Source organism: Dermacentor variabilis, chromosome 5 (genome assembly GCF_050947875.1).
Source record: "Dermacentor variabilis isolate Ectoservices chromosome 5, ASM5094787v1, whole genome shotgun sequence".
NCBI lineage: Eukaryota > Metazoa > Arthropoda > Arachnida > Ixodida > Ixodidae > Dermacentor > Dermacentor variabilis.
This window is the reverse complement of record NC_134572.1, coordinates 183,766,867-183,838,955: the sequence shown is the minus strand read 5'-3', so window position 1 is coordinate 183,838,955 and position 72,089 is coordinate 183,766,867. Positions and strand designations below refer to the sequence as shown.

The 72,089-nt window shown below is 46.8% G+C and overlaps 2 protein-coding genes and 1 non-coding gene across 3 annotated transcripts; 2 read left to right on the top strand and 1 right to left on the bottom strand.

Annotated features, from left to right (window-relative positions):
- The first annotated feature begins 18,477 nt into the window (after nt 1–18,477).
- On the top strand, nt 18,478–59,728 carry LOC142583732 (disintegrin and metalloproteinase domain-containing protein 10-like). The gene is made up of 13 exons (XM_075694220.1): nt 18,478–18,499; nt 19,386–19,533; nt 30,678–30,796; nt 32,746–33,002; nt 35,028–35,399; nt 39,231–39,423; nt 40,259–40,443; nt 46,338–46,518; nt 47,363–47,504; nt 50,011–50,109; nt 56,386–56,576; nt 57,505–57,710; nt 58,851–59,728. Exons 1-13 carry the CDS (start codon nt 18,478–18,480, stop codon nt 59,025–59,027), a joined length of 2,292 nt encoding a protein of 763 aa, XP_075550335.1. The 3' UTR covers nt 59,028–59,728.
- TRNAS-UGA (transfer RNA serine (anticodon UGA)) lies at nt 29,730–29,802 on the top strand. The gene has a single exon. It is a non-coding gene; the product is annotated as a tRNA-Ser (tRNA).
- Nucleotides 59,729–63,161: 3,433 nt separating the features above from the next.
- On the bottom strand, nt 63,162–65,621 carry LOC142583731 (cytochrome P450 3A19-like). The gene is made up of 3 exons (XM_075694219.1): nt 65,548–65,621; nt 64,808–64,970; nt 63,162–63,283 (listed from the first exon to the last, which is right to left on the bottom strand). Exons 1-3 carry the CDS (start codon nt 65,619–65,621, stop codon nt 63,200–63,202), a joined length of 321 nt encoding a protein of 106 aa, XP_075550334.1. The 3' UTR covers nt 63,162–63,199.
- Between the last annotated feature and the right edge of the window lie 6,468 nt (nt 65,622–72,089).

Genomic DNA, 72,089 nt, shown 5'->3' with positions numbered 1-72,089 from the left:
ACCTCACCCGCTTCGCTGAAACAAAAGCACTGCCGAAAGGTAGCGCAGCCGAAGTGGCGAAATTCTTTGTCGAAAACATCCTGCTGCGACATGGCGCCCCAGAAGTCCTCATCACCGACCGAGGAACGGCCTTTACAGCGGAGCTCAACCAAGCCATTCTGAAGTACAGTCAGACAAGGCACAGGAGGACAACGGCCTACCACCCGCAGACGAATGGTCTTACGGAGCGGCTGAATAAGACCCTCGCCGACATGCTAGCGATGTACGTCGACGTCGAACACAAGACCTGGGATGCTGTCCTGCCGTACGAAACATTCGCTTACAACACGGCGGTACAAGAAACAACACAGATCACGCCGTTCAAGCTGGTCTACGGCAGGAACCCGACGACGACGCTCGACGCCATGCTGCCGCACGTCACTGACGAAGAGAACCTTGACGTCCGTACCTACCTCCAGCGCGCCGAAGAAGCCCGACAGCTCGCCCGCCTGCGGATCAAGAACCAGCAGATGACCGACAGCCAACACTACAACCTCCGACGACGCTTCGTGGAGTACCAGCCTGGTGACCGTGTTTGGGTTTGGACCCCTATACGCTGACGAGGACTGAGCGAGAAACTTTTGCTTCGCTATTTCGGACCGTACAAGATCATCCGACGTATTGGCGCACCGGACTATGAGGTCGTGCCAGACGGTATTTCGCTATCACAGCGGCGCCGCTCACGACCTGAAGTAGTCCACGTTGTGTGACGAAAGCCCTACTACCAGCGTTAAATGAACTTTCGGGCTTCGCGTAACTGACCTTTGGACTTTGTTTCTTTTTGTTGTTACTTATGTTTAATAAGTGTCCTTTTGTGTTTCGCTCTCTTATATTTGTAGCATCGGGACGATGCTTTTTAAGAGGGGGGTATTGACACGTGTACTTATCTTTATCGGGCAACCACGTTTCGCCGCCTAACAAATGTAATCGCACAGCATGGGACGCGCCTGCATTTATCCGAAGGTTCTGGAAAGTTATCGATGCTTCTATCCGCTGTCTGTTGTCGCCGAGACTTATGTTATCGGATTTCATCACCTGACGCGAATGGTGTAGAACTTTGTGGAAGGCACGCGGGTCCGAACGATTAGTCTGGAACATTCGACGACTGCTCTATAAAAGCCGACGCGCTTGACCCGCAGATCAGATTTTCGACGATCGCCGACTGTGTTCGCCGCTTTCGTTGTGCTATAAGTGTAGCTTGTTTTGTGGGCATAGGTTCGCCCAATAAAAATCTAGTTTTGCCTTTCACAGTATTGTTACTGTGTTCTTAACGTCACCACCACGTGACGATATCTAATTGTTTACTGTTTATTAAAACTTGTTTCCTACCGATTGTATTTCTTGACACTTTTTTGTTCACCCCATTGTTGCTGCTCTAATACACGTATGTCCCCTCCAATAATAGCAGGAAACCCTGGCAGTTTCTCACTCTGGGACCTCCTCATGCTGTATACAATATGTAAGCTCGTTCTCTGTACATGCAGTAACAAACAATATACTTCAAACTTTAAGATATGCCGGGATCGGACGATGCAGAAATGATCGGACAGCAGGTGGCTGCATATGAGGACGGAACATCCAATATAGAGATAGCGGTAAAGTCAATCGGAGAAGCGTTGCCAAGCGACATGCCTTCCGGGATAACTTGCGTACATCAATCAAAGTTTAGAATAGGAAGGAATATGCGGTTTCTGGCAATAGTCACAATGGTATGAGGAACAGCAACTGTGCGTAGCATGAGAACATTGACATTAGGAGTCAGCACATAGCCGCGTCTAGAACAGATGGGAAGCATGTCGAAAGTATACACATGGCGGCTTGAGGCGTCAACCGCACGAAGTCTGCAGAACATAAAGGAGGCTGAACTGATTTTGGAGGATACCAGTGATTAGGCAGCTGGAGTTGGAGGTGGCGTGCATTCGAGTCAATCAGTGCTGAACGGTCCGATAAAAAGTAGGGGCCTCAGATCAAGTCATAGGAGCACCGCTCAAGAACAGCAAATAAAATGGAAATGTTGAAACCAGCAACAGTCATTCGGGCAGTACACATGGGAAGGATAATGTAGGTTGCTCCATCGGCGACCCTGATAACGCGGGATGCGGCAGGTGTAAGGACTTTCTTCAGGTGGCAGCGAAGATGGTTGCTCATCACCGAGATATGGGCTCCACTATCAAGAAGCGCAGGGACATTTAAACCGTCAACTTCTACACCGACCATATTGCGTCTGGTCGGCAGGATGAGAGGCGTTCACAGAGACATGGACAATAAAGCGTCAGCTCCGGGAGCTTCATCATTTAGTTTTCGGGAGTATCACGGTGAGGCATTATTCGATTCGGTGAAGCACCGTTCAACAGGCGCCAAAAGGTCGTAGAAGAAGAACAACTTTATTGTAGAATAAAACGCTCAATGGGTGGAGCCCCTAGACAAGGGCCCCACTGGCTTCCGCGCGCCGTCTTGCTTGTCGGATGATGGCCCTTTGGACCTCTTCCTGTGAGCTGGACAGCGCCGCCTCCCATTGTGTATGCTCTGTAATTTCTGTGTTTGTCTTTTGTGGATATGCCGTGCATGCCCATGAGATATGGTCTAAGGTTGGCGTGGCTCCGCACCATGGGCATGTGTCCGTATATCTTTCCGGATGAATTTTATGGAGAATGTGCAGGTTGTTATATGTATAGGTTTGCAGCTTTCTCCATGTAACCTGTTATTTTTTACTGAGATTCTTATCTGGGGGTGGTAGCTTCATTCTATTTCCTCTGTGATAGTTTAAAATTGCAGCGTAGTTCTGGTCAATCGGGATCGGGTCGTCACAGGCGTCCTGTGAGCACCCGTGGGGTGTAGCATGCGCACGAGCTACTCTATCAGCCTCTTCGTTTCCCCTGATTCCCTCATGACCGGGTACCCATAAAAGGTGAAATCTGGTTCGCGGTTTTATATCTCGTATAATCCTATAGGCTGCGGTGCATACTCGTCCCCTGAGGTAGCTTCTGCATGCCGCTTGAGAGTCTGATAGGATGGTTATTTGTTGTTGGTTTGGTTCCGTCGCTTTGATAGCAAGGGCTATTGCGATTTCTTCTGCTTCCACGATAGTGGTGTTGTGAGTGTAGGCGCTAATGATTTCTCTGACCATGTAGCCAGTGACAGCAGCTACCGTTCTTTTCTGCCTGCCTGGGTATCTTGCCGCGTCCACGAAGCGGAAGTTTGGTTTGTCGTCGTGCGTTTTTTCAATGTATGCAGCTCTGGCTTCTCTTCTGCCTGCATGTAGAGTTGGGTCCATATTTCTGGGTATTGGCGTCACTTTGATGCAGTTTCTGATTATTGTGGGGATTAGCTTAGTTTGGTTGTGTTTTTCAAGGAGCTCGTGATACCCGAGTCTACCAAGGAGTTTCCTACCCGTGGTCGTTTGTGCGAGTCTGTTTCTTTGAGTTATCAGTTGAGCTTCTACCAGTTCTTTGAATGTATTATGAATACCTAGAGACATGAGTTTTTCGGTTGGGGCGCACTGCGGAATTTGTAGGGCGATCTTGTAGGCTTTCCTTAAGCACGAATTGATCGCATCCCTCTCTGTTTTCGTTAGCTGGTAATACGGCAAGCTGTAAATGAAGCGGCTAACCACCAGACTTCTGATTAGGCGAAGGGTGTCTGATTCCTTCATCCCCGTCCTTTTCGTGGCTACCCGCTTTATCATTCTCGCGACTTGTTGTGTTGCCGTCTCGATGAGGTTAAGCCCGTGTTGGCAGTGTTGATTTGATTGTAGCGACATGCCTAGTACCCGGATTGTGGTCTTCTCAGGTATTACATCATTGCCAAGTCTGATTTCCAATTTCAGGGCAGGATCCATCAGGACGTTACGATTCCCTTTGCCTTTCCAGATTCGTATAATCTCCGATTTCTCTGACGCGCATTGCAGCCCTCTGGCTCGCACGTATGTCTCGATGTCACAGGCAGCTGCTTGTAATCGTTCTTCTTTTTCACGTAGCGACCCGGTGACACACCAGACTGTAATGTCATCCGCGTATAGGGCGTGCTGGATACCCAGGATGGCTTGTAGTTTTCTTGCAAGGCCTATCATCGCCACGTTAAATAGCATTGGCGAGATCACTGTGCCCTTGTTGGGTGCCTTGAAAGTCTTAATTTCTACTGCGCCAAATTTAATCTCAGCGGTTCGTTGGTTTAAAAAGCTGCGAACATAGTTGTATATCCGCTCTCCGCAGTTTGTTGCAGCCAGGCCATCGAGTATTCCTTGGTGGCTTACGTTATCAAAAGCTCCTTTTTATGTCGATGGCCATGACAACGTGTTCACTTGATTTTGGTATATTTGTCAGGACTTCTTCCTTCAACTGTAGGAGGATGTCTTGAGTTGAGAGCTTGGGTCTGAATCCAAACATAGTGTCTGGAATGATTTCATTGTCCTCCAAGTAGTTTTGTAATCCAGAGCTTACTATTCTTTCAAATAGTTTCCCCAGACAGGAAGTTAGGGAGATTGGTCGAAGGTTACTAATTGCTAATTTCTTGCCAGGCTTGGGCATTAAAACTATTTGAGCGTGCTTCCACTCCCTTGGAATAGTACCCTGTTGCCAATGTTCATTTATAAAGGTAGTATAGGCCTGTAACGCCTCATCGCTTAGGTTTCGAATCATGGGATTAGTTATCCGGTCTTTGCCTGCCGCTGTGTTTCGGGTCATTTTCGCTATGGCAGCTCTAACTTCTTCGATGGAGATGGGTTCATCGAGTTCAGGGTGAGGCGCCCCCCTATTTGGTCACACAGGGTGGGGGAGATGGGTCTGTTCCGAAGCACTTGTTATATAATTCTTCTTTGAGTTCTTGTTCCGTCCCTGGGTACGTATGGATTAGCTGTTCCACCGCTTTACAGCCCTCGTTCTTGGTTTTTGTTGGTTCCATAACTGCTCTTAGTATGCGCCAAGTTTTTGCGGTACTCAGTGTGTCATTAAGGGAGTCACAGAAGCGTTCCCAATTGGACGTAGTTAGTTGCGTTGCTTACTCTTCCGCTTTGCGGGTGATTGCTGCAATGCGTACCTTTAGCTTCCGGTTCTGTGTCTGTCGCTTTAATCTTTTTGTTAGTCCTCTGCGTGCCTCCCAGAGATGTAGTAAGTGAGGGTCTATCTCAGGTATCTCACATGTGCGGGCTATTTCTTTTGTGACTTTATCCTTTTGTGTTCGTAGACTTTCACACCATTTACTTAAATCATCGATTGTGGTGCTTTGCTGGCTCTGCATCCGGTGGTATTTCACCCAGTCGGTAATTTTGGCTATTCCTGTGTTTCGTTTTATTTTCCCAGTCCGAATTGTGGTGCTGATGATGTAATGGTCGCTGCTTAAATCATTTAGGGTGTTTATCCATTGCGCATCTTCACAATTCTCCACTATCGTGAGGTCAGGGCTGGTGTCCATGCTCACACTGTTGCCCTGTCTAGTGGGCACTGCAGGATCCGTTATAATTGTCATGTCGAGTTGTTCTGTTTGTTCCAGAATGTTTCTGCCCTTGGCGTCCTGTTTCGGCTATCCCCAACTAGGATCGTTTGCATTGAAATCACCTACTATCACCAGTGGTCTTCCCTTTACCAGGCGGGCAGCTTCCTGCAAGAGTCTGTCAAACTTTGTCTTTCTCTGGCTTGGTGGACTGTAAATGTTTAGTATAAAGGCACTCTTCTTGTTCAGACCTTTATATATGATTTCTATTAGTAAATGGTTAATATCCGTGTCGGTAAAAGGATCGCGTTTGATTGCGGTAATCGATTTCGCTACCAAAGTTGCTATTGCTTTCTCCGAATCCGGGTGTGTGTACACCTCGTATCCCTGAAGGGTTGGAGGGGATCCGACTTCCTGAAGGGCTATGACAGCTGGTGGCTTGTTCTGTGAACTCACCAGCTGTGTTAAAAGTCCCCTTTTCCGCCGGTATCCACGACAGTTCCACTGCCAGATTTCGCAATTTTCTGTTATAGTTGGTTTATGTTTAGGCATGGTTGCTTTCTTGTGCAATGGCTGCCAGCCCTGGTCTGCCATATGGCTTCTCGGCTCTCTCTCTGATGTTAGCTCCAGTAATTTGCTTACGCACCGTTTTCATGATTTCAATTTGCAGAGCCTGGAGTTTTTTATCGGATTTCACTTCAAACTCAGTCATTTGTTGCGTTAGTTGTTGCGTTATTTGGGCTGACACCTGTTGGGTGATCTGTTGCGCTATTGAGCGTAATAGGTTTTCGAAAGTCTCTTGGATTTGTGTCTGAAGTGTTTCGACCGACTGTATTCTAGGGCGCTTTTGGGGTGCTTGTACAGCTTGCCCCGAAGCTTGCTCTGATTGCGCCGGTTTAGCCTGTGTGTTCTGTTGCTGCGCCTGCATTTGCTTTAGCATCGCATTCTCACGCTCTAAGTCGCCTAAGCGAACTCTCATGAGTTCTAGCTCTCGTTCTAGGCGCGTTATCTGTGCAGTTGTTTGATGTGTGTGTTGGGAGGCTATTGCTGACCAGCTCACCTTGTTTTTGTCGCCTTCATTCTTTGAAGATTGTTTCTTGCTCTTCTGTTGGCTGGTGCTTTGCTTCTCCTCCTGTTTTCTGCCCCGAGAGTTGGATCGGCCTCGGGAGGGCGACCTGGTACGCGAGCGGGACCTCTCCGGCGAGTCAGAGTTCTCTCGGTCCGACCTGAGCCACCTCTTCTTGGGGGTCCCTGTGACCTGGTTATGTTGTCTTAGACGCTGTCTTCCCCTTTGCGGTACGCGCTTCAGTTTTTTGGTGCACTCTGGTGCCGCTGTAGGATGAGCTCCCCCGCACAGGACACACTTGGGCTCACACTCATGGTCCGCTAGTGGGTCGCGGAGGCCACATTTCGCACAAGCCTTGATAGTTGGCGTTGGACAGACATCCGTCCTATGTCCTTGATTTTGGCATATCTTGCAGTATTGTCGAGTCGGTTGGCAGGGTATACATGGCGTCTCGCCACCGTAGGAACATACGTAGCGTGGCACGATGGGGCCATCGAACGTCAGCATTGCCGTCCTCGATTTGCCAAGCATACGGGCGTAGAATATTCGTACCCCTTGCGTCCGCACTCTTAGGTTGTTGATGAGTTCGTCTTCTGTAGTTCCAGGCTCCAGTCCGTGTGTGACTCCCTTAAGGAGGTTGTCAGGCGTGGAGATGTAGGTGTTTACAGAATGTCTGTTGCCTCGCAGCTCCAGCTCCTTGATCCTCAGGATCCGTTCCGCTGTTCGTTCTTCGGGTGTGCTTGCTATGACGATGTTAGAGCCCGGCCGTATCCGCAGCAAGAAATCGTCTCCTGTGATGTTTGCAGGTCCGCCACACGCCTGGACTATTGCTCTGGATACCTCATGCGTGCGCAATTCCCGAATCGCCAATCCTGGTTTCGGTCTAATAATGATTTTCATGTCATTCTTGGGTAGAGGGGGTGCTTTTTGGCGTGGGTGGCCCCTTTCCGCCATGCGTCGTCTCATAGCTCTCTCTCCTGTAGGTAATATTGCGTCACGGGCCCCGTCGCTTGCTCCTCCGGAGCTAGGGCGCCCCCGCTGTGCTTGTGCAAGCGCGACGCGCCGAGCGTCTCCGGCGCGTTGCTCCACCCCTGCGTCGTGGTTGGGGTGGTTGACCCCGCCATTCGACTCGGCGGTCCGCGCTTCTTTTCTTATTTTCTTGCGCGTTTGTAGGGATAATGCTATTTGCCACTGACCTTGCTTGCTGATGCCCTCGGCGTTCTCAGCGTCGGTGGCGGACTCCTCGTAATTCACCTCGTCAGGCGAGAGAAAGTCGTCATCAACGCTCGTGACTGCCTCCATTTGATTTTCGGAGTCCTGGTCCTTGTGCGTTGTGGTCTTTGGTTGGTCCGGGTCCATATCGGGTGGAGTGCTGCTAGCCACGTAGCGGTTAGACCGCGTACGGGCTCCTGGAGTCGCGCTCTCCGCACCAGCTGTTAGGGTTAGCGTGGCGAGTCGAAGTGCAGGCGATGGTCTTCGATTTCGGAAGAACCGGGATTCGCATCACCAAAAACTTGGTATCGGCGACATCCTTACGCCTTCCGGTATATCTGGTGCAATTTCGGGAGTCGCCCGTTGATTTTGGCCGCAACAGGATACAATCGTAGACGGAGCCGTTGAGAGCGCGTCCGCACTGCTGGGCGCTACCTGGCGTCCAAAATTCGTAGAAATAGGAACCGGCGAGCTAGACGGTTATTGTCGGCCACTCGGGCAAGCGGGCGAAAGAAATCGAAGGAGGTTTAGAGATTATTCTCTTTCTGTCGCCGGCGCGACAGTGACGGCACGATGGTTTTTTGTAGGAACCCGTGTGCATTATCTGCTCCGCGCGTGCATTGAGAAGCTTACTAAGAAAGTAGGGATACGAATACTCCGAAATAGCTGGTGTCTCTGTGCAATCCTGCGTCCATGAAGTGCTGACAGTGTATGTGTGCCGACAGGGCCGTAGGACCGGCTGTCATAGTTTCTGCTGTGTTTGTGAACGAAGACTGGTGGACCGCCACGGACTCAAGGGTGTGCGTGTGTGGTGCAATACAAGTGCGCGACCTCTACAGCAGTCGGGAATCATCCGTTCCCTCGCCTCTGATTAAAAGGGCGTGGCCAAGACCTTAGGAGGAGCCGGGATACAACTGGGTGAACTTGATTGGATTGTCGCCAATATCTGCCGTTCCCCAACACAGGGAAAGGAGAAGTTATTTAAACGCAGGTTTTAGACCGAGCTAAGCAGCCTAGAAGCTGAGCCTACGATCTGCTGAGGAGCGTCAAGGAGCTAGTGCCATCCAGTCTCGCCTGGACCGCCTGGCCACGTCTGAGCTGCGAGTTACTGGTTGGTGTAAGAAACCACAAACCAACGTCTGTAACGAAGCTCACGGTAGTTCCTCTGAAGTTAGCTTAACCTGCACGAGAGAACATGTCAGACCTAGACTCCCAGGAGACCCAGTCCAGCAATCGCATCCATCGCAACGAGATCGGCTTATCAGCGTTCTTCGGGAAAGCTCTGCCGTCAAATCCACGCTTTATGGACTTGCTGCTGATGCCCGGCCATGCGTATGCCATCATTTGTTTTCTTTTGAACTTTGTTTAGTTGACCACCATTAAGTGTGTTTTGTGTAGTGTTAATTTATATATCCCCTGGTAACGCATTCGTTGTATTTCTTTTGCCTGTATCATTGATCTAAATTAGGTATATGTTTGTTAGTTTTCTTGAGTTTTTTTGTGTATCGTTTAACTTCTGTGTTGTCAGCTTGTAAATATTTTTTTTCGCTTTTTCCCGCCTCTGGCTCCTTCACTGTGATCGACTGAGTACGGAACGAGCAACCGGCTTGTATGCTCCGTGAACGACTTTGAGCCGACGACGAACGGGTGACAAGCCGTGACGCGGAGGTACGCGCACAGGTCGGAAGGACGGCGACAGGCGACGGGACTAGGGCGACCTGGACGACGGGCGACGACTTTGCGGCGAACGGGACTTGTGACTGCTGGGCGACGCTTAAAAACGGCGCCATGTGGTCGTGTCGTTTGTGGCGTGCAGGTTCGGCTCGGCTTGCGGCTCGACATGGCGAAAACGGCCGTCTGGACGAGGGCTGTTCGAGAACGGCATCGAGGACCAGCAGTTGCGACAATATTGGGCGACATGAGCGGCGCTGTGATAACTGAAGCAAATAGGTTGGTCATCCGGTGTTCACCACTCTGCCGTGTTGCGAGAACCTGGAGGGACGCATTGATTTTGGTTATGCATGCGCGAAGGACGTTCGGTCAGCCGGGAACGGACCATAGTGCAAACTGATTGAAATCCGACTATGGTGAGTTCTTGGCGCACAGTAGCCCGAACAAGGGTAACCACAGGAGCGCACGTGTCGTTGATAGGTGGGTACAGAGCCGCGGGACACATGGCTTCCAGCTCACGGTGCAGTATTCGTCAGCAGTATTCGTCAAGGATGCTGCTGCTGCCGCGCAGGAGAGTCCTGTCGGTCTTCAGAAGACGACGTTGAAGCCGTATTGGGAAGCCATGGAAATGACTGGTAGATACGACGGCTTTTCACCTGCTCGAAGCGCTTGCACTCCGTGATAACTTCGTTGACGGAAGTACAGCTCTTACAAATCAGCAGATTGAAGGCGTCATTGGCGATACCTTTAAGACATGCCCGACTTTCTCAGACTCGGGCATTTTAGAGTCGGCCTTGCGGCAGAGTGCGATCACGTCTTACATATAGCGACGTAACCCTCAGTGAACGTCAGCACTCTTGACGCCAACTTTCCTGGCGGCGACATTCCGACCCAGTAGTTTTCCGAAGAGATCTAGCAGCTTCTGCTTGCAGGTATCCCAGTCACGGAGTTCTTCGTCGTGGTTTTGGAACCACACTCGAGATGTTTCCGCCAAGTAAAAAATTGTGTTCGCCAGCACCACCGTGAGATCCCACTTGTTGTGTCTGCTCACTAGCTCATACACCTCCAGTCAGTCTTCGATGTCGGTGCCATCGGTTCCGCAGAAAATTCCCGGATCACCCGGATGTGTGAGTACGACAGTCGACGCAGGCGTTGCCGAACCAGGCACCGTCTCGTGCGACATCACTGAAAAACCGAAGCGGTGGCCACTGCGAAGCTCCGTTCTGAGTCCTTACCCCCCAACTCCACCAAATATTATGAGGAAAAATAAGAGGAAACCCGACGCACAAAAGTATGTATAACTATTTATATAGAAAACAGTCAGCGGTAAAGGCGCAGGCTGGTACAGTAGACAGCTTACCACTCCCTCCTCCTCTCTCTCTAGCTCGCATGGTCCTGTCCAAATGCACCGTGACAATATTTACATACTCGTTAAGCCTCGTAAAAGCTTCAGTGTCTCTGAACAGGCATAGGGATCCTGTAATAATTGATCTTTATTCACTCCTGTGTACAACCTACACATCAGACCAACATGTCATGATATGCTGGTGCCTGAGAACCGAGGGATTGCAGTCAACATGCTCACAGATTAAAGCGCCACGTCCACAGCAAGGAAAGGTAGAAACTGCTACATAGCTATCTTTACCATAAATTCAAAACCGTTCTTGCACAAAAAAACTGAAGTTATTGGCAACGAATGTGAGATAGTCCAGTGCCAAACATGCTCCACTTAATTAAGCCGTGCTTAGGAAACTGGCCACGAACCACGAATATACGGCGAACTGAGGCCGTTTTCTCTGTGGACTTCACGGAGGCCACAAATAATGTGCAAATTCCCATCTTTTGGCTGGCAATGAATCTCCTATCTGCCATAAATGTGGCCTAATGCTAAGTCCTCCACGTCTTGTTGGAGTGTCGGGAAGCAGAAACTGAAAGAAAAAAAAAACACTTTCCACTCACACCGTTGGCACATTCCCCTTCATGCAGCATTGATTCTTGGATCACAACCATTTTTTGAACATAAATAAGTTTTAAACTTTTTATGTAATATTGACTTATTGGGAAAAGACGGGGAATGTGGGAGATGGCAATTCAAGAAGATGAGCAAAACGTGAACAAGGTGAATGCAGGAGCCAACGTTTCGACAAGTGGACTTGTCTTCTTCAAGGCGACATATGCTTTCCTCGCCACAGTATATATAGGTGGGGTTCTTCTAAAGGGGAGGGGGTGTGAGGCGGTAGCGCGTGGAAACGAGGGAAAGTATTTTAGCGTGTCGAATTAGTAAAGCAACGCTGTGTACAAGGTCAAAGCAAGGACCTCCCCTCTCCTCACCCCTGTGTGTCAAACCACGCGCGTAAGCCGGCGTGTCAAGGGCGTCTGACACACCAGCTGACAAAAAAAAAGAAGAAGAAAAAGGAGGGAAGAAAAAGGAAAAGGGGGGGGATACGCCGAGAAATCACACTAAGTGTTGTTGCCTATAGCTTGAGGTTTAGCATAGCGAATAGATTCTAAAGCTCCCTTTGAAACGTTTATGCCTATTGGTTGCAATGTCTTGAACTTATGGATAAGGTATGATTCTCTGTATTTTCTTTCTCGTTCAGAACGGAAATTTGACTGTAAGATGTAGAGTTTAAGTTCATCAAAGTTATGACCTGGTTGGTTGAAATGCTCGGCGACGGCTTTGGGAAGCTTTTTAGCTGTGTCCGCGCGATGTCCGTTTAATCTGACGTTCATTGATTGTCCTGTTTCACCGATATATTGTTTCTTACAGAAGGAACATTCAAGCATATAAATCACATCCGAACTTGTGCAAGTGAAGCTAGATTTAACTTCATGTGTATAATTATTTGCGGTGCTTTTAATTTTAATGTCACTTTGAAGGTGCCTGCAGGTTTTGCACCTAGGGCGACAACATGCTCTTATTACGGGGGAATGCTGCTGGCTGACTTTTGCGTGCACTAACATGTCTTTAAAGTTCTTGTTTCGGCGGTAGGTAACCCTGGGTACATCCGGGAACGCTTTTCGCAGACGCTCGTTACTTGATAATATTGGGTGGTATTTTCTTAGGATGTTGTTTATGTTTGGCAGTGCATTAGATTATTTTGTTATAAAGGCCGGCGGTCTGTCAGATTCTAACGTGGGCTGTATCTTCGCCAATTCCGACTGTCTGTCCAATCTTGACGCGGTATCATAAGCTCTATCGAGAGCAACTCGGGGATAGTTCCTTTCTGCTAGCGTTGATCTAAGGTCACTTAGGTGGTGGATATAATCGTGGTCTTCGCTGCAGATTCTTCTTATACGTTTCGCTTGTCCGACAAAAATTCCTTGCTTGCAATGTCGTGGGTGATGACTGTTGTAGTCTAAATATTGCTGGCTATCTGTAGGCTTCCGGTAAAGTGTCGTTCTCGGTTTTCCGTTTTCTATGTAGACCGTCATGTCCAGGAAGTTGACCTGGGTACGCCATTCGCTCCCACGTATGCGAACATTTTCATGGGACAGCTTGAAGCAGACCTGCTGAAATCCTACCCTTTAAAACCCCACACCTATCTTCGTTACATTGACGACATACTTATAATATGGAAACACGGCACAAGCGCCTTAACCAACTTAATTAGCCATTTCAATCGCTTTCACCCGAGTATTAAATTTACTGCTCACCACTCTCCTAGTCAGGTCAACTTCCTGGACACGACGGTCTACATAGAAAACGGGAAACTGAGAACGACACTTTACCGGCAGCCTACAGATAGCCAGCAATATTTAGACTACAACAGTCATCACCCGCGACATTGCAAGCAAGGAATTTTTGTCGGACAAGCGAAACGTATAAGAAGAATCTGCAGCGAAGACCACGATTATATCCACCACCTAAATGACCTTAGATCAACGCTAGCAGAAAGGAACTATCCCCAAGTTGCTCTCGATAGAGCTTATGATACCGCGTCAAGATTGGAGAGACAGTCGGAATTGGCGAAGAGACAGCCCACGTTAGAATCTGACAGACCGCCGGCCTTTATAACAAAATAATCTAATGCACTCCCAAACATAAACAACATCCTAAGAAAATACCACCCAATATTATCAAGTAACGAGCGTCTGCGAAAAGCGTTCCCGGATGTACCCAGGGTTACCTACCGCCGAAACAAGAACTTTAAGGACATGTTAGTGCACGCAAAAGTCAGCCAGCAGCATTCCCCCGTAATAAAAGCATGTTGTCGCCCTAGGTGCAAAACCTGCAGGCACCTTCAAAGTGACATTAAAATTAAAAGCACCGCAAATAATTATACACATTAAGTCAAATCTAGCTTCACTTGCACAAGTTCGGATGTGATTTATATGCTTGAATGTTCCTTCTGTAAGAAACAATATATCGGTGAAACAGGACAATCAATGAACGTCAGATTAAACGGACATCGCGCGGACACAGCTAAAAAGCTTCCCAAAGCCGTCGCCGAGCATTTCAACCAACCAGGTCATAAATTTGATGAACTTCAACTCTACATCTTACAGTCAAATTCCCGTTCTGAACGAGAAAGAAAATACAGAGAATCATACCTTATCCATAAGTTCAAGACATTGCAACCAATAGGCATAAACGTTTCAAAGGGACCTTTAGAATCTATTCGCTATGCTAAACCTCAAGCTATAGGCAACAACACTTAGTGTGATTTCTTGGCGTATGCCCCCCCCCCCCTTTTCCTTTTTCTTCCCTCCTTTTTCTTCTTCTTTTTTTTTGTCAGCTGGCGTGTCAGACGCCGTTGACACGCCGGCTAACGCGCGTGGGTTGACAGACTGGGGTGAGGAGAGGGGGGTCCTGGCTTTGACCTTGTACACAGCGTTCCTTTACTAATTCGACACGCTAACACACTTTCCCTCGTTTCCAGGCGCTCCCGCCTCACACCCCTCCCCTTTAGAAGAACCCCACCTATATGTACTATGGCGAGGAAAGCATATGTCGCCTTGAAGAAGACAAGTCCACTGGTCGAAACGTTGGCTCCTGCATTCACCTTGTTCACGTTTTGCTCATCGTATTGACTTATTGGACGTTATAAGTTCACGAGCGTCCTAGCGCATCCTCTTACCAGAAGCTGCTGCTGCGATAGTAGCTTTCTTGTATGAGACATGATCCCAGGTCCTTATGCTTGAGCGCTCTGTTGAAGCAGAAGTGCTAATTACACCAACGTACTTCAGTATGTCAACTCTCCGTAATATTTACTTTCTTCATAACACATGTTATTTGTTTTTTGTCATATTTTAAAAACCACATATCATACGCACTTTTCAGCGAATGTTTCTATGCGTCTATGCAGCCGTGCTTCATCTACTAACACCAAATTCATTATCATCGCCTTGGTGTTCTTTGGTCATATCCGGCCCTCGCACCAATAAACTCCATTAATCATCATGATGATCAGCCTCTTGCGGAACGCTATTTGCCTGCGCGTATCTGGCCGAGGAAATGTCCCTTTGGAAGCAATGAAATTATCTGTTCCTCAAAAATTCAAATCCATGCTTGAATGTATTTTAAAAGGCAGTGTTCCGAAACTGATTCAGGGATATCTGAAAGCAATTCGTTCCGGACTCAGCATTGAGCGCTCATTAAGCAAATATTTCGCAGAAATATTTAGCATCCTTTCAATGAATTTCACGAAATTTGATGTTAACGCCATGGGCCTTATCGTCTTACATTGTAAGTAATGTCCAAATGTTGCAGCCTGCGGAATCTGTTCGTGTCGATACCGAAGTGAAGGGAACACTGGGCTTGACAAGGAAACGACAAGCAGCGAGCATATATAACGTAAGAACAAAAAGAGTCCATCAAGCCAAGCCAAATATGTATCAATACGTACGAATACGTACAAATACGTACAAATGCGTACGAAATCAGACAAATACGTACCGTCGTAAAAGTCATTTACAAGGTGTGATGATATCGCGAATTGACTCAACATTGAATCCACTGCGCATGTCCGTCTCACTCGTGTTTTTCGTGCAATAAGGTAATCTTTCAAAAGCTGCTGCTGCGTCCATGTAGGTGGCGACAAGTCAGGGTTGAGCCCCTGCGGGACGGACGTCACCGGCAAGATTGCCTTCGGCATTCGTATCGGCGAGTTTCACACAGAGGAAAACTTCATGGGAAGATTATGTCTAGCGTATAGAGTTATGTTGCGCAGCTAAAATGGCTCAAGGAAGATGCTGACAAGAGGTGAGCGTTGCTGAGCCGCTGTGAGGAGGAGACCTACTCTCTGATAGCTACCTTCGTCAGGCCTCTTAGACCGCCGAACGCTGACTACCGTCATCGTCAAAGGCGTGAAGAACCACGTTAGCCCGACGCCACCCAATCTGTATTCACGGTACGTATTATGAAACGAGATGAGCAAGACGGCGCAGCTGTCACATACTACGTTACAGTCTTACGTAAGCTAGCCAAGAACTGCGCATTCAGTGACAAGCAGCTTCCTCTTGACATGATACTGAGGGACTGGTTCGTTTTTGGAATCTCGGACAGCAGAGTGCCGCAACCCTTGTTGGCCGATAATATATTACCTGACTTTAGGACTGCCTAGGATCTAGCAGTCACAGCCGAGTGTACTGAAAAACACCAAAGAATTACGGACAGTCAGCGTCAGGAAGGCCTAGGCATATCAGCTGAAGTGGACATGCAACGCATGAAGCAGCACAAGAAAAGGCAGGATAAAAAGGCGTCAGGCGAGCAGTTGGAACGGTGGTGTTTTCCGGGCTCGAGCAAACATGCTGCGTACCATTGCAAGTTCAAAAGCGCAGTGTGCTTCAACTGTTCCGGGAAAGGACACTTAGCCAAAGCCTGCCAGAAGAAAAAGCTGGGCAAGTGAACCATCAGTTGGAAATATCTCAAGTTCAGTGCAAACCAAGTATGAGGGCTTACTTACTATTAGTCAAGTGACCAGCGGTTGCCCCAAGTTTATCCTTGCCGTAAGCATTGCCAAAGAAAAAGTGCCCATGTAAGTGGACTCAGGAGCAGCTAGATCCATTACAACCCAAAATTCGTTCAGGAAACTGTAAGTGGCAACGAGAATTAAGCTAGAAGACGCAGACGCTCAGCTCGTAACCTGGACCAAGGAAGGACTGGGCGTTGTCGGGAAAGGCACAGTTCCAGTCAAGTTCAAAGAGCAAGACCTTCAGCTTCCGCTACTCGTAAGGAACGATGGTAGCGCACTTCTGGGCCTTGATTGGTACAAGGTTTTGAATATCAATGTATGTGGGCTTCACAGCGTCAGCCCAAGTGCAGAAGCTGTTATCAAAATCTTTGCGGACGTCTTCAGTGACACATTTCCAGGCGGCGCCTTCCCGCCAGTGCACATTGAGCTGAAGCAGGACGCCCAACCAAAGTTTCTGAAATGCCGCAGCATTCGTTTAGCTCTCAAGGATGACGTAATTACTGAGCTGGACAAATTATAACGTGAAGATGTTCAGCAGCCGGCGCAATACTCTGAATGGGCCAACCCTGTGGCGAACCTGTCTTTCTCTCATCTGCATCTCTCTGTCGTTCTTTATCCTTACCTTCTAGTAACTAGCTATTCGCAAATCTGGGGAAATGCCGTATTTTTTCAAAAATTGACCTGACGCAAGCGTACCAGCAACTTGTGGTGGATAATGCTTCAGCAGAATTGCTCAAAATAAATACAGTAAAGGGCCTGCAGAAAGTGTGATGTTTTCCGTTGGGTGTGCCGGTGGCACCTGGACTATTTCAAAGAGCAATGAATACAGTACTTGCAGGGTTTTCCCAGGTAGCTGCATATCTCGACGACATCCTGGTTGCCAGCGAAACTGCAAAGGAGCCCCACAAGGCCCTCACTGATGTTCTCAACCGACTGTAGAAGCGATACTGTGTGTTCAAGGCGCCAATTGCCAGTTCTATAAAGAGAGCCTGGAATATTTGCGCCACCGGATAGATGCAAGGGGCATTTACCCGCGAAAAGTTGAGGTCGATACTATTCACAAAGCACCTGCACGACAGAACAAGAAGGAACTGCAAGCCTTTATAGGTATATTAAATTTTTACAATCGCTTCCTAAGGGGCCGTTCTGAAGTTGCCGCAGTGTTGTATCACCCGCGGGACTGCGACAGTACGTGGAAGTGGCGCGAAGAACAGCTACGAGCTTTCGAAGGCCTAAACATGCTCCTCACATCTGAGACACTTGCAGCGCACTTCAATCCTGATGCACCATTAATTTTCTGTTACGGTGCATCACTCGTGGGAGTGGGAGCTGTGTTAGCTCACAGCGATGCTGAACGGCTCGAGCAACGTGTTGTTGCACGTCAGGAACACTGACCAAGATGGAACGCAATAAGGTCCACACTGACCGCGAGGCTCTGGCTATTGTCTATAGCGTTCGTCCATTTCACCAACATCTCTGTGGGCGAAAATTCTGCATCTTTACTGATCATAAGCCGCTCCTAGGCATACTTCAATGAGAGAAAGACATCCCGGTGATTCTGTCACCGCACATGTTGCGTTGTTCTTCCATGTTATCTGCTTATTATAACAAGCTGGAGTATAGAAAGGCGCAACATCACAGTAATGCTGACTGTCTGAGCAAACTACCTATACCCGGAGGTCAGCAGAACATCGAGCCTCCAGGGGACGTCCTTTCGCTAGAAGCAGTGGAGTACCCTCCTGTGAGCGCAGTAGACGTCGCATCAGCCACTCTGCTTGACCTATGTTTGTTCCGTGTCAAGGAATGGGTGATAGCCGGCTGGCCAGAACAAGGTGTGCCTCCAGGATATGGCCCCTATCAGGTGAGGCGCGCAGAATTTTCTGCGTGGTTTAGGGCAGAAGGGTTCTATTTCGTCCCCTGTACGGCAATGTTAATTATGCAAGCTGTAACATCGTCGTTAGCACCGGTGTAGGTATGAACCATAAAAATTGAAGCAGAGGAAGCAGAAGAAGAAGAAGAGTTTTCTGTGCGTCCAAGGTTCTTCTTCTTGCTCACTAGGAAACAAGGGCAAGAAAAAGAAAACCGTTGTTGCGATTTATGACCAAGCTGAGCGTCCTTTACGTCGTACTGGTCACATTGGCCGACATGGCGTTCGAGATATGCACCGGTGAGTTGGAAAGACATGCACAATGCTGGGGTTTTACGTGTCACAACCACGCTATTATTGAGGCTTGCCGTAGGGGGACTCAGGATTGATTTTGACCGCCCCGCGTTCTCTAAAACGTGCTGCACCCACTGCATGACACATGAACACATTTTTCTGCATTCAGCCCCTATCGGAATGTGGCCGCTGAGTCCGGGATCGAACCCGCGTCCTCGAGGGCAGCAGCGTACCGCCATAGCCACTGAGTTACAAAGCAGGCATACTGTCTGTAATCGATAAGGACGTACGCATACAGTTTTTCAGGCAAAAAACCTGGTCGTTTTGAGGCACAGCTCGGTTTGTGTTCTCGCAATGCAGTCAAGCTTTCGGGAGCGTGCGGCAACGATCGACATTTCGAGGTTTTTGTATCCGCAATTTTCATCACTGTGTTGCGCGTGGACCACGGCTGCTTTAGTCATCGCGTAATTGTACAAAGAAGTCCATACTCTCCGAAGAGTCTGCTGGCAATTCGACAAAATTAATTTGTAAGTCTCCGCAAGGAGCAGCGAAAGCAAAGTTGTGGTTATCCGGAAATCTCTTATTGCAGGGATTAAAAGTCGAGCACCCCACCAAGCTTATAGATATAAACGCCACGAGAGCCGCGAAAAGGCCCGCAGTTTTGCGTTGCAAACTGTTTGTACGGCTGTTGGCTGCGGTCCATAACTGACTCCGATATTTTAGCGTTGAATGCTTTTCTCATGTCCGCGTATATTGATCGTTTCTTTAGCGATTAAAAATTGCTACCCATCCCCATTCGTTACGTTCGCGATTAAAATTCGCACCATCGATTCTCGTGCCTGCGCCTGTACGGTTACAAGGTTTAAGACGTTTGTCGTTTCGCCGCTTGCAGCTCGGCCGCTGAACCCATTCGTGCGCTACTACGAGCCGCTTTCGTATCTGCCTGTCAACGTCACAGGAAAGGCTCGCTGTAAGCGCTCTGCCTCCAGGGAGCACCGTGACACCCACAGCGTGGAGTTCACCTTTAGAGCTCACAAGAGGTAACTGGCATTATTGATATTGACGTGACAGCTTCAATGGGCAGCTCTTCACTGTCAACATGACACCAACTGCAGTTAATCGGAGGAGGTCTAAAAAACTTTGCATGTCAGTTATAAGCACTTCTTGCTTCCTGACGACCGCCATTACCGAAGAAGCGTCGACAAACAGTCGCGCATTCAGGTTTGCAACACGTTTAGAAGGCATCTATTTTTGTAATCGAGAAGCAATTTACGGGTTCGGTAAATGGGGCCTCCGCAGCCACATTACTATGGCATCAGGGGGTTCCTGCAAATGGGTGGAATCCTCCACTTTGCTGGCTGCAGTAGCAGTCCCCGTTTTGCACCAATCGATATTATGGGCTGCTCTGCTCTTGTGTGACACATGCCGAAATGCTGTTCATCAGCTCATATCTAATTAATTACGAAATTAGTATGTAAACACTCTTAACACCGTTCGTGCGCCGCGTGCACACACACACACACACACACACACACACACACACACACACACACACACACACACACACACACACACACACACACACACACACACACACACACACACACACACACACACACACACACACACACACACACACACACACACACACACACACACACACACACACACACACACACACACATATATATATATATATATACATACATACATACATACATACATGTAGGGCGCGCAGTACTTCTGGACGCAGCGCCGACGGAACAACAAAAAGGTAGTTGGCGCGGACTGGTGAGAAGTTCTTCTTTACGAGTAGATTGTTTTCAAGCGTGAAGGAAGATAATCCGCGCTTAAATGCCCAGGGGACAACGTCGGTGTGCCCTCCCAAATATTCGACGAGGCCTTTTAGCTCCGAGTCTGCCCGTTGCTGTTCAGCGAAGTCTTCCGCGCTTATCATTCCAAGGAATGCGTCGTCATTCTGGTCATCTTGCTGCGGCGGGTCAATGGGGGCGCGTGATAAGCAATAGGCATCGGAGTGTTTTCGTCCGGACTTGTAGGTTACAGTGATGTCGTATTCTTGTAGTCTGAGGCTCCACCGCGCCAGTCGTCCTGAAGGATCCTTTATATTCGCTAGCCAACACAACGCGTGATGGTCGCTGACGACTTTGAATGGCCTGCCATATAGATAAGGGCGAAATTTAGCTGTAGCCCAACCGATGGCGAGGCATTCCTTTTCGGTCGTAGAATAGTTGCCTTCCGCTTTTGACAGCGACCGGCTAGCATAAGCTATCACCTGTTCGACTCCGTTTTTCCTCTGGACTAGAACGGCACCGAGGCCTAGGCTACTGGCGTCAGTATGGATTTTTGTATCGGCGTACTCGTCGAAGTGCGCAAGTACCGGCGGCGATTGCATGCGTCGTTTGAGTTCTTCAAATGCGTCGGACTGCGGCGTTTCCCACTTGAACTCAACATCACATTTAGTTAGACGTGTCAACGGCTCAGCGATGCGTGAAACGTCCTTGACAAAGCGCCTGTAGTAGGCACACATGCCAAGGAATCTACGCACTGCCTTCTTATCGATGGGTTGCGGGAACTGGGCGATGGCAGCTGTCTTTTGCGGGTCTGGGCGGACACCCGATTTGCTGATTACGTGGCCTAGGAACAGAAGCTCATCGTAAGCAAAGCGGCACTTTTCCGGCTTCAGAGTGAGCCTAGATGACTTGATGGCCTCTAGTACTGTCACAAGCCGCCTCAGGTGATCGTCGAAATTTCCGGCGAAGACGACGACGTCATCCAAGTAAACGAGACAGGTCTGCCACTTCAATCCTGCTAAAACCGTGTCCATCACGCGCTGGAACGTTGCAGGCGCCGAGCACAGTCCAAATGGCATAACCTCGAACTAGTAGAGGCCGTCTGGGGTGATGAAGGCCGTCTTTTCGCGATCTCTTTCGTCGACTTCTATTTGCCAATAGCCAGACTTGAGGTCCATTGACGAGAAGTATTTAGCGTTGCAGAGCCGATCCAATGCGTCGTCTATCCGTGGGAGGGGGTATACGTCCTTCTTCGTGATCCTGTTCAGACGACAATAATCGACGCAGAAACATAGGGTTCCGTCCTTTTTCTTCACCAGGACAACAGGGGATGCCCACGGGCTTTTCGACGGCTGGATGATGTCGTCGCGCAGCATTTCGTCGACTTGTTCTCATTATAGCTTCGCGTTCTCGCGGCGAAACTCGGTAAGGGCTCTGGCGGAGTGGTCGAGCGTACTCCTCGGTGATTATGCGATGCTTGGCGACTGGTGTTTGTCGAATCCTCGATGACGTCGAAAAGCAGCATTTGTATCGCAGGAGCAGACTTTTGAGCTGCTGTTGCTTAATCACGGGGAGACTTGGATTAATGTCGTAGTCTGGTTCGGGAACCATGGTCGTCGGGGTAGATGCGGCGGAATCCGAGAGGACAAATGCTTTGCTCTTTTCCAGGATTTCCTCGATGTACGCGATCGTCGTGCCCTTGTTGATGTGCTTGAACTCCTGGCTGAAGTTTGTCAGCAACACTTTCGTGTTTCCTCCGTGCAGTCGAGCCATCCCTCTTGCGACGCAAATTTCACGGTGGAGCAGTAGACGTTGGTCGCCTTCGATGACGCCTTCTACGTCAGCGGGTGTTTCGGTGCCGACCGAAATAACAATGCGGGAGCGAGGCGAGATGCTCACTTGATCTTCGAGCACACTCAAGGCGTGGTGACTACGAGGGCTCTCCGACGGTATCGCATGATCTTCCGACAGAGTTATTGACTTCGACTTCAGGTCGATGACTGCGCCGTGTTGGTTGAGGAAGTCCATGCCGAGAATGACATCTCGTGAACACAGTTGGAGGATAACGAAGGTGACAGGGTATGTCCGGTCGTGAATGGTAATTCTTGCCACGCACATTCCAGTCGGCGTTATGAGGTGTCCTCCAGCGGTCCGAATTTGAGGGCCTTCCCACGTAGTCTTAACTTTCTTCAACTGGGCGGCGATGTGTCCGCTCATGACGGAGTAATCAGCCCCTGTGTCGACTAAGGCGGTGACTGCGTGGCCGTGGAGAAGCACGTCGAGGTCGGTGGTTCTTTGTCTTGCGTTACAGTTCGGTCTTGGCGTCGGATCACGGCTGCGTCGCATTGACCTGTGACTGGTATGTGACGTCGTCAGGTCGTCTTTCGTCGTCGCATTCTTTCCTTCCAGACTTCGTCGGGACGGCGGCGTGTCGTTATGTCGTCGAGGTAGTTTCTTCGGAGTCTTCGTCGGCGGCGGAGGATCGTCGTCAGTTCGACGGACAGCAACCTCACCTCCATCGGTTGCTGCTTTTAGTTTTCCGGATATGGGCTCGCTGACCGGCCCCGGGCTGGGCCAGTGTATGGTCGGTGCTGCGGCGACAGGTAGCGGCCTGGTGATGGCGAACGCGACGGTCGTCGAGAGCTCCACTGAGTAACCGCGAGGTAGTCAGCGATATCGCGAGGGCGTTCACCTTGCTGCGGGCGCGGAGCGTTGACGGCGAAACCTCGCAGTCCCATTTCCCGGTATGGACATCGTCGGTAGACGTGACCCGCTTCCCTGCAGTGGTAGCAGAGCGGGCGGTGGTCAGGAGCGCGCCAAACGTGGGTCTTCCTCGGGTAGCTGCGCTGGGCGACGGGTGGGCGTGCTGGCGGTGGTCGACGGAACTGCGGCGTTACAGGGCCCTGGCGCGGTCGTGGAGGAGGACCTTGACGGCGTACGACGGCGGCGTAGGTCATCGCTTCGGGCTGGGGTTCCGGTAATTGAGGTTGCTCCTTTGGAACTCCAAGCGACCGCTGAACCTCATCTTTGACGATGTCAGCGATCGAGGCCACTTGAGGCTGCGACGACGGGAATATCTTCTGAAGCTCCTCTCGTACGACTGCCCTGATAGCCTCGCGCAGGTCGTCGGAGGCCAGTGATTGAACTCCGGCATAGTTTGTAGAGTTGGTGCGGCGGTCGAATTGCGGGTTTCGCATCTCGAGTGTCTTCTCGATGCTAGTGGCCTCGCGAAGAAACTCGTCGACGGTCTACGGTGGGTTTCGTACCATACCGGCGAAAAGTTCCTCCTTTACACCACGCATTAGTAGCCGGACTTTCTTTCCCTCGGAAATTTCCTGGTCGGCGTGGCGGAATAGGCGGCTCATTTCTTCTGTAAAATTCGCGGTGGTCTCGTTAGGCAGCTGCACTAGGGTTTCTAGTATTGCTTGGGCTTGTTCTCTGCGTACGACGCTTGTGAATGTCTGCAGGAAGCCGCTTTGGAAAAGGTCCCAGGTCGTTAAGGTGGCTTCTCTGTTCTCGAACCACGTCCTGGCAGTGTCTTCCAATGCGAAGAAGACATGTCGCAGTTTGTCGTCGCTGTTCCAGCTGTTAAATGCAGCGACCCTCTCGTACGTCTCGAGCCAGCTTTCCGGGTCCTCTAATGTTGAACCGCGGAACGTGGGGGGTTCCCTGGGCTGCTGCAGCACGACGGGGGATGCTGGGGCTGCCATTTGGGTGGACTTAGTGGCAATCTTCCTGCTCGTCTCAGGTAGATGTCCGTGCTCTGGGGGCAGTCCTTGCAGTCGGCGGCTAGCACGCTGGTCTTGGGCGACGTTGGCTTTGTCCTCGGGCTTCGGGCTTGGATCGCGGCTTTGCGGGGGCGTTCGGTACATGAACGCACAAGCACCTCCACCAGATGTCACGTGGTGGTGACGTTGAAGAACACAGTGGTAACACTGCGAAAGACATAACTAACTTTTATTGGGCAAACCTGTGCCCACAAAAACGGGCTACACTTATAACACAACGATAGCGGCGAACACGGGCGGCGATCGTCGAAAATCTGATCAGCGGGTCAAGCGCGTCCGCTTTTATACAGCAGTCGTCGAACGTTCCAGACTAATCGTTCGGACCCGCGTGCCTACCACAAGGTTCTACACTATTCGCGTCAGGTGATGAACTCAGATAACATAAGGTTCGGCGACAACAGACAGCGGATAGAAGCATGGATAACTTTCCAGAAACTTGGGATACATGCAGGCGCGTCTCACGCTGTGCGATTACATTTGTTAGGCGGCGAAACGTGGTTGCCCGATAAAGATAAGTACACGTGCCAATATATATATATATATATATATATATATATACCAGTAAAAAGCAATTCTGGGTCCGGGTAAATATTCACAGTGAAGTAGACGCGCGTATGAAACGGTTTATTGCCGTTTCGGCCGAGGTCCGGCCTTCATCAGAATACATTGCGTGGTGTCAGTACCGTTAATATGCATGTGCATATCAAACAAATGAAGCTATGTTTACATGAAAAACGAATAAAATGGGCGAAAGAAATGCATCTGAATCGTTCAAAGGACAGCTGAAACGTGTATAAACCAATGGCGATTGCAAACATATCATCTAAAATACGAAGCATAAAAACGCACCGAAATGAATTGCAAAAACCAATTGCCACGCGACAACAAAACGTCACCCTATATGTGCTATGTTACCAAGCAAACACAGACACAGAAAAAGGTGAATAGTGACGTACTAGTAGAAGAAGGGGCGAGTGACGGGCTACAAAGACAGGCAACTCAATTTTCATACACATTCATTCAAACCACACGCGACGTACGGTATGAAACTTATAGATAAGGAAGGATTCGCGGGCTTCTCTATGATAATTTGAACGAAATCCAGATTCAAGCGACGTGACTTTCAGTTTATCAAATGAGTCTTGAGATGGGCAGGTTGGGCACCATGTTAGCGTGGGATTTATTATTGTTAAAGCGGAATCTGAAAGGCCCTTCTGTTTGTCCGATGTACTGTTTTTTGCACAGCGTATATTACGTTAATATTACGTTTTTTGTGTCACAGTGGATATCGCCTTTGATTTTTAAACAAAAGTTTGAAGATGTACTAGTAACCTGTTGCGATGTGACCATGTAGGGGCATACTTTACATCGCGGTGTTCGACAAGGATGGCATCCGATGGCATCAGGGCAGTCAGTCTTAGATGATGATGCTAGTATATCTCGAATATTTCTAGCTTTAGGGTATACTGCTTTAGGCGGATCAGCGAATATGTTTTTGAGGCGTTCACATTGCATTACAATATTGTGGTGTTTCTTTAATACATGCGAAACACTTGAGACTGACGCAGTGTGGGTTTGGACAAGATTTCTCTGGGTTGAGGGAGTCGGTTTGTTTGCAATGCAAAGAAGCGTCCTTCGGTCATGCACGTCAGCGCGTTTTAGTGCATCGTCAATTAATTGTGGTGGGTAATATTGTCTTTCTAAAGCGCTTTTTAGGGTACCGCAATTTTTTTTGAAACTCTGATTGCTCAGAAAAAATTCTTTAGAACGTTAGGTTTGGCTATAAGGAATGCCAGTCTTGCAATGTTTAACGTGACTGCTATCGAAGTGCAAATATTGACATCTATCTGTCGGCTTTTTGTATAGGGCCGTAGGTAGTTTATCATTTAGCACTGAAACGCTGACGTCAAGGAAGTTAATAGTAGATGCAGAATACGTGTGATTAAATGATATGGATGGATGGGCATTGTTAAAGTCAGATATGAAGGAAAGCAGTTCCTGTTCCCCATGAGGCCAAATCAGAAAAACATCGTCAATGTAACGTTTGTAATAAAAAGGTCTTAAAGTCCTGGTTAGCAAAAATTTATCTTCTAGCTGACCCATAAATATATTGGCGTAGTTGGGGCCAATTCGCGTACCCATAGACGTCCCACTAACTTGCACATAGTGCTGTCCTTCAAGTTCGAAGTTATTTAGTTCTAATATAAGGGCTAGCAAAGCTGCCAATGTGTCGCTATCGATGAGTTTCTCGGGTGATACACATTCGTAACAATTGACGACTGCCATGATGCCATCAGAATGTGGAATGTTAGTATACGAAGATGCCACATCAAGTGTGTCCAAAAGAGAACCTTGAGGAATAATGAGATCGATTATATCTGATAGGAAGTGGGTAGTGTCTCTTACGTAAGCAAACGTAGCTGGGATATTACTAATCAGGGAATCTACGTAGCTGGACAAATTTCCTGTGACTGTACCTTTACCAGAAATGATGGGGCGACCTGGGTTGTCTATCTTATGTATTTTAGGTAAAAGGTAAAAACGACCAGCAACAGGACTTAGTGGAATTAGAGAATGAACCTTTTTCTTCTTGACGAGATGTAGCGCTGTGCTTTTTATCAGAGATTTATATTGCTCAGTGGGGTCATGATCAAGCCGTTTATAAAAGTCGCGTCTGCTAGCTGTCTGTGGGCCTCTGCGGCGTAGTCGGACTTGTTCATTATTACAACGACACCACCTTTGTCAGCAGGCTTGATGACGATGTGTTTGCGAGAGGAAAGGGTATCTAGCGCTTTCATTTCGCTGGCGGACAAGTTACGGCAAAATGGTGCTTGGTTTTGATACAATTGCAGAACGTCTCGTTGTACTGCTTTGATATACATGTCCAAAAATCTATCGCGCTGTGTAGGAGGGACCCAGCGCTTGCCAGAGGGTAACGCGTGTTTCGAATCGCTTGAATTGGAGCGGTCATGGAAGTATTCGCGCAAGCGTAAGTTACGGGCGAAATTATCCAAATCTTTCAGTAGTTGGAATTCATTATGTCCACCTGTTGCTGGACAAAAAATAAGACCACGACGTAGAACACTGCACTCCTCAGCTGTGAGCTGAATGTCCGAAATATTAACAATGTTATTTTGCTCGTGATTGGCAAACATACTAACAGAGGATAACGAAGAAGTGCCGGAGTGTACTTGTAGAGGTTTGGTTTGGAAAGGGGCAGAGTTGAGTACCTTGTCCTGGCTTCCTGAAGGGCACACAACACCGTTACGGGACAGTTTCTTGGCTTTCAATGCGTAAATTTGATTCCGTTTTTTTGGTTGCGAATGCCTCTAATGCGTCGAATTGGCTAGAGGACAAGTTGAAGCTCGCAGCAATTTGACTTTCTTGGTTCATGAATTTCTTACTGGAAGAACGATAGAGATCCAACACGACACGGGTGAGTTGTAGTGAAGCATTTGTTAGTATGTTATCCCATCTAACTATATTGCTCTCAGACATGTCCGACAGAGCTGGTTTTACAACAATACGGAGACCCTTTGGTGCAACAGCCGCAGCTAGGTAGGTATTTAGCGTATCTACTTGTAGAGCATGGTGAATTCTTTTTTCTGTAACCTTCCTTAGCCTTAGAAATTCATTTGAACAGAGGTAAGAAATATTGTTACCCGGAGACACAGCCTTTAGTCAATTCGCCGATGCCTCATCCACGGTTTTCATGTGGGCTCTGCGAAACTCGTAGCGGGGACCTTTCGGGGAGGAACCTGTAGCGTCCTTTGCTGAAGGCGACTGTTCAGCTGACGGAGCTATCGCTGCGGCGTTCTTTGGACGATTCTTTGAAGCAGCCTTCTTGCGATGGACCTGTGTCTTTCGTTTGTGGGGTGATGATTCCCTTGGAGAAGGACTACCATTCGTTGTCTGTCCTATCAATAGCGCCGGGTCAGAAGATGGGCCTTCAATGCTCGATTCCTTAGCGCAGTGCTGAGGTGGATTGCTGGGTGCACTGTCTAACCAAGAATTGTACGTAGCACTGGACGGCTTGTAACAGAGGTGCCGAATGTGACAGGCCATGAGTGAGACGCCTTCGAAGTTTGGGTGTAAACAATCAGCTGCGAGCACGGATTTCGTTCAAATTATGATAGAGAAGCCCGCGAATCCTTCCTTATCTATAAGTTTGATACCGTCGCGTGTGGATTGAATGAATGTGTAGGAAAACTGAGTTGCCTGTCTTTGTAGTCCGTCACTTGTCCCTTCTTCTACTAGTGCGTCACTATTCACCTTTTTCTGTGTCTGTGTTTGCTTGGTAACATAGCGCATATTGGGTGAGGTTTTGTTGTCACGTGGCGATTGGTTTTTGCAATTCATTTCGGTGCGTTTCTATGCTTTGCATTTTAGATGATATGTTTGCAATCGCCATCGGTTTATACACGTATCAGCTGTCCTTTGAACGATTCAGATGCATTTTATTCGCCCATTTTATTCGTTTTTCACGTAAACATATCTTCATTTGGCTGATATGCACATGTATATTAACTGTACTGACACTATGCAATGTATTCTGATGAAGGCCGGATCCCGGCAGAAACGTCAATAAATCGCTTCATACACGTGTCTACATCACTGGATATATATATGATTATAGTTAGCATACAGGATGAAGGGTTTCGCGCCAGGCCCGTAGGTATAACGTCAAAAAAGAAAAGAAAAGCTCAGGTTGTGGCATATTACGAGCAGTAAAACAGCGCTAAACAGCAGAACAAAGAGAGGGACACAGATAACAGCGCTGACTAACAACCAAGTTTTCTTATTCTTTCACTCAGCATATATATACTCCACTGCTACCTCAAAGCACCGAATCAACAGAATACAATCACATTCAATATCAACTTCTAGTTGATTCTGTGCTTTGAGACAGCGGTGGAGCATATATATGCTGAGTGAAAGAATAAAGAAACCTTGTTGTTAGTCAGCGCTGTAGTGTGTGTCCCTCTATTTGTCCTGTTGTTTGGCGCTGTTTACTGCTCGTAATCATGAATCAACCAGCCCAAATGCATGCTCTTCTGCAGTTATGGCATATGTCTGTACTGACGCAACGGCCCGAGGACCGGCTAAAACGTCAGGCATGAGTGCTGCCAGATTATATATATATATATATATATATATATATATATATATATATATATATATATATATATATATATATATATATATATATATATATATAAACGAGAAGAGAGGGGGTTAACCGAGGGGCCCGATTTTTATTATTCATATCATGAGAAGCCAACAAACACTGACACCAAGGACAGCATAGGGGAAATTACTTGTGCTGTCTTTTGTGTCAGTGTTTGTTGGCTTCTCATGATATGAATAATAAAAATTGGGCCCCTCGGTTAACCCCCTTTCTTCTCGTTTATTACATAACGAGGGTCTCGAATCCGGCAACATTGATGCCTTCAGGTAGCATATGTGGGTTTATTGACCAGTTGCCTTCCCCAAAAAAAGATCACGTTCTCGTGACGCCTGCGGCAAAAACGACGTTCCACGTCCGCCGCGAAGGTCTATGAGTGGTGGCGCTGGCTAACACTCCTAGGGTTCTACTAGTATACATAAATACCCAAGAAAGTGGATGGGGGAAACGCCGCCGCGGTAGCTGAATTGGTAGAGCATCGCACGTGAAATGCGAAGGTTGTGGGTTCGGTTCCCACTTGCGGCAAGTTGTTTTTTCATCCACTTAAATTTCCACTAATTGATCGTTTCTTCCTTTTTTCAGCACAAGTAATTTCCCCTATGCTGTCCTTGGTGTCAGTGTTTGTTGGCTTCTCATGATATGACTATGTATATATGTATATATATATATATATATTCTGGCAGAATTGATGCCTTCAGGTAGCATAGGCAACATTATTGACTAGTTGCCGTCACCTAAATAGCTTACATACTCGTGACGCCTGCGGCAGAAAGGAGGTTCCACATCCGCCGTCTAGGTATGCGAGTGGTGGCGCTGGCCAACGCTCCCAGGGTTTTTTCTAGTAGTAAAACAAAGTGGATGGGAAAACGGCGCCGCGGTAGCTCAATTGCAAAGAGCATCGCACGCGTAGTGCGAATACGTGGGTTCGTATCCTACCTGCGGTCAGTTGTTTTCTCATCCTCTTTCATTGTGATTAATTTATCATCTCTTCAATTCAATTAGTAAGTAGAAGCAATTTCCCATTTGTGTCCTTCGTGTCTGTTGGCTTCTTATGACACACACACACACGTATATATATATATATATATATATATATATATATATATATATATATGTGCGTGTATTTGTGTGCGTGTCCTGGTGCCTGCCACCTCTGAATATGCGTCTCCATAAGGCCACGCTCACGTGTTTCGGGCAAGATTATGAGCATTTCCGATTAACCTAAATAGGCAATTTTGTGGGTCTCGGAAACGTTTTCTTTTTCTTTTTACATTGAGCAAATGTTGTGGCTAAAATCACACACTCAGAAAACTTCATGGTAGCAAAAAACAAAATGTAGTTTTTGCCGTGCTCTCGTCGAAATGCTACGGGTCCGACCTCCTCGTTCTGTTTCGTTTCAGAGATTTTAGATTGCGCCTTGCACGTGACCGCTCCTCTTTCTCGGATGACTTCGTCTTAGTCACCAGACGTGGTGCCACCAACGCCAACCTCGACCACATCTATTCTGGCTACGTCGTGGGTGAGTGCGATGTCCATGCCAGATTGTTTATTCGGTAAACCCCTCTATGTGGTCGGTAGATTACAACTTGGCTATGAGCGTTTTAGGTCACAGACGGAATACCGAAGAATCTGTCTGTCATGAAACAGGCCCATGGCAGGCTACTTATTCGGTATACTCGCTTATGTGGTTCTTTGATTACAGCTTCGTGACGAGCGTTCCAGCTCGTAAAAGCACATACCAAAAGAGTAGCCTGTTTTGGCCCACGCAGCTCAGTGACAGACTACTCCTTCAGTCTAACCGTTTGAGTGACCCGTAGATTACAACTTGTTGATGAGCACTTCTGGTCATAACCAAGCAGCAAAATAAGGAACTTGAGGTTTGATATAAATCTCTCTTCGATGTCCATATGTAAAATGCTCACATGTTTTTACATTGTCGACGCCACGTGCTTTTTGTGTGCTTTTTCTCCCTTCGTGATAGTCGCAATAGAGCAGTTATAATGTTCTAGCCGTTCTAACGTCATCGTACCATATCTATAGCTGAGTTTCAAACTCCAGGCAAGCTTATGTACTGCATGAGAGTAATGGCGAATGCTGGGGGGGGGGAGGAAGAGGAAGGTATTGAGCTGGCGTACCGCGCATGAACTGAAAGAGGAAAGTCGTTGTCATCCAGCGTCTCCTAAAGAGTGCTATAAGTGGCTAACGTAACCGAAAAAGTAACGCACATTGAAAATACTCTTTATGCGGTTTTGCTCATCGTCCGTGACCACGTGTTACTTTGCTGTTCGGCTCTATATGCGGTATACTATGCTTAGCTTCGCGGTCCATCTGTGACGCCACAGTCAGCAGACCGTTCACACGCAACAGCAAAACATTTGCTATTATATATATAAAGAGTACGACGTACGTTCAATGAGCACGTTTCGGCTGGTGGACCAGCCGAAACGTCAGTCAAATGTACTGTGCTTATTGCGTCGTACTCTTTTTCTTCATTATAAATATATATATATATATATATATATATATATATATATATATATATATATATATATATATATATATATATATATATATATATATATATATATATATATATATATATATATATATATATATATACGTACGCGTAGCTAACAAAAAATAGAGTTCTTCGGTTCCATTTGCTTTTATTCGTGGGGTTAGGCATGGAGAAAAAGTGGGATCGAGAAACTATCCTTTGTTAGCTACAACCACTCAAATATAACAGATAGTGAATTCAGAGAAAGCATAAGGGAGGATAATGAAAGTAGACGGAAAGACAACTTGCCGTTGGTGGCAGCTGAACATTATCCGCTTAACGCGTGCGTTGCTTTACAAATTAAGCCACTGTAGCGCCCATTCTCTCGCACACTTTCTTGTGTATATTACAAGTGTGCAATATTGGACCTGAGAGTACTAACGCTGCACACACACGACGGCAGCGCGGATCTGGAACATCACTTTAATTACTGGTGTCACGTAGTACGTCAGCTTAGGAGCAAGCAACTGGCCAATAAACCATTGTATGCTACCTCATGGTATGAAGCATCGGCGAGATCATCGGCGAGTAAGCACAATCTGACAGAGTAGGGATAAGGAAGGTGCAGAACAACTTCAGTTTGGGCTGGTTGGTGGTGACTGCATATCGTATTGACTGCAAATAAAGACGGGGACAGCGGAAGCGGACACACAAACGACACGGGCAGCCGCCCGTGTCGTTTTTGTGTTCTCTTCTGCTGTCCCCGTCCTTATTTGCGGTCAATATGATATATAAGGAAGGTAAATAGATAAATTATCTGGTGCCAACGCACGCGAGCATGCCTGTTTCCACGTGGTGGTACATGCTATTTCCGTGTGGTATCAGGGTTCCGAATTCATGTACGTACCGCGCAAAACTAAGCAGAGCTGAAGCCTAGAATCCATCAGCCGATGTGTGTTTTCCACTCTCAGGCGCAGACAACAGCCACGTCATAGGAGCCGTCATTGACGGCGTGTTCACCGGCCGCATTGTGCTGGCCACCGGCGAGGAATTCTACGTTGAGCGCGCCAGTCGGTTCCTGGCGGTCTCTAAACCGGCGCCGTTCCACTCGGTGATCTACTCGGCCCGTGACGTCACTATGGGAAACAGCGCCTTGTGCGGCGTGGAAGACCTCGGCCAAACCGACACGCATGCCTACTTGCACCAGCATCGCGAGGCTTCTTCAAAGGTAAACTATTGCTTCGCGATCGAGTGTTATAGTAGTGCGATAATAGTAATGGATGGTACAACGGGGGCGCGTATTACTGTGCGGCTAAGTATGTTATTTTGGAAGTGGGGATGGCATCATTCAAGCGTACAGACAGGTTATGAGAGACTCGGTACAGCGCTTTTCGTTTTTTGAACTGTTAGTCTAGTAAAAGAGCTCTTAGACGCTTTGCGCCAATTGACTGTTAGCCGCTGCTCCACGTAAGCGTTAATGTATTTTTGTTTGTTGAGGATTTGAGCCAGTTTTATACTTGCCAATACGACTGCCAACATAAAGAGTCATCGGACTTGTTGGCATCATTCAGAGGAAATATATTACACAATACTAGTCGTAGGAGCTAGTCTATACACTGGTCGCATTGGTGTAAAGAAGCCTTCAATTTGTTGCTCTTGGAGAACAATCTTTGCTTGATTAATACTGAGAAATGTCCTATATATTCCCTTTATTTCTTTCTCGTTCTTTAGCCATCCGTCCCGTGTACGATAAAACTGCGGTGTTGTTTGTGTCTTTCTAGCTGTTATTGCGATAGCAAATATATGGACACTGCAGGCTCATTTCTGCCACCGCCCTGATGTTCCGCATAAAGATCGAGAGCGATAACATCGTCGCCGCGCGCCGTATGCTTTATGTGCGAGTGAAAGCGTTCGAGTTTAAACCGACGATGGTGGCTGAATCTCTCGCGCGCAAGGGAGGAAAGTGGGGATAAGCGCGCCGTATTTGGTCGCGCGTGCAAAGGGGGACAGCAGGGGGTGAGCGCGCCGTGTTTGGTCGCGCGCGCGAGGGAGGAAAGCGGGGGGCAAGCGCGCCGTGTTCGGTCGCGCGCGCAAGGCACCGAGGTGAAGGAAAGGGGGGTTCCACTACAGCGGCTGCTCTGCATGGCGCGGCCGCGCGTGGGCCTCATCTTCAAAACGACCTGCGATGGGCGACAGAGTTCATCGAGTACTGATAGCTTCGTGTGCGCTGTGTTTTGGCCGTTCAGTTTGCGTTAAACTGAGAGGCAGCTCGAAGGTCAATTTGCTGGCTGATGCTGCCGCACTTCCTCACTTCGGCCTTTTGACAGCGAGTTTTTGCGGTCATTAAGAAAGATGTGTTCGTGTTTGCTAGTCCACTCGTGATACCGTGCTTTCTAATTTAATTAGTGAGCCAATTTTTACAAGTTTACACGGCTGATAGAACTACTATCCATACTTCATGTAGCTGTCCATTAATTTACTATCGCAATCGATGCTTCGCCTTTTGGGCCAAATAACGACATTTTTTCATACTACACGCTGTCCGCTCGCAGTGTTGCCAGTTGAGACTAAATGTGTTTTAATATTGCTAACCACGTGAAATGTTGTACATGTTTAAATGACATGGTAGCATACTAAGAACAAATGCCCAATTGCGCAAATCCAGCACGTTTCCATTTCACTAAGTGTATGGTGCCATTAAACTTGCCCAGCTGACGTGAAAGCGTTTCAGGAGTCTTCTCATCAATCTATTCAAAGAAAGCCCATTATGAGAGTGGGCCATCTAAATATGTGTTGTTGTCCTCCTCCACGCTTCAACACTGCAGAAATAGGAGCATAGCATTGCCTACCACTTACCACGGAGCGCTCTCATTTAGCTAGCCGTTGTGCCTCGGCACGACTACTATCAGTCGTAAACGGGAAGAAGGGGCTCTTTAAATCGGAGGTCGTCCAACCCTTGCTTGAATAAACGCGTGCTGAATCGCCCTTGGAAGAATGGTGGCCAACCATATCGATGTTTCTTTCTCCAGGTATCTAACAAACGAATATGTCTTGCCTGCGCAGAATTCGAAGATGAATTTCGTTAGTAGCGAAATAAGATTAGGAGCGACGCACATTCTACTGGAACGTAGCAAACTAGATGCACCATTGTATCACCTCTTTTGGGAACGGTGACGAGGTCTTCACTCTTTGAAAATGATTTTCAAGTTTAGACCAGTGAGAAAGTGATCTGTCGCTTCTCTTTCTTTGGCAGGCAACCGGATGCCATCGCTTGAAACGCTCGCTGCGGAATTCTGCACATCAGGTCAGCACCGAGTCTGACGTGACGGCGAATCGGCCTAAGCTACTGCTGCAGCGCAAAGCTCTGAGTGCAGGCGTCGCTAAACGCCGCCGCCGCCGCCGCGGATTGCCGTACCAGCCGTTGAAGCGCGTGTGTCACCTACAGATCAACGTTGACCACCTTCTCTTCGACGCCGTGCTTCAGGACGTTGAAGGCGACGTGGTCCATGCTTACGACACCGTCACGGCTATGGTTGCTTCGCACGTGGCCTCAGCGTCCGAGATTTTCGGCGCCACCAACTTCCTGGGCATCACAGGCATTTCGTTCGCCGTGCAGCGCGTCCAGGTATGTAACTATCGACCTTTTCCTGGCCATGACGACACCTATTTATCCGAGCTTAGAAGCATTGAGCTATGGAGCTTATTCAGTCCATAGAAAAGTGGAACCTGCGAACGCTGTCTCCGATGACGTCGGAACATTTCGAATCTCTGGGAAAATTGTGTTTTTTCGTTTTTGAATGAGGTTTTATTATGAATAGACAAGATATAGTACAAGGCGATAATATACAGGAGGAGGCCCCGAGGTCAAAGACTAATGGGACCTCCTGTACAATGTATAAGTAAAAATATAAACAACAGTTGCAACAAATAGTGTAAAATATTCAAAAGATAACAAACTTACTATTGTTTTAGGTTTGGCAGTACTAAACAAATCAGCTGCAGACATGCTAGTAAAGAAGTATAATAATTATTATTACATTCAACTAATTACAGAACTATAACACCATTTGAAAGTAAATGGATAATGAGATAATGAGAAATACTTATCTCAGGGGTTGCACATGATAAAATATGGTCTTTTAGTTGTCGTTTAAATTGAAATTATTTACATGACTTGATAGTAGGAGGTAGTGTGTTCCAGAAGGAAACGGACGAGAAGTGGACACTCTGCTTACCATAATTTGTGCGTACCATGGGAAGAATAAAGTTATTGTTTAGTGCAAATCGCGTAAGATTAGTATTCATTAGACAAGACTGAGGTATCAGACTGTTGCGGTAAGCGTTATCTTGTCGATATAAAAACGTACCAAGACTAAAGTTAATAAGCTCGTCCACAGTAAGAATATTATAGTTATGCAATAAGTATTTGGAATTGAAATGGTTAGGACTAAATGTAATTATTCTAACAGCCTGGTTTTGTAGTACTTGTAATGATTGTAAGTGGGTACGATAGGTATTGCCCCAGCATGCAATGCAATATTTTATATGTGAATGGATAAATGAGTAGTATAAAGGGAGTAGTGTCTCCTGGTTAAACACATACCGAGCTTTTAAAAGTGTCCTTATTCCATATGTTGCCCTCCGCCCAACGTTGGCTATGTGTTGATGAAATTTAAGGTTAGAATCAAGTTCTACACCCAAGTAGTTACAGGAAGTACTACGCGGGATCAGATTATTATCAAGGTAGAGCGAAGGAATGAATGCGGATGAGCGTTGGTGGGACGTGAATAAAACAAATTTAGTTTTTGACGAGTTTATATTGAGCTGGTTAATATTGCACCAAGTTAACACGTTGTTTAAGTCGGTATTAAGTTTAGAAACTAAGTTCACTACAAAAATGTCAGAGTTAAAGATAGTTGTGTCGTCTGCATAAAGAATGCAGTTAGAAGAAAGCAGGCAATTGGGCAGGTCGTTAACATATATTATAAACAAGAGTGGGCCAAGTATGGATCCCTAAGGTACACCCACGTTTGTTGTCATTGATTTAGAAAGAACACCATTTATTCTAACTCCTTGCGTTCTATCTTTTAAGTAATCTTGTATCAAAGTTAATGCAGGACCTGTTATTCCGATAGATTCAAGTTTAAAGGATAAAATGTAGTGGTTAATTTTATCAAAGACTTTAGTTAGATCCACGAACACTGATCCAGCATACATGCCCTTATCGATTGCCATCTTGAATTGTTCAGTTAGGGCGATAAGAGCAAGTTCGGTTGAATAGCCCTTGCGGAACCCGAATTGAAGTGGTGAAAGAATACTAAACTTAGATAGGTAATTAGTTAGGGGCTTTTCTATCAGCCGTTCAATAACTTTGCTAAAGAAGGGTAGAATGTAAATGGGCCTATAATTAGTAATCAAGGCATGGTCACCCTTTTTAAATACAGAAGTAATTCTACCTTGTTTTAGTTCTTGTGCGAAGGTACCAGTCTTAAATAATAGGTTAATGATACTTGCGAGAACATCTGAGATTAGGTGGGCAATTAGCGTGATGCGATTTGAATGCATATTATCAAGAACTGCACTTGTTTTTACATCTCTTATAGTGTTTTTGCTCAACGTTGCAAACGATGTCCGATCCGGCTCTCTGAAAACAAAACAGAAACGTTTTTCCCAGAAGTGGCTCCTCTGCAGTAAGAGTGTCCGTACAGAGAAGCGCGCTTCACATGTGACATTCGTTTAACCGAGGAGGACAAGGGCTTACACTCGTGTGTAACCAGATCCGCCGCTGTGGCTCAGCGGCTATGGCCTTCTGCTGCTGAGCACGAAATCGCAGATCCGGTTACCGGCCTCGGCGGCCGCATTTCAACGGGGGCAGAGTGAAAAAAATAAAAATAAAAGGAAAGTGTTAGGTGCACGCTAACGAACTCCAGGTGCCCAAATTTAATCCGGAGCCTGCCACTACGGTGTCTCCCATAGCCACAGTGTTGCCTTGGGAACTTAAACCACACCAATTAATCAATCTCGAATGTATCCGGGGGAAAAAGCGCTACGATGGGAACAGTGAGCGTTGTTAATATATGAATGCTTACGGCCTCAGCCACGATAGAGCTTGGTTTCACTTGATTCTGAAACTAACGTTTATTAAATCGCGACAGTGTGACGTATAGACGCTGAGTGGGGGTGCTGAGTTGTCACGATGAAACATGCGGTGACTGACTGATGATCGGACCCGCATCACAAATGGACCTTGACAAATGGCACGCGAGCAAAGCGCTTGCGCGAACAAGCCATCCGTTGCCTTGTCACAGAGGGAGCTCTAGTTTTTAGGAAGACGGATATACCGAAGGCGGTTGTGATGCCGCTTGACACCGCCTTATGAAACTCTTGTTTTTTTGCGTTGTTCACCCTTCTTGTTTGCTACTCATTTGCTTGTTTTAATTGCATGCGCCTTCGCTTGTTCTTGTTTGAGATACCTCTTTCACTCCCTTGTACAAATTCGGCGCATTGATGACAAAATTTCAATTGGTAGCCCGCGCTTCTCCATCTAAGTTGTTTTGTCAACGTTTGTCGTTCGCTCTCTGCACTCACGAATACTTTGAGGCAGATATAGCAGGTATATAATTACGGCAATATTTTATATGTCGTTTGAACACTAAAAACACAGCGTGATCCAATTTTACAACAACGGAAAATATTAAATTCGGGGGTTTTGCGTGCCAAATTCACGATATGATTATAAGGCACGCCGTAGTGGGCGACTCCGAATTAATTTTGACCACCTAGGGTTCTATAACGCGCACCCAATGCACGGTACGAGGGCGAGTTTGACTTTCGCCCCCATTGAAATGCGACCGCCGAGGCCAGGATTTGATCCCGCGCCCTACGACAGTGACGTCGTTGGTTCTTGCTTTCTTAGACGTTTTATTTTACTCATGGTTTTCTTTTCTGCTATATAGTTAGCGTTTCTCCATATTTGTATTCCTATTCGCCCTTCATCTTATGCGCCGATAAAACAACACACAACCGTCGTGCGATAGGAGTCGTAGGACCTTGTCGTGTACAGTCTCTCGCTACTGTAATATTTTGTTCGCCACGTTTTTTTTATAATGTTAACAGTGTTATGGTCGTATTCTACCCTGTTGTGTTTGTATGGAAACGACATACCCCACTGACGACCTGTAATGAGTACTTAAAGTCGCGATCGATACTTTTTTGGTAACAGTTTCCGCAATATGGGGCAATACAAGCACAGCAAACTTTTAAGAAGCCGCATTGGCGTAGAATAGTATTGTGATCTTACTTAACTATCCCTTTTGCCATGGGCTCGAGAAATGAAGGGGAAACTTTGGCGACTACTTTCATTGCTGCTGTCTTACGGCTCGCACCGAGCAAGGTATCAAATTTTCGCATTAAACCGTATCGCTTTGCTCCTGTCCGCAACATGGACATACCGCAGATCAACGACTCCTCCGCTTGCGAGGGCCAGCGCCAGCGTACGAATCCGTTCTGCTGGGAAAACCTGGACGCCATTCACCTGCTGGCTAAGCTGGCGCTTTCTGACTACAGCGCCTACTGTGCCTCGTACCTGTGGACGCACCGCAGCTTTCCCGGTGGACTTCTTGGCATAGCCTACATGGCTGAAGGCGGCGGTGAGCGCGGGAAGTTCGCTGTGCTGCACTCAGACAAAACTGTTAAACTAAAGAGGCAAGGGAGCTGCCCTGGAAAACTAGCATTACTTGACTGTAGTACCTGCTACGGATCTAGCTGGGCGTTTTGGCGCAGTAGCGACGAACCGAACGAGCGACCGGCGGAATGTGTCGAGTACCGCGCGTGACCATGGAGCGACAGCTATCAAATACGTGAAAATCCACATTTGAAATTTGAAGTCTATATAGAATAACCTGCATGCGTAACATATTTGTTTGCTTTTTCAATAAGAGCTTGCCATCTGAAAGCTGTTCGTGCACTGGAGGACTTCGGAAAGAGAACAAGCAATTGTTATAGCGAACATATCATTAGCAAAGGCGGCCAACCAATGACAAGTGCCTCCTACAAGCACAGTGTTTGGTGATTCAGTCTCAGAATCTGATAAGCAGAACATGAGCTGGGGAGTGCCAGCGAACAGAACAGAAAACAAGAAAATCTAGAGGTAGGCAAATACTAATTTGGCCGTAAGGCGCTCGGCCTTTGCCTGCATGAACTGAGCAAGTTAATGCCCTCGAACTTGCTTGAATGCATGAACTTGCGAGCAAATGCTTCGTGCAATAAGAATAATGAAGAAATTGCGTGAATTTATTTGTTGATTTGGTGATTTAGTTGTCCCCAACCCCCTTTTTTGAGTGAGAGAGAAAGGCGCGGCTCGCACGTGATGGCTTCGCTTTCGCGAAATCGTCGAGGTGTCTGCGGCTGCGCCGACGGGGATCAATTTTCGCGTGAGTCGTGTTGAACACAGCTCGAAATGATCGCCTCTCCGTTTTGACGCAGGCTACCCTGGCGGCATCTGCGAGCCCTACCAGCGTACTGGGGAGGACGAAGGGGGCATGCGGCGCTCCGCCTTTGCGAGCCTCAACACTGGTATCATCACTTTCCAGAACCACAACGGCCGCGTCCCCCAGCGCGTCACCGAGATAACATTCGCTCACGAGCTGGGACACAACTTCGGTTCGCCCGTGAGTGTGCATAGCACAAGGACACCCTTACACGCATATGAATTTTGGTTTTCTTTTTTTTTAATACTGTTAGTCCCACTGGGACTGTTACAGGAATGGATTTATCAGCAAGATACAGGAATACAGTACAGCACAGTAATACGCCAGTTGCACATCAAGCGGGCAACAATACAAACAGTATACAGTACAGTAATACGCCAGTTACACACCGAGTGGGCAACGACACAAAATCAATACAGTCTGAACATGATCATCAGGTCTGGATTGTTGACAAGACTGACGAGGCTGCGAGCTCAGCGAACTTTTTCAAGGAATCCTGCGCAGTTATAGATTTATCTAGGCCGTTCCATTCTCTTATGGCTCGAGGGAAGAAGGAAAAGTAATATGTGTTGTTAGCACAAGAGTATTCATTAATCGTAAAGTCATGCTTGTGACGTGTTTTTGTAGAACGATTAAAACTAATGTAACAAGCAGGATCCATATTAAATGCGTTATGAATTAATTAAGAAACTTAAATCTATGGAGCGTGACGCGGCTTGATAAGGTGACTAGGCTTGCGTAGGAAAGCAGCTCTGTGGGAGAATCAGTGCGCCGGTATCTATGGTAGATAAAACGAACAGCTTTTCGTTGAACTGATTCTAGCATGCGTACATCTTTTTGCATATATGAAAACCAGACGACGTTTCCATATTCTAAGATTGGAATGATAAGGAATTTATATGCGAGTAACTTGGTATCTGAAGTCGCAAAGCGCAAGTGCGCTTAAGGAAGTATAAACTGTTCATTGCTTTTTTGGTAATGTTTTGTACTTGGGTTTTAGAGCTGAGATTATCAGAAATAATCACACCAAGGTATTTCTTTTCAGTTACTGTTCTGAGAACGCCGTTGTCAGTACCGTAAGGGAAATTAAGTTTTGTTTTCTTATTTGTGACAGACATCACTACAGTTTTTTCCATATTGATTGCTATTTGCCATGTATTGCACCACTTTATGACGTTGCCCAAAGCTGTGTTTAACCTTATTTGGTCTGCATGAGTGTTTATTTTTTTGATATAGCACGCAGTCATCCGCAAAGAGACGCACCTTCACATCAACGTGGTATGCTATGTCGTTTATGTATAAAATGAACAAAAAATGGTGCTAGCACAGAGCCCTGCGGCACGCCAGAAGTGACCGGAAAGATATCAGAAGCATGGTCATTGTATTGCACATATTGTCGGCGTTCCGATAAGTAGCTGGCTATCCACCTCGTAGCGGGACCATCGCCAAGTATTTTGTTTAGTTTGAGATTCAGTTTAGCATGTGCCACGCGATCAAAAGCCTTTGTGTAATCAAGGAAAATTATATCAGTTTGACTTTGATGATTGATTCCCTCTGCGAGGTCATGAAAGATTTCTGCCAGTTGGGTAACAGCGGACAACCCTGCTCTGAAGCCATGCTGGTTTTGGTGAATGATGTTTTTAGTCTCAGTATGTTCTTTAAGAAATTTTAATAAGATGTGCTCAAGAATTTTACAACAGGTACATGTGAGGGATATAGGCCGGTAATTGGACGGGGACGTTACGTCGCCTGATTTGTGAATGGGCACAATTTTTGCTATCTTCCATTCAGCGGGCAGACAGGTGTCCTGAAGTGACTTGGAAAATATGAGGTAGAGACATTCACTGATTGGTTCGGCATAGCGCCTAAGAAAGCAGTTTGGAATTCCGTCAGGTCCACAACTCTTTCTTTCATCAAGGTTCAACAACAGAGAAAAAATCCCAGGTACATTTATGACCGGAGCGCCAGAAAGTTGTGTAGACTTACTACTATAGCACGCTAATGTTCCTAAAACACCGTTATCGGCGGTGAATATTGACTGGAAGTAATTGTTAAATGAGTCAGCATGCTGCTTTCCACGTGTAGGCGAACTAGCAGTAACATTCTTTCTGTTTAAATACCTCCAGAACTTGGCCGGCGAATTTTTCGATGAATTTGTTAAGTGCAGTGCCACAAAATCGTTTCCTAGCTTCGAGTACTTTATTCTTTAATTGTTCTGTTAGCGAAATTATGTTGACCTTTAGTTTCTAAGTTTGGTCGTTGCCCATTTCGTTGCCTTAACCTATTAATTTTTCGTTTCATGTGGATTATTTCTCGAGTAATCCACGGATTGTGCTTGCATGTTGCCTTCTTTTTCAAAGGGATAAAATTTGTGATGCAATGCATCACGTGCTCTTTAGATTGTACCCACAAGGCGTCAACAGTTATGATACTCTGAACATACAAATCATAAATATAATTAAATTCATGAATAAGATACGTCATGACAGCCGCGTCGTTCGCTCTGTTAAATGCGCGCACATATTTCGTCGGACCGCGCTGGCGACCCAAGTTTGGCAAGAACAGCGTACACAGTACCGTTTCATGGTCAGAAATTGCTTTTGACACTTCAACTTTACAATCATCTATTCTGAAGTAGTTACTAACAAACACCAAGTCTGATATAGAGTTGGATGATCCTTGCGCACGAGTAGGCTCTCTAACAATTTGTACAAGTTCTAAAGTGAATAGGATACATGGCATTACTTGTTGCATCAGCTGAGCTTAAAGTATTCCAGTTAACTAGCGGACAATTAAAGTCGCCAGCTAATATGATCATAGACCCATAGACATATTTATACATGTAATCAAACAGAAGATACAAATACACAGTTTCAGCATTTGGTGGCCTGTAGACCGCGCCCACATTAACAGATTTACATTTCAAGTCAACTTTGCACCAAACGGCTTCTACACCAGGAATGTCAGGCATTTGCGTAAAGGGTAGATCACGTTTTAAGACCAAGGCCACTCCCCCACCCCTAGATTGCCTGTCCTTGCGAATGATGACATAGCCCGGGGGAACGATTTCATGATCTTGAACGCCAGAGTGCAGCCAAGTCTCAGTGATCCCAACAATATCTGGATTAAAGGCGAGAGGGGTAGCTTCCAAGTGGTCAATCTTATTTAGAAGGCTGCGCGCGTTTATATTTAATAGGGTTATCGGCAGCTGCGTGTTCTTTTTGATGGACTGCTCGCATTTTCGTTTTTTTCTATTTTCTTCTCACTTTTTTTTATTTCGACCAAGTCGCTTATTTCCTCATCCCATTTGAAAAGCTGGCCATTGATGGTTACTTTGTCGTGCATTAAGAAGACTTTCTCCTTTCTGTCACGGTTTGTTTTAGTTGTGTCCCATAGTTTCTTTCTGATTTCCCTGAGAGGACGTGAAAAGTCTTCGCTGATAGAATATCCTGATTTTTTTAGTTTTGAGCAGCATTTGAAGATCTTCACCTTATAACGATAGTCCAAAAGTTTCAATATGGCTGGCCTGTTTGTTGTTCTGTCACTTCGCATTCGCCCCAGACGATGAATCCTTTCAATGCTTTCGACTTCAATATGTAGTATATCCTGAAACATGTTTCTAGTTACAGACCCACGGAGACTTCCAGTGGATTCACCCTCTTCTTCATCCAACCCATAGATGATGAGGTTCGACCTACGACTTCTATTTTCCAGTTCGTCAACCTTTCTTGCCAGAAAGGACACATTCTCTTCAAGTGCAGCTATTTTTTCATTACTCTCAGCAACTTGTTTCTCAAGCATTCCGATCTTTTCCAATTTTTTGTCGATTGCATTAAGCTTTTGGTTAGCCGCTGCTTTACCTTTCTTTATTTCTTGGATATCTTTCGCAATAGACTTCAGCTGTTCTGCAATGGTCACATCATCTGGGCCCGGATTTGTTTCAACGTCCCCGCTAAGTAGTAGAAGAGTTTGAAAAAGAGCATGCGTCGAGTACACAAGATCGATCAAGGGCCGTGGGGACGGCAGCAGGAGCAGACAGACGTTGTTACTACAGTAAACTTTTCCATAGCGTTCTATACCTGCAGAAGGTATAGAAACGGGTTGGTATGCATAGTAGCACCGCTGCCGCGCCCACTGGTTGACGGCCAGTTGCAGCTTGTATTTATAGCATGGCAGTATGACGTCGACGATGATCCGCTTTCCGTTTCCGATGTTGATAGCGTGGCTCCTGATGGCAACGCAATGCTGATGTCAAGCAGAGCTTTATCATTCTGGATCCCATTTGTAGATCCGAAGATAGGCGGCAGCAGATCCAGCGTAGAAATGTTCGCTGCCGGTCCCTATGGCGCAAGCAGCAAACTGAGCGAAACCTGCAGAAGGTATAGAAACGGGTTGGTCTGCATAGTAGCACCGCTGCCACGCGTACACGTACGTAGGCTGCGTACACGTAGACAACCGTTCGTTTGTTAAAGTTTAAGCGGTAACCACATAGATAGTGTTACCGCACGTAGGTTTAATGTCCCGTCGCTCGGCGTCAGCGCGTCCATTTTTCGTTGCGCTATTATCGTACTCTAATCCCGGATGAAATGCCTTACGCCCGTGTTTACTATCTAAAGAAAATAATAATTCGTGCGCATTTCGGCCGGTACAACAGCGATGCTGTCGCGTGATAGGACATAGATCATTTGACTCCCGTTCTCGTCATGCTTAATACACATCCTATGCGTTTCTTGCATTACGTGTGCGAAGCGCTGTATAATGCGTTTCCCGTCTAGTCAGCCCGCTGTCAAATCCGAGTATAGAGAACTCGAGATTTCTTCCGGACTATGCGCCTCCTTGCCACTTCTTTTACTGCACTTAGGCTTATGTGTTATATAAAAAACCAGGTCACCGTTTCCGTACGTAATAATATTTGGGGTTTTACGTGCCAAAACCACTTTCTGATTATGAGGCACGCCGTAGTGGAGGACTCCGGAAATTTTGACCACCTGGGGCTCTTTAACGTGCACCTAAATCTAAGCACACGGGTGTTTTCGCATTTCGCCCCCATCGAAATGCGGCCGCCTTGACCGGGATTCGATCCCGCGACCTCGTGCTCAGCAGCCCAACACCATAGCCACTGAGCAACCATGGCGGGTGTTTCCGTACGTCAGCGAGTCCGCTACGCTAGGATGTGCCCGTATGAGATGGCACTGATGTCTACGCTTACGTCAGCGCCCCGCAAGCACTGATGTTGCACGCAGTGCGGCAGTGGGTAAAGCAAGTAAAGCGTATGAGTTCGAAGGCGACGGCGACGACGACGAGGTCATACATGATGCTCCGGGCGTGAATAAAAGCTTGTGAGAAGAACCTTCGCGCAGATTTTCTAATGCGGCGGCGCTCAAGTTTACTCCATTTTACTCACGTGTTTTTTTTTTCTACGCTGGCCTTGCTGTATATTATACCGTAGTTTGAGCGCATATACATGCCCACTAGGCTATAGAGGGAAATGGTACTGTGGACACGCCTTTATTGTGAATGGAACAACAACTGGTAAAGCCATCTCTGTATCGGTTCATACATGCCGAGAAATCCGAATGGCGCCGCGCTAGTGCGAAGGGCCGGCTGAGCGCGCGTTGATAGCGTCGCATAGAAGAACTCGCAGAAGACGATGGAGAACCAAAGCGACGGTTTGCAAAAGTGCGTACTGAGTTATGTCATACACCCCATATCAAAGCCATCAAATTTGCATGAAGTGTCCCTCAAGCGCAATTTTGGGATCATTGGGGGGCGGACTAAAAGCGGAGTACTCGAAAAAGGTGTGAGTTGCGACGTAGACTACTGAATAAGCTTGATAGTCACGCTGAGGAGCAGGATGCCGTGGCGCTGAAATTGCCACTAGGACATTCGCACTTGGATAGAGTGAGACTACATGGTAGGGGCGCCTACATGACACCGAGCACATAATCTACGCAAGTTCTCGTTTAATATTACTGCTAAAAGGGGAACACGTGTGCACGCTTTCTTCAACAGAAAGGTTTCGCATGTTGTTGTGCTTTTTTTTCTTGCGCAAGCAATTAACGTCCTCCTTCTAGCATGACTTTCCCGCGGAGTGTGTTCCGGGCGGCACCGACGGCAACTACGTCATGTTCGCCAACGCGCAGACTGGCAGCGCGCCAAACAACCGCAAGTTTTCGCCCTGCAGTGTGGCCAACATTTCCATCGTCCTCGATGAGATGTTCACGGGTGAAGGGACGCGCCCGAATTGCTTTCAGGGTTAGTCGTGCTCTTTAGCAGATATGCTCCTATTTGTTCATCTGCCTTCGATAGCGTGTCGTACAAACGCAAAGCGCCTGGTTAACGCTCGCACTAGCTCATGATGTCGAAGAGGCACAGATGTTCTCCCAGGGTTCGTGCTTTTGCTATTCATGTAATACGTTCAGCGAAAAAGCGGCAAATTACACCGGTTCGTTCAGTAGCGCAAGACAAGTTCTTAGAACTTGCAAAAGTGCTGGTTATGCGTCTCTCACAATCCAACGATCCGAAATAAAGACGCTAGTACACCTTACGTTAGAAGAAATGACACTCGAGAGAGCAACTTTGAGTACCTTGATGCAACAGTGGATTAGAAGACATTGCTGAAAGGAAAAATTTATCCACGACCTTGTGGTGCTAGCCTCATCTGTCCTGTTGTATATCTTATGACCTAACGTTTCCTTGATACTTCTGTGTGTACCATGGGCCAAAGCATGTGTCGCCGTTTTTAGTTTCAAAAATTAATCCACACCATATTCATCACATTCATTACATTTTCTCCTTGCCCACCGCTAATGCACCTAACGTAAATAAACACATCGACACAACCCACAGGCGATATGTCTGTGTCTGTCTGTGTCTGTATTCCGTGTCTACGTTTCTTTCTTTATGGTTGTGTCGTGCAGCATCCTGTCCTTCAGCAAGTGCCGTCTGGCTCACCAACATGCCCTGCAATATATTGCCCGCAGGTCCTATTTTGCATGCCTGCGTGTACACGCATTTTTATATAGAAGCGACAGAACAAAGCCGCAGCAATTGTTCTTACTAGTCAGCTTTCCATTGTACTTATTTTCGTTGTGTCCAGAACCAGCGGCTCCCTTCTGCGGCAACATGATCCGCGAAGAAACAGAGGAATGCGATTGCGGTGACGACAACTGTCTCGACAGGTGCTGCTATCCGCGCAAGCATCCTAAGCGTTGCACTCTGCGTGCTGGTGCTAAGTGCAGGTGAGAAAATTCATCACACTTTTCTTGTATCATTCTCCTCTCGTTATTTAAATAATACCGAGGCATGCATTGGTACAAGTTTTCACTTTTGTAAAGTCTAGAAAATAACATTTTTGTGCCTTGAGTGGTGTGCAGCCTAGCCGTAGCAATGGTATTGTTCACAGATTATAGTCAATTAATCACTGATGCTGATTTTAGGTTACTGTCATCGAAAAATTAGAGGCAACAACATTTGCGCTTACAAATAGGAATGAAAAATTGCGCATCTCGTGCCACAACGTACAGAGGGTTTTTCCCAGTCTCCTCCATAAATGAAGTGGATAATCGGGGATCAAGTTGAATAATAATGCCATTTGAAGACACTACCCTTTATACCCTGACGAAAAATATTTGCTGCGAAATTGCTGTTTTGCAATATGTTCAAGTATTCTTTCGAACACCATTATGTGTGTTTTACGATGTTCTCTTTTCCTGTTTCTAGATTAGTCTGAAAGATGTTTTGAAATGATCACTTTGGCATGTACCCTTGTTCGGGTATTAATTTTTTCGGTATTCTGTGATGGGCAGTTGCTTATGCCTTTTCCTGTTTAGTGCACACGTTTGATACTTTTCAGAAGAGCTTATAAATTTTTTGACAACACATATTTGCGAGTTTTCTTTCTATAAGGACAACTACGCAACGTGTGCCCATCACCCTTAATACTGTCCGATTCGTTTACTAGCATCGACTGTGGATGTGCCACTCCTAAATTTAATACCGCACAAGTTCTAGCTAGTTATATGGAAAACTAAATGATGGGGCATACGTGCTTTTCTTTTTCTCAATAGGGTAACCCCACTAACAAATCCAAAAAATTGTACTGATGTTTCTTTAAAATGCAATGATAACAGTGGCTCGATTCCGCGACGACGCTTCAGGTGCCCTATGTTAACTTTGTCAATAAAGTAGGGATGCACAAGTATTCGAAGTTTCGAATATGAATAGAATACTACAGACTAACTATTCGTATCAGCATACGACAAAAAAAAACATATCTTGTATTTTCGTATATTCAAAACCAACTGCACACTTTGCCACAGCCGAATGTTAGTCTGTTTTTTGTTCTCCGTCTGCTGAACAAAGCATCGCAGATTACGAGGCGGGAACAACGATGAAAGCTTTCGGAGCAACGCAGAAACAAAATGAGTAATGCAAGCTTTGTTTTCTGCTTCCCGGCGGCAACCTACATGGCAAACTATGACTTGTAGTGTGTCATTTAGTGTTATTGGCAAACTAGTCATGTAGCGTTGTTATTTTTATTGCGACAGCAACTATATAAACACTCCAAGCTCATTTCTGCCGTCGTCGTTGCCGTCACGGCGAAGTTCCGTATAAAGTCCAAGCAGGATAACATCTTCGCCGCGCGCCATACGCTGTGTGTGCGAGGGAAAGCTTGCGAGGGTCTGCCGACGACCGAGGTTCCATCTCGGGCGCGCCAGGGAGGAAGGCGGGACGGAAGCGCGCCGCCTTCTGTCACCCGCGCGGCACGGGGGTGACGCGAGGGAAGGGGGGGCGGGCTATATATTCCAGCGAAGTTTAAGGGGCTTTAGGCGGCTGCAGCTTACGGCGCGACCACGCGGCCGCCATATCTTGAAAACGATTTGCGACGTGAGCAGAGTGCGTCAGTGCCGGTAGCTTCGTATGCCCTGTGCATTCGACGTTTTTGTTCGCGTTGAAGTGAGAGGCAACACGAAGATCAATTCGCCCGCTGCGGCGCTTCTTCACTTCAGCGTTTTGACAACAACTTTCTGCGGTCATCGGACGAAATGTGTTCATGTTTACCTGAGTGTGCATGACACCGTGCTTGTGAATTTAGTAAGCGAATGTTGAGAAGTTTACACCGCCGATAATACTATTCTTACTTCGTATAGCTGTCTAATAATTTGCTATCGCAATCGATGCTTCACCTTTCGGGCGAAAATGCGACTTTTTACGCTACAACTTGTGATGTTTTTCTTGCAAGCAGTCCGTATAGAGGTGTCTGAAGCACACAAGTTCTACACCACTTCTTTTCTTTCTTTCTACACAAGTTTTGATCTTTTTCGACCACCATTTATTTAGGATATTTGGAAATCCAGTCGTACAGCATGCAGCCATTCTTCTTGACAAGTTCGTTTGCAACGAGGCTATAAAGTTGTTGAGAGAGTATTCGCGCAGTTTGTTTTAGTGACATTTGACACATCAGAATAAACAGATTCTGATTCTGATTAGTGATCTTATGTTTGAAGGTTATCCTTTTTCCCTGATAAGTCTTCTTGGCTTTAGTCACACAGGAGTGGCGATTAATTATACCGAAATAAATATTTCCTGCGTAAATATATGCATCTTTGCTTGAATATTCAATATTCGACACTCGCTATTCGTATTTTATTTGCATTGGACAAAGTTGATATTCGTACACCTCTGCAATAAGGAAATGAAGGTGCCCTACGAATATTACCAAAACATCCCACGCAACTGTTTCAGCCCGACCAACGGTGCCTGCTGCAGCGAGAACTGTGCCATTCATAACACCACGCAACCCTGCCGGCCAGAAGATGAGTGCCAGTACGCGACCTTCTGCGAGTATCCTTGCATGAGGCGAAATATTTATCCTCGAGGAAGCGTGCATAACGCACTGACGAGGGCTACGAGACGAGCATGTGGGCTTCTTCGTCAGTCGTGTTCAGTTGCGATTAATCGCCTCGCCGGGACATATACATGAATAGGTACGACACACACACACACACACACACACACACACACACACACACACACACACACACACACACACACACACACACACACACACACACACACACACACACACACACACACACACACACACACACGCACACACACACACACAGAGAGAGAGAGAGAGAGAGCGTTCCTTCTTGTGTGCACGTACTGGAGTGGCACTACACATCGTGCCAATTAGAAATCGCCGCTGTAAGTAGGTGACTATATGGGGTTGCGCTGCTGATCGAGTACGAGGTCGCGTGGTTTTATCCGGATCGCGGCAACCGCATTTAGATGGGGGCTGAGTGCAAAGATGCTAATGTACCTTGAATTTGGCTGCAATTCAAAGAAGCCCAGGTGGTCAAAGTTATCCGGAGTCCTCCACTACGGTGTGCCCCATAATTAGGTCGTTGTTCTGGCAAGTAAAAAATAAATCTAGAATTTAATTTTAACTTTCATCACACTTTGTGGTAACTAATCAGCTATGGCAAGACGTACCATATCAGTATATGTATAAAATTTTGCATCTCGGTGGATTAGCAGGGGGTTAGCTGACACCGAGTGTTTCGGTTTCATCAGCGTCTTCTAATACACAGCAGTTTAGATTCTTGGACCTCATTTAAAGGCCAACTGGAACAATATTTTACTTTGGCTAAACTGATTATAAATAAGTATTGAAGCGGTATGAGCCTTCGAATAGAAGATGAAGCGCGGGAACCGGGGGGACAGGAGAAGAGAAGAAGGAAGTGAGAATAAAATGTAGACGAGATGGATGCCAGTTCCACAGCAATGCTTTACGTCTACTGTGTCCTTTAACTAGGAGCGCTACGTTATTTTGGCGCAGCCGAGAACTGACTCCACCATGTGGGTGACATTTTTTCTCGAGGAGACCTCCGCAGAGAAGATAATCTTTTCGAGATGCCAAGCTCAAGACGAACCAACGGTGGAACTACGTCGCGAACTCAACTCGGCAGAACTCGTGAACCTGGTTTTAGAGAAGGCTTCCATGGACATTGCTGAACTACGTCGGAACGGTGTGGTGAAAGAGAACTTGCGTGTGGCGACCTTCGACGAATTAGTTCTTCAACCGATGCGTCGAAAGGACTCTGGATCGCGGTCTTCGACAGAAGAGGTGAGCCTCGTTTTGGAAGCTCTTCAGCTACAACAAGAACAGATTGCGCAACAAAACCAACTGGTGATATCGCTTATAAGCTCTCTAAACGCTGAGAAGCCGGCGACTAATTTTGTAGAACCCGATGCATTCAACGGCATGTCGTCAAGCCCAGAAAGTTGGCTTGAATTCTATGAATATGCCGCTGGGAAGAACAAATGGCACTCTAATGAGGACAAGGTTACTAACATGCGTAGTTATTTAAGAGGTGTCGCACGGAAGTGGTACGATCTGCACATTATTGAAGATGCTGGCAACTCTTGGAACCAGTGGAAGGAAAAATTCTTGACGACATTCCGAAGCAACCCAGTGCAAAGATGGGACGCCGTGATTAATTTCAAGTTCATGCAGGACTCCCCCGTCGAGTATTTCTTTGAAAAACGCCGCCTTTTACAGCTGTCCGAGCCTATGCTTCCTCCTTCTGCTGTAGTAGCACTAATAATGCACGGACTGCACGCGGAAGTCCTGAAGCTAGTGCAAGTACGGTCACCTAAAACTATGGACGGGCTCCTGAAGTGCCTTCACGACATACCATTTACTTCAGAAGAAAATATAACCGCTAGCTCCAGCAGTCGCTTCAGACGGACCGGCGCGGATTGGCCAAGCCGTAATCCGCGAGAACCGAGCCGCCTTGCAGGCAGCACAGAGAACTTGGGTTGGCGTGCGCCCAGAGGTCGAGTGAATAACGTCGACAACGACCCTGTCCCCCTACTTTCAGACGCTCAAGAGTCTCCGACGACAAAAAACTAATAAACAAGGGTGATCAGTTCGACCCGATGTCCACAACTGAGACTGTTTATTTGACTTGCTCTTCTAGCCTACTTCACATTTCAGTCAAAATGGGAAACAGACATATGATGGCCTTGGTTGACAGCGGTGCTTCTGTGTCTATAATAAATGTCAAGCTGGTACATGCAATGCACCTGCATAGTGGAAGAGTACTACGGGTGCAATGTTACGATGGAAAAGTGACATTGCATAATTAGTGGGCCGCCAGTAAACATCGAGTTATAATTAAGGTCATGAAATAGAGGGCGAAGTACTGGTGATAGAGGGGGTGACATACGACTTTCTGCTATACAGACCAGGTATAAAGAAACTACAAATCAACGTATACTGGGACGATGTGGTATTAGTGGAAGGACTATCAAGGGAAGAGACACAGCAGGATAGAAAAGATAACCTGCGAATTGTCAACTGCGCGGAGGATATTGCAACGACCTACCCTGAACTGGTATGCATAGGAAGCTATCCACAAGCGATGAAGTCGCACAAGGTGCCTTTGGAACTAACTGACAAGACCGTCATCCGAAAATCACCTTATAACATGTCAAGAGAACGCAAGATATGGTTGAAAAAAGAATTGCAGGAGATGCTAGACGCCGATAGAATCCGGCCTTCGGTGTCACCCTTCACCTCTCCCATAACTATTGAGCCGAAGGAATATGGAACTTTCAGTCTGTGCACAGATTACAGGGTTCTCAATCGCCAGACAGAACTTATACCATTTCCTATGCCGAAGATAGACACGATTATAGATGAGACAGGTGGTTGCTGGAGTTTTTAACGCATTGACTTGTGCAAAGGTTTCTGGCAGATCCCGCTAACCGAAGAAACAAAAATGTACACTGCTTTTATCACGCCCTTCGATCTGTACGAGTATAACCGGCTTTCTTTCGGCTAGAAAAACTCACCAGCATGGTTGCAGAAGATTATGAACGAAGTCTTGAAGCCTTTCCTAGGGGTCTTTTGTAACGTGCACATAGATGATATTATCGTCTTCTCCAAAACAGTGGCTGAGCATCAGGAACACCTGTGTCAGGTATTAAATGCTTTGAGCTTGGCCCAACTCAAGGTTAATTTTAAGAAAAGTGCATTCTTTCAAAGAAAAGTTGTGTTTCTTGGGAGAGTCTTTGATGGGACTACCAAAAATACGAAAGAAGAGTCCGTCGAGAGAATATCCCAACTAGTGAAACCATATGACATCCACTCATTGCGTATGTTTTTGGGATAAGCAGGACATTTCAGACCTTTCATAAAAGGCTTTGCCAGAAAAACAAGATGCCTCACGCGCCTAACGCAGAAAGAAGTCAAATTTGAGTGGGATGAGGAATGCGAGAGAGTCTACCGTGATCTGGTGCACAGAATCTCTGCTGACCCTATTCTACGCATACCAGATTTCACTTTACCCTTTGAACTGAATACCGACGCCTCACATTATGGAACAGGTACAGTCTTGCACCAGAAATGTCCAGAAGCATCCGGCCGAGAAAAGCGACATGTAGCAGGCTACTACAGCTACAACCTCAAGCCACCTGAAGTCAACTACACCATTACTGAAAAGGAAGCTCTTGTTGTCCTTAAAGCAATTCAGTACTTCCGTATGTACCTAGAAGGTGCGAAGTTTACTTTGTTCACGGATCACCACGCACTCACTCATCTCTTCAATATGACCCAACCTAAGGGACGTATCGCCAGATGGGTGAACTACTTGCAGCAGTTTCATTTGACCATCTCCCACAGACCTGGGCCCCTTTTGACTGATGCAGATGCATTGTCTAGACTGATGATACAGGCCAACAAAGAACAATCTGAAGAAATCAATGAAGTAAAATTGTGGGAAAGCACTGAATTGATTTTTATGGAAGGTCGCTATCAAGTCCCGCCAATGCTGGTTTCCAAGGTGCTTTATTTGTACCAAGATAGCCCAGAATCTGGAGGACACGAAGGATTTTGGCACACCTACAACAAGCTAGTCAAGAGATTTACTTGGCCTCACATGAAAGAAGACGTCAATCAATACGTTCGTTCATGCCACGTTTGTCAAGTCAACAAAGTGAAATATAAGCAGCCTACGGACGCCATCATAATACCTTGCCACTCGAACGTGCCTTATGAAGTTATACACCTGGATTTTGCCGAGCTAAATAAGAAACGAGAAGGACTCCGAAAAACGCAAGCTTTTCTTCTGGCCATAGATAAGTGCACTATATGGTCGCGGCACGGGCAGGAAAAAAAGATGCGAATAGTGTCATCGCCCTCCTCCAACGGGATATGTTTAGGACAACCGGGACGATCGTATGTGACAACCGTCCAGCGTTCAAGAGTGAAAAACTAGCAAGATGGGCTAGAGGCCACAATATATCAATCAAATTCTGTGCGCCATACCATCCCGCGGCGAATGGGCTTGCAGAGCGTGCTATACGAGATGTGAAACAATGCATCAGGATGTACGATACTTTTCCCTGGTGAATGGAAATGCTCTTTAGAAGCAGCTGTAAGACATCACAATGGCTCCTACACCAGTGGCTTGGGATGCAGCCCGCAGTTCGCTTCTTCAGGAGAGACTCCTATTCTGCAGGCGGACCGTGAACTGGGGCTGTTGGAAAATCTCAAGATCGTCTAGGAGAGGAAACAAAAATCGCAGGAGCAGAGGTACCGTAAACGAATGAAAAAAAAACTTTGACAAGAGACATTGCTCAGATATCCCAGACATTCAAGTCACCGACCTCATTCTAGTTAGGAAAGGAGTAAGAGAATCCAGTGCCAAATTTTATGGTCCTTACTCTGTGACAAAGACAGCCACTGAGAAAGGAATATTGAAGACTGTGTGGTACATTGGTGAACGGGGCTCAGCTGAATGTGCTTCGATTGGAAACGTTTTCAAGTATTACCCCAGGAGGGGTTAGCCAAAGAAACCTGGAAGGGCGAAGTGGTGTGAGCCTTCGAATAGAAGATGAAGAAGCGCGGGAACCGGGGGGACAGGAGAAGAGAAGAAGGAAGTGAGAATAAAATGTAGACGAGATGGACGCCAGTTCCACAGCAATGCTTTACGTCTACTGTGTCCTTTAACTAGGAACGCTACAAGTATAGATACACAATCAAAACAATCTATTATAAAATAATAGTATTTTTTGTTATTACGAGCTCAGCGGGCGAAGCTTGCACTTGGTGGTTATCGAATACGACATAAATCCCGGCACGTTGCCTCCGAAATCTTCAGCGCAGCGCGGGCAGCCGCCGCCTAATGTCGGCAGCCATACCGAGTTGCCGCGATGATTCTCAAAGTTCTCAGTTGTGTCAAATCCGGTTAAGCAGTAATGGCGGTCAAAAACGCCTGTTTCGTGCGAGGCGGTCGTGACGCATCGAATCGGACTTGAAGCGTAATATCTTTCATCGAGGCTTCTCTTACCTGCAAAATCAGAAACTGCACTTGTGAACGGTCCGAAATTTTATGCTTTCAAATATAAGAACGCGAATGCAGTGCACGTATGGCAGCCAGGTACTGGACCTAATTACTTATTGCAGCGATCAGTTATACGTTCTCATGTTTTTGAGAAGCGTATACCGATTAGTACTGCCTTTTGGATAAAATAGCTGCTGATTTGCTAAGGTGAAAGCAAGCTAAGCTATCGTCTATATAAATCGTAGGTGCCCTAGACCCAGATAGGCAATGTGTGTGTCTGAATAGGGGGCCTCAGCTAACGTTAGCCAAGCTGCTATGAAAAGACAGGAACAGAAAAACACAGTGCGAGATATGGTTATAACACGTACACTGTTTGGTCGTCGAACCTCTCATGAACGAACCCCGTAGCTTTTATAATCGCAGCTTGCAATATTTTTTTAACAGCTTGGCTAGCGTTAGCGGGGACGCACGGTAGAGTTTTGAGCAAACAACAATCAGCTTCTGGTTGTTGAGAATACCCGGAAAGTTAAGTGGAGAGGGGTCTCCTAATCTGTGAATCTCTGCCTCAACACAGCTAAGCGAACAGAACGGAATTTCGTGTTGACATCCTGACTTATCGTATTTGTTTTGAACATACGTTTGTGGCTAAAGCACTATAATATGTAAATGCTGGACTCGCACTGGGAAGGAAAAGATATGTCTGCTTCTATTTTCATCGTTACGAAAAGCTTGCGTTCGCGCCTTGACAGAAGCTTCCCAACAGTGGCATGAATAGCGAGTGTCCTCCGTCGGCTTGGAAGCCCGATGGGACGCTCTGCAACCGAGGCACGCAGCTCTGCGAGGCCGGAGAGTGCCAGCACTCAGTTTGCCGCCGGTACAACTTGAACCAGTGCTTCCTCACCGGCCCCGGCCGCACGCCCGAACAGATGTGCCTCATCGCTTGCCAGGAGGACCGTGAGTAATAGCGCTTATTCACAGGCCGATGTGATATCCGCTGGCATGAAGGCGTGCGTGTTTGTGCGCGCGTGGTTGCGGCCGCGCATACGCATGACGGATAATGACAATGTAATGGACGTAATAAAACTTGGTACTAAAATATAAGACGGCACATACAGTCGAACGCCTTTATAACGACATGCTTGGGGCTTGTGAACAAAATTTTTATGCAGGTAACTTCGCTGTGAGCTGTGCGGTGCGCGACCTTTACAATAGAACCGAGACAGAATCATTCCTTCGTTATGCTGGTCATTTCGTTGTAAAGGCGTTTGTTGTAGAGGCCCTCGACTCGTAGCGTGATAGGAGAGGAAATGATTTGACTGGACGTCATAGGGTAGGACGAAATGGCATATCGAGGCAGCGATTCAACGTGCGAAAATACCAAGCACTGAAACATTTCCCAGCAGCGCCGACGCTACACTTTTCCAGGTCGACGAGCCCCCATCTGTCTTGTGAGCCAGGTTAGGTTGTGGTCAATGTAGCGTGACTGCGATAGCTGAATATGAACACCTGCTGCACGTGCTTTCGCGTGAACAGACCGATTCAACAATCTGTCAAGCAAACAAACAAGCAGTCAGGCATACGTTGACAGCAGTGCTTATTGTGCAAAAGAACAACAGTATTTAGCTTATCCAGTAGTTCATAAAGCAAATCGGACAAATGTGAGAGGGTAGTTTTACTAGCAGAAGATCCTTTTTTCCTCTTTCTTCTTTTCATTATTTCTTTGTTTTGTTTTTCTTTTTAGAAGAGGCTCGGCGCGAGTTCGGAACTTCTTTAGTTTGGTGAAAGGAGAATAGATGAAATGGCGATTTCATAATGCGTGCACGCGTGCTCTGCAATACAATGCCGCTGGCTATACCGGGCGATCATCGGGCGCATTTCGCAGTGCCTGGCAGCGAGTGCCTCGAGGCGTGCAAATTCGAGCGCATGAAGGACTTCTGCCACCGGCGCATGGAACCCGGCGCAGCCTGCGATGACCTGCGCGGCTACTGCGATGCCTTTCGGCGCTGTCGCTTCATAGACGCCCAAAGCTCGCTCGCCAGGCTGAGATGGCTGACGTTCGGCCCGCCCGACTTCGTTGATGCTCTGGCGGTATACGCTTTGTTCCTACTTACGTATGGTTGGGTTATTGACCCCGAATCGTGGCCTCTGCGGCCGCGCAACGCGCTGCCCGCACCCCGATCTCAGATGCCATCCTCGCTTTCAGAAACACTTTAACCAGATGCTCTGTCTCCACTATATCTCGTTGCTGTGGCTGGCGACGACGACTATAATAATAATGAGATTATGATGAGGAAAATAATGATGTGCGAGCATTTTCATTGAAATTTGGCTAAACGAGGTTGGTGGCCCATGCTGAAAGTACTTCAGAAATAAAAAAAAAGTCTGAAAGAATTTGCGCTGCTTAACGTCTTAAAAGAACTCGTGAGGCGCGCAGGTATCGTACCTAAAATCAAGACGACCGTCTGACCAAGTGCACATCGTCAAAGTTGTCGTTTCTGTCATAAGACTTTGCATAATTTCCTGATACGTGCGTGAAGAACTACTCGCGCGTAGCTGCGATCTGGAAGCCTCGTTTAATTCGTGGGGCCCTGAAGAGGTTCATTGTTTTTCTTTGTGAGTGCTGGCACATATGATTTCTGGTGTAAAGTGGAGTTTAATTGCGAAGTACTGCAGACATTCTTAGTGCAAATCATGCTCGTAGATATCTCCAATACTGTTGACCAAAGTACTGAATGTTAAATATTTTCCTGAGTACATTCGTATTTAAGAAATGATTTTGAAAAGCAGCATTTACTAGTGTAGCTTAAATACTTGCTCATTCGTAGTTAGTATGCATTCTTAAGGCACTTTCCAACATACTTTAACCGCAGTTAAATTTTTAAATGTATAGTTATTCTAGCATTCGCGGCGATATTTAAAAAAATTTGGAGACGGTGCCTAACGCAAATTAAAAAGAAGTCAGTGCCTTTCTGAGGGGAAACGAAAGATTTTAGTTATTATAACCTATGGCTCAGTTTAAAAAAATAAAGTGCTTGAATGATGCAGAACTTTGTTTCATTTGTGAAATGCCTCGTATGTTGAAAGCATCTTGAAAGTAATGACATACTTTAACATTTTGTATTCTGCTCAGATACCTTTTTGGAATTAATAGAAACATCAGGCAAATGTTTGCATATGTTGTTTAATCTCTCACCTTAGACACTGTGCACGTCTGGTACACTCGTGCAGAAGTACTGGTACCTGACTTTCCTGTGCTTAGCGCTGGGCAGCGCGGTGATGGTGGCCGTCATCCGGGTGTGCGCGGTGCACATGCCCAGCAGCAACCCGCTCTTGATGCCCTATCGCAAGATCAGCGACAGCATCCACCACCCGCTGGACTTCTTCAGGGACTTTGCCGGCCTGTGACGTCAACTGCTTTGCTTGATTGCAGACGTACACGCGCGCGGCTCCACTTTGTTTCCGTTCCGGTCACAAGCCGAGGCCTAAACCTTCACCGTTCAAACCACAGCTAAGAGCATTTTGGTTTTCTTAAGTTTTAGTGCAAGAGATGTCCAACTTGCCTTCTTTCAAGGAGTGCCTTTGAACAGTGTTCACAGGAATTTTATACTACTACGCGTCGACGGAACGATTTGTAACTGTACGCAAGACAGGCATCAACGAAGACCTCGGAGCATCATTCGTGGCCGCATGTTACAAGTCATCTAGACTTTGTGACTTACCTTCGTTTGTGTGTAAACATTAGCGATATGATTTTATTGAGATGGAACTTCTTGTAAATGAATATTTGCCGGAAGAACCGTGGCACGTGAGCAGTAAGTGTGCAAACGTGGGGCAATAGCGCTCGCACACTAGATTTGCTGGAAAAACGATGGTGTACTGCACGAAACTGCACGCGAAGTGTCAAAATTGGTGCGATGACCGTGTCACTTTTGCGCGTGTATATTTAGCGGTGCCCATAATTAGCTGCTTAGTCGTTCAAAACATTTGATGTACTAAAGTTGATCAGAAGTGTCCGGCTTGGAGCACGTCGTTCAGTCCCTCACTGCAGCTGAATATATTCTTTTCGAAGCGCATGATCGTGATCGAGGTAGAAAGTTCGATGCATTTGCGGCCGATGCATCGGCGACGACCCAACACGCAGCGAAACTAGTTGCACTATAGCGCGACTGTCATTGGGAATTATTCTACTCTCACTATTGTCGAAACAGATAGGTACAGCCTCCACCTCGGTGATTCCGTAGAATCGATGTTTTCGCAATTTATGTAACACTGGAAAAAATTAATTATGGAGTTTTACGTGCTAAAAGCACCATCTGATTATGAGGCACACCTTGCTTGGGAACTTCAGAATTTTAGATCACCTGGGGTTCCTTAACGTTCACCTAAATCTAAGTACACGTGTGTTTTCGCATTCCACCCCCATCGAAATGCGGCCGCCATGGCCGGGATGTAACACTGGAAGATAGAAGTGGATCGAGTACTTCAATAGGCTGGTCAACGTTTCGGTAGGTGGCCATATCTGTGTTAAAGGCGGTGTTGCCATCATCGGCGGGTTGGCTATAAAAGGACATAGGGTGACATCACGAGCGGTCGTTGTCCGCGGCGGCTGGGTAGAAATATTTGAGTTTACAAAAGCGAATTTCTCGTGTCGAGATTTAAGGATGAGCCTCACTAATTCGTGATACACATAGTCGTTGAATGGCTGGCTTATATAAACTATCGATTTTCATTTTAATCGTTCATCTCAGTTACCAGTGTTGCCATAAACTTTTGACGCGTGTCTCCAAAGTGCAAAAAATTTTGCTGGAAGGTCGCTAAATTTCTATCTAAAGCTTTTGAGCAAATTTTGAGTAAACATTTTGAAACACTTTAATATAAGCTAATGTGGCGTAAACCATTTATGGAAACGTGTCACGTTTGTCTAGGGTTCATGTAAGTGAGGAAGCGACAGTTAATTGGCCAGCAATGTGTAGTGGGCCATTACTTATATACTTTATTTATATTATATACTATACTATATTGACACCTGTACTTATCTTTATCTAGCGACCACGTTTCGCCGCCTAACAAATATTATCGGACAGCGCAGGACGCACCTGCATGTAAAAGAAATTTCTGGAATGTTATCGATAGTTCCGTCCACTGTCTTTCACCGCAACTTGTGTAATCTGATTGCATGTATGCGCGACGCGAATAGTGTAGAACTTTGTGGAAGACACGCGGGTCCCAGCGGTTAATCTGGAACATTCGATGACTGATCTATAAAAGCCGACGCGCTTGACCCGCTGATCAGATTTTCGACGATCGCCGACCGTGTTCGCCGTTATTGTTGTGCTATAAGTGTAGCCTGTTTTTGTGGGCACAGGTTCGCCCAATAAAAGTTAGTTTTGTCTTTCACAGTATTGCAACTGTGTTCTTCAACGTCACCACCACGTGACAATATTATAGCCTTTACTTTACTTACATTACTTATTCACTTTACTTATGTTATACTTGCCGAACAACAGAAAATGACAGCTGAAATTCATTGTTTACCTTGAGATTCTGAGGTTACAAATGCAGCACGATTCAAACTGATTCTCATTTTCCTAGCAGGCGAAGGCACTTGATCCACAAGATCCCTGCAAATTGTCTAGTTCTCGGCGCTCCTTGAAGAAAAGCTAAATTCTGCGGCTTGCACATCGACGAATGTTCACACAGCGATCACAATTATTTGACCCTTTGCAGATATGCTACGCCCCCTTTCCTTGATTTACCAGAAAGTATTGGTTCGTCCAAAAGCCATAAGATAGGGAAGCAATGTCCCCAGTCTCGCGTGAAAGAGCCCAGCTGTTCCAACATCTACCCCTTCAGACAGTCAATCTGTCTTCTTACTGCTGCACTTGCTGTGTTCTAAATCTCATCTTAACAGTGACTGCTACTATTGTTGATGTCCACCAGGCAAACGAATTTAGTGAAAGTGCTGAACACGAAGCGTTAATTAAGATCCATTAATATCGGTTTCGTAAATAAAAAGAAAACAGCAACAACAAAGGATTTTTGTGAGGACATTGTAAATCCCGTGAACGTCACCATGCAGTGAAACACAGTTTAAGACCACCGATGTGAACGCGACTGTTGCTTCGTCATGGTAACAGACTCCATGCGTCGCACACCCGACTTGGGCTGCTTACGTGTAGCTTTTGAATAATAAAGTGCCTTTTAGAAGACGATTTTTGAATGAACTTTCCCAACTATGGAGTCTCTAAAATGCCACCAATTGTTCTGTCACGTCGCTAAAGAAAAGCATCGGGTCATTAAACAGAAAAATTTGTCGCCATACAGAGGAGTCGCTAAATCTAGCGACAAATTCGCTGAAATGGCTCACTGTCAGTTACACGTACAGCAGTTATAAAAAGCAGAACTGCCCATATGGCGCTGAATAGTCGTCCTTACTGTTAGGTCATCTACACTGTCAAAATGGCATTTACGAAAGGCAGACGTTCTTGCAATTGCTAGCTCCTAAGTCTTCCTATACCATAAACAAAAGCACCGCCATCAGCCGCAACATGCATCTGGACTATGCTCCGTCAAAATCTTATTTCAATCTCGAAGTAACAGCGCACAACATTTTCAGAGGGCCTACTTGCTATCTGCCTCGAGTAACTTCAATCAATCAATCAATCAATCAATCAATCAATCAATCAATCAATCAATCAATCAATCAATCAATCAATCAATCAATCAATCAATCAATCAATCAATCAATCAATCAATCAAAAATATCACGTGGTGGTTTCCGCATATTGCAGCAATGAAAAAATGACTGGCGTATTAAACATGTGACGGCACCATGGCAACAACGTCAAGAAGTTTGGCTAGTATTTGACACGTATCTCCTGACAACTCTTTTAAGATTTAGACTAATCGCGGGACCTACCGAAGTATAGTTAATGCGCGAGACGCAAATTGCGCATTTTCTGCCATGAAAATTTATGATCGCCTACGAGTTCCCCAGTTGCTGTCTTGGTGCATTTCGCATGTGTTTTAAGTCTGTCACTTTAGCCAGCCTCTCATTTATACACATTCGTCAGCTACAGAAACACCGACAAACCCGTTAAAGTTGCACTAATGAGAAAAAAAAGAAAGACACGAGATAAATGTGCGATTTACTGTGCCTTCATTATGACATGCTTAAATTTGTTCAAGAAGGCATAAAAATACGTCGTTTCACACAGTTTCGCATTTTTCAGCGTATACATATCTTGCGTTTATAATTCTTAATTCCTGCTTCGTGGTTGCCCTTCTTTTTTCGAATTCTGTTTAGTGTTGTGTCCCGCGGTCTTGTGTTTTGTTTCCCTACTGCCTACAGAGCATTCAAAGGAGGTGTTCAAACAGTTACAGGATTTTATATGTCCCAGCAAAGAGACTCTGTAGTTTATTCCAAGCTGCGCCAGCTGCTAAAGGAAATAAAGCGCAACTTTTATGTACACGGAAGTTTTCCTTTGATAGGCGATGTACGGACATCAAGACAATGTACAAGCGGGTGACGCTTCGCGTTGCTGCCAATATTTCGTGCACAACAAATTCGTCGAGCCTCACCGCTCCGGCCTCTCCCTGATGCCCACGGTGACATTCTTAGCATTCATAAGGCCGACGCCTGGGAGGAACTTGAGGGGCACCTGCAAATGACAAAAGAGAAAAAAAAATGAAATGTGCGAAAACCATCGACGGTGATTGCCAATGTAGGAGAACAGGCGAACGCCTCTGGAAAGCTATTCGTTCAATTAGACGAGTGGTGCGATTGAAAGCGCATATATGTTGCAGTCGGCATATTTGTAGCGTTTGTTGTTTGATGGAGTAATTCCGTAGCGAATAGAGCCGCTAACCGGCACATTTGTAGTGATAGTGTAGGTTGGTACACTTATAAGCCGATTCATCACATAGGTGTTGTCTGTAGCGGCGCGAGCGCCGGCGAAGACGACGGCTGCCACATGTAAACGTTCAGACGCCCCAAATCAGCACGTCTCAAAAAGCTATAGGCCCTTTTAATGCTTACAGACTTACTTCCGAGGAGACTTCCGGTTAAGCCCTCTGGAACAACACAAGTTGCAATAGCCTCAAAATTTATACAACTCTCCAGCTGGCACCAGATTTCCTGTAGAGTTGGAGTGTTTGATAGGTGAATGTATATATTGTTAAGTGCAAAAAGAGAGAAAGAAAATGATCCCATACCTGAACGCATAGCGCACGTTCTGTATATCTGAACACATCAAGAATATGTGTTTGCAGTATGCTATGCGACAACATACTTCCTTTTTCTTGGCTAACTCCAGTGTAAAAAATGCATAGCCGGAAGTTTTCTGATCTCAAGAATGCAGTACTGCCACAGCGTGGACAAAAGTGTCTACAAAGCTTGCGTTCAGCGACGAAAGCGTTCTGCAACTCGGTTGGATGAGCGCCGCGCTCTTTGCATCCTTTGCGCCGGTAGTGGAGCTCCAACCATCAACCTCGAAAACGGGCAAGAGAGCCAAAGAAAGCTATTCGCTTTAAGAGAAGCGGCCAACATCTCTGGAATCTGAAGGAAGAGATGTTCACAACTGCAAATGCAAGGCGAATACACGAAACGCCAAAGTCGATAAAGTTAAATTGATAGTACTCGAACACTCGTCCGCATTTCGACCAAAGAGAGGTTGTTCGACGCTCTTTCCCTTTGTCACGTTTGTCATAAAGTGCCGCCTATACTTGGTTTCCGCATTTATCTAGGTTCTCTTTTTCGCGCGCAGCGCCCCACGTGTCACGAAAATGACGGTGTTCCTAGCGTTGCTGCTGGGTATTTGTGAACTGCAGGCGGAAACGCATGACGTAATGTGCAACCCGCGATGCCATCTTTGCTATTGGGAAGACTGAAAACGGTGAGAAAAAGAGCGACTTTCGGCTGATTTTTTAGTTGCCTACAGGAGCGCACCTAGCCGCTATATTTTACGTACACCATCGTCAGCGCGTGATCTATACGCACCGTGCTTGCCTCTTTGTAATGATCAAAGTGGGGGACCTTTGAAGGCCTGACCGGCATTTATAATACGCAGCCCGCAAACTGTATGAACTCATCGTTAGATTTCTACCAAGGCGCACACACGACCGCAAATGATGAAAACGGCTCGAAATAAGCGCCAAATTAAGATATTTGGTCTGTCAGCACTCACCTCTGTTTTCTCCGTGAGCACAAGCTGCACGCTATGTATGGAATGCAGAAGAGACAATTTGATGTCCTGCAAGGCGAAGCGCATGCCTATGCAGTTTGGAGGCCCTGCTCCAAAAGGCAGGTACGAGTATGGCCGTATGGAACCGACGTTTTCTTCACTGAACCTACATGCAAAAAAAGATGATAACAATTAAGCCAAAGTTAAGGGCATCGGGGAAGATAAGTTCTCGCGGCAGTCCAGTGACTTCTGCAGCGAAGCACGAGGTCGCACGTCCGCTTATAAAGTCTGCATTGCGTTGGGAGCGGAATGCAAAAATCCTCATGTCCTACTTAGGCACAAGTCAAAGTTTTCCAGGCGCTATAAATTATTCCAGAGCACACACTAAGGGGCCCCGCAGCCCACTGAGCAGCCTCTTTATACGCGAAACACCATTATTGGGGATAATAAGCACGTAATAAAGCTAAATTGACTGATACTTAACACAGCAGTGACTCGATCTGCGGCATCGTACGCGCAAAAATATTCGATGACACTGAAAGAAGATATGGATGTTGTTCATTAAACAAGATAAATCTACGCGGCTAAAGTATACGCATTCTATATTTTGCCGTGTTCTTTTGCGTCAAATGCGAGACTTCGCGTTGAATCATAACACTTCGTTATTGTGATATTTTAAATCAAATATTTAATGCATTATACAACAACGACTGAAGACGGCATACGCAAGTAGTCGTCCTCACCTGTCGGAGTCGAAAGTCTCTGGATTGGGGAAAATCTCGGGGTCGTGATGCATAGAATACACCGGTACTCCCATGACATATCCCTTGGGTACCCGGATCCCCGTATCACCGAGAACGTAGTCCTCGTGCGCCCACCTCTCGAGGCTGGACAAAAATAAATAATTTGCAAATATTGCACTCTATGGATATCTATCCTCTACCGACTCCTTAGCGGCTTCGAACACGTTTGCATTAGAGCCCACAATCTTTCAGAGGCGCAGGGTGTTAACAAGCTGGAATTGATATGCATGCTGCCAAGATGGTAAAACTTGCAAGAGAAATATTTTCTTCTACCGTATTCTTGGACTACCTAAGTTGCTTATCAGATTCCGGTATATGAGTATATGCATGTCTTACTTTTATTCCGATAGCAATTACATGGACATTCCAAGCCTACTTCCGCCGTCGGCGTGAGGTTCCGTATAATGTAAGCTCTATGTGCTAGTGAAGGCTTGGCGAGAGGAGCCGACGATGGCGCCTCAACCTCGCCCGCGCAAAAGCGCGCCGTCTTCCGTCGTGCGCGAGGCACTCCACGTTGCGAGGCACCGGGGAGAGGGCAAAGAGGGAGCGGGAGGCGGCGTTCTACTCCGGCTGCAGTTGTACATGCGGCGGCTGCGCGGCCGTATTCTGAGGGCGATCGGCGTTGGGCGAAGGGTCCAGCCAGGTGCATCGGTGGCTCGTAGCTTTGTGCGTGCTGTGTTTTCGGCGCTCACTTTGCGTTGAGGTGAATGCACGAATGTCGCTTCGCTTGCTGCTCCAGCCGCGTTTCCTCACGGCAGCGTCTTACGCATGAAATACTTGTAGCTCCCGTCGTCAGCGACCTTCAAGTGACCTTGAGCCAAAAGTCACATCCGTTATCCGGGCAAGTTGCGAGAACACAATGAAATCATCCGGACGAGTCAAATTTAAAAGAAAATGCGGTCCCTGGCCCCCAACACTCTCTAGAGGACCGTATTACGTATGCTAGTTACTGCCAAAACAAGTTAGACAAAAATATTTCTTCTGAGTTCTTCCTAATGTTTTTTTTTTTCAATATCGCTCAAGCTGGAACTTCTGGTAATTAGGCTGAAGCTTGATTTGCCATTTCCAATAGCGACGTTCAAAAGGCAGATACAGGACATTGCACACTTCACTGTCATCTTTTGGCGCTAAGCGTTCAAAGTCAGTGCGTTCAGCGCTCAGCAAGACCCGCGGCGCGGAACTCACGGACCATGGTCTGTGAGCTTGCCGCCGCAGGTTTTGCGCCGCAGCAGGCGCCACGCTGCGTTGCGCGTTCAGGCGCTACTACCCGCCGCAGCCGCTTAGCGCTTACTGCGTTGCGCGACTAAAAGCCCGAGGTCGCGGCATCGAATCCCGGCCGCGGCGGCCGCATTTCGATGCAGGCGAAATGCAACAACGCCCGTGCATTGCGGCAACGTTAAAGATTCTCTGGTGGTCAAAATCAATCCGGAGTCCCCCACTACGGCGCGCTTCATAATAAACCATGGTTCTGGCCCGTAAAACCCCATAATTCAGTTCATTCTTATTCTAGCTGGCCAGTGCGCTCTGTCTCCTTGGCTTCTTTCGCTGCATGTCGTGCGGCCTTCAACCGGTTTTCTTCCTACAGCTGGGCAGCGTCCATATGGACCGGTGCACAGTATTGCGTGATGCGGTGTGATGTAATGTGGCGTTGCGAACATGCACTACGCCCATTTTAGGATTGTGGCTGGTATCCTCTCCAACCGATCTGCTTTGCCGGTTGCCATTTCATACTTACATCTACTCTCGATTACGCAAGAGCCAGGAATTCTTGACAGCGAGTTTTCGCGGTCATCGAGTCAGATGTATTCATGTTTGCTTGTGCGGGCACGATGCTTGTTAATTTAGTTAGTGTGCCTATGTACACAAGTTTATACGGCCGATAAAACTACTACCTTGGTATAGCTGTCCACTAATTTGCTATGGCAATCCTTGCTTCGCCTTTCGGGCTAAACTGCGACATTTTTGTTAATGGCGCAGCTGTTGAACTTACCGTGGTTCTGGTGGGTACGTTCTCAAGACCTCCGACACAACGCTTAGCAAATATGGCAGCTTGGAAACAACATCAACGCTTGGCTCCTTTCCCTGCATACATATATGGAAGCCGGTTACGCATTTAATAAGGATGTTTTTTTTTTTGGCACAATACCCAAGTGAAATAAAATACTTAAAAGACAGCAGTAAACCAAGAAAAAGGTTACGCAGTGACACCTCTGGGAGCTGCTACGTATCGCCAAAAGCATTACGCCACTTTCTCAGTTTCACGCAGCCGGATGTCATTGTCAATGTATCGAAGCTTGGTGCAGGTGGTACAAACTACAGCGCTGCGGTGACGCGAGCTGGTGCCGATGGCGGTGCAAGGTGAATTGATGACGCAGACAAACTACTGCGGGTGGCGGCGCCAGGTGCGCTGATGACGTTCCGACCATTAGAACCCGTTATCGCTCTTCAGCGATAACGGCTTCAGCGATAACGGATCCATGGTCGCCGAACCATTATGAGCCGTGATGAACCATGTTCCGTCGGCGGCTGCGTCTGGCGCATCCGCGAGCATCGTTCATCGCAGGCAGCGCTCTGTCCTGCGCTCTTTACTCGCTTGTCCTGTGTTGCGCTGTTCCTGTTTTTATTCTGAAGCGCCGTATCTAGAAAGCAATCTCCGATGCCGACTGAGAGCGCCGACTACGAAAGCCTCGTACGTTCTGTGTTGTCGCGGCTGAGTTAAAGGCACGTTTATAGTCCGACGTTATCGGCGCGCGGGCGAGAGTCGTTCGCGGTCAGATACGCTACGTCGGTTGCGCTGCGCCAGCCGAGATGCCATCCCCTCTATACACCAGAACACCGTGAATTCAAAGCGCGCCGCCATATTGATGAGCGCTGGTCGCGCCATCTATCCTAAGCGCCGCGAAGTAGCAGGTCTGGGCTGCCACGCCGGGAGATGCAAACCGGCGCAAAAGCGAAACTTGGGCTTTTTAGCTGGGCGGAAGGCGTGTTTCGCGTTTTTTTTAACCTGCCATTTTTGCTGTCTCGATCCAATCAAACTTGAAGACCTCAAGCAAGTCCGCAATGGCCACAGTGAGTGCTGTGCCGACTGCAGAAGCGAATACATCGGGCACGTACGCTATTACGTTTGTACAAACCGCGCGCTATATGCTAGAACACGTGTGAGCTGTAATATCTCCGCATTTTTGGCACGTAACCTGCGAAGGAATATACATCAATGTGTTGGTGACATATATTATTAAAGCACGCAGAACATTGTCCTCTGCACTTTCAGTTTGGTCTTGTTTGTCATTGTCACTACTGTGTTGGCCGCGTTTGACAACCAACTGCTGGCGAGGTCACTTGACTGGGCTTATAGCCTGCCTGATTAGCAGACGCTTGCCCTTCACCACCTGCAGATTGAAAACAAAATATATGTTTTAGTAAGAAGGGCTGTAGTTCTTTCCCATGCCATCACTGTTGCGAAGATATAAAGTCCTCTCAAAATGAAATAGAAAATACACCGGGCCAATTGTATCGTGCAATTTATCGTACAACATTCAGAACACAAGCCTACAGCACTCCAACAAGCAGCATATATGATGGTAAACCTGCACTCATTGGAAAATGAGGAACTACAGTAGTTATAATGTTAAACTACGTGTGCAGTCAAAGCCCCTATAACTGGGTGAGCATGACAGCTGCAGGTGTTGTACAGTTGTTGCACAAACCATTACAGGGCACATAAAATTACCATACCTACTTAAAGCTGCATCATCAGCGATCCCTTTGGTACAAGACAACAACCGCACCTGCATTCCAAGAAATTAGCCCCACCAACTGCAGCTACCTGGTATCAGACCTGTTTCGCTTGTGCGAGGCCATATCGGATTGTTGGCGCTTCCTTAGAAAAAAAAAACACAGTAAAAAAAGTGGCGAGAACGAGCAAAATTTTGTTACAAAATACAACAATGATTAACCACCTTATTTTCCTCACTATAAGAACGGAAAAACCTTGCGCTTTGCCCCGCATAACAGCCCGCACGCAGTTTAGAGCTCAGGAGGCTCAAATGAATTCGTTACGAATGACACCTGCAACACCAGCTCGTAAAGACAGGCGCGCTGCAAGAACACCTTCGGCGACGAGCAGTCGTCGTTTACGTTTTTTTTTTCTTTTTTGGACGCGTGCTAAGTGACGAGCAGACTTCGGTTTACTTTCATAGCAATAACGCTCACCAGCAGGGCAATATTCTATTGCCTACAACCTGTCGTTCACGCTTAATGGCCATGCCGTGCACCAGCTGCAAGTATCGCTAACCGCAAACTCAACTGTTCCGCTTAACTGTCGAGGGCTCTGCATTACTTAAAACACGAAAAGGCTTGCCTTTTTGTAATAGCCAAGGCGAAGCACCGACACGGGATTCTTCTCTGTAGGCTTGTTGTTCAGAAAGTGCTCGGAGCAAACCTGCGTGTTGCACATATTACGTTCGTAGGGCGCAAAGTTGAACGTGGCACCAAAATATACACAGATCGAATACTCACTCGTGTATTTTCACTGAGTTGGTAGTTCTTCCTATTCAGTGCAGCTCTCCACCGGTGGCGCAGCTTGGCATTCTTCGTTGCGGATGGAAATCGGTGCAGGCTGAAAACACCGCACCGGCACGATTCTCTACATGTGTTGTGCTCTTGGCAAACAGCGCTAAGCAACCTGCTCCTTTGGCACTAGTTGTTTTGGCATCCAAACACGACGCAATGATGCCCGGATGACTTCTTGTACTTTGGATCTGCGTGAACGGGCACATTTCCGCACTTTGGAGTCCTAGACCTAACGCTTGCCATGTCCACCGGTCGCCGGCGAACACACTTTGGCAGCCGAGTACAAAATGGCGCCGGTGGGCCGGGCAACCCGGGTGAGAGAGTATGCGTTCGGTTAGTCTGGGTGCGAGGCTATCGTGTTCTTCAACGCGCGTGCGTCTATTTGTCGTACAAAAATCCCTCACGTGACCTGATCCTAGGTGCATAGGGACAGCATCGTTTAGGGATTTTTGAGAAGGCGCGATGCTGGCGCCGAGCGACGCCGTGGCGTGTTCGTCCTCAGCGTGATCGTTCTCTGGACCCCGCGTTGTTCAACATTGCTCATGTGATTGTACGTGCGTTGCTTGTGTGTTGGTTGTAGGTTCTGCGTTACTTGGCGGAAAGCCGCGAGTAGTGGTGGTGTGGCAGTGCGGCTTTCGCCTCGGTGAGCTCTGGCAGTAGAGAATCTGCGTTGTGTGACCCGTGCTTGCTTGACAATTGAAATGTCGAAGTGGCCTAGCGCCTCGGCAGCGAAGTTCTGCGAACCGCGATGTGGCGTCGCCGTGTCCGACTTTGCTTAACGGACATCGAGGGATGTGCTGCTCGCTACAAGTCATGTAAATGCGACTGCGTCGACCGCCCACTGTTCAGTGCTGAATGTGTGTTAGGTGTGCTGTGCTTGAAACGAGTGGTTCAGCCGTGCAGCGGGGGGTGGTGGAGGAGCAGAGTGGCTTAGGGTCTCCATTTGCACGTTCACAGATATGTGCTCCCGTTTTGGTCTCATTAGCGGCTGTCGCGGGATTGTGGTGTGCTCCTTGCCTAGTATGAAGTTTACGATGCTAACACACAGCATGTTCACGTTTTTCCGTGCTATATGTCATTTGCATGACGACCGAGTTGAAAACAAGGCATATGTATCTGTTGTTTTCGTTTGTGTGTTGTAAATTACTACCTGTTGTGGAAGTTCTGGAACTCTTATTACGCAAGAAGTACGAACGTAAACATATAAACATATTTCTGTGTGTGTGAAATTATGAATTACCCAGAATAGCCTTTACGACTGATAAGTGGGTTACACAGCCTGTGTGAATCAGCTACCTTTTGTTGCGACGCTCTTCCATGTGGTAGACTGGTGCATGGTGCGCGTTTATTTCTGTACTGTTGTAAAAAGCATTTGTTTATTCACTCAATACAAATGTACTGCTTCTTCGCCGCAGTGCATTTTAGTTACGCGGTAAAGGATACTAAAAGTGGGAGGGGGCCGCTATCACCCAGCATAGTATGTCCACTCAGGCGACCTGAGATGCGGCGGTTGCGCGAGTGTATAATCATAGGGTATAATTAAAGAACTCTTTTTATGTCCAGTGACAGTGGCCCCTTTCCACTTTTAGTATGCTTCAACGCAGTACATTGCTTAGGCTTCACCGCAGAACATAGGTGTATTGCAAAAAAGTTAATCTTAAAAAGCTCAATTATGCAACGTTTCTTTCGTAGCTTGCTACACCGCAATACAGAGGTGGAAATAAGCATTGTGCAGTAAAGCATACTAATAGTGGAAAGGGCACATAGGTTTGCTCATTATTTTCAATTGTGATATAATTTGCAAGTGCATCTGTGCTCTTGGTAAGCTTAATTGACAATTCTTTGTACATTACAAATTCATATTGCAGGGAAGCTTACTAAGGCACATTCGTCATTTTGTAACGCAGTAT

Bases quoted from the DNA above. Each gene is read 5' to 3' on its own strand.
- LOC142583732 (XM_075694220.1), top strand. From the start codon at position 18,478: ATGGCGTTCGAGATATGCACCG. The intron at 30,797-32,745 runs GTGAGTGCGATG...TTCCACTCTCAG, and splicing joins CTATTCTGGCTACGTCGTGG to GCGCAGACAACAGCCACGTC. The intron at 40,444-46,337 runs GTGAGTGTGCAT...TCCTCCTTCTAG, and splicing joins GACACAACTTCGGTTCGCCC to CATGACTTTCCCGCGGAGTG.
- LOC142583731 (XM_075694219.1), bottom strand. From the start codon at position 65,621: ATGGGAGTACCGGTGTATTCTATGCATCACGACCCCGAGATTTTCCCC. The intron at 64,971-65,547 runs GTGAGGACGACT...TTTTGCATGTAG, and splicing joins GAGACTTTCGACTCCGACAG to GTTCAGTGAAGAAAACGTCG. The intron at 63,284-64,807 runs GTGAGTGCTGAC...TGTCATTTGCAG, and splicing joins TGCTCACGGAGAAAACAGAG to GTGCCCCTCAAGTTCCTCCC.